Genomic DNA, 56,459 nt, shown 5'->3' with positions numbered 1-56,459 from the left:
AAATGGTAGCTGTCATTGCTCGGCATGTGCCCTGAGAGCATCTATCCACTCCATGATCGGCTTCCTCCAGGAGCTCTGAACTGGGGTTCACACAGGTGCATCCTGATACCCAACTTGAGAACAGTTTCCCAGGCAAGCAATGGGCCAGCAGCACTGGAAGTCCCTTGGATTTTTTCTAATGACTTCTCAGAGTGGCTCCTGACCCCCAAGGGATAGCTCAGCACTGCTGCCAGGAGACCCCCAAGCGGTTAATATGGAACCACGCTCATTTGGGACCCAGCAATCTGGAAACATGGCAATAGCTTAGTCAAATCATAGGGAGTAGAGATAAGCGGAGGCAGAGAGGCTGCCTGCTCCTTTCTACGGCCCCACAGGGCTTCTGTGGGTCCTAGACATGCAGGTGGAGTCCTAGAAGGTACTGGGGCCCTTTGGGATCTTTATGAACCAAGGCTCTGAATTCTGGCTCTGCCCCTTTACTGACTTTAGGCTAGGCTACGCCAAGGTAACATATAAGCCCGTAATTTCTTAACACAATAAAAGTTTATTTCCCACTTAACCTCCATACAAAACATGAAGTGGTGTGAGGGCACGGGGAGCTCCTAAAGTCCACCTAGAAGTGATACGTGTCAGTTTGGCCCGCACGTCACTGGTCAAAGTCAGTCACATGGCCATAGCTAACACAGAGGACATGCAGTCCTGCCTGTGACAGAAGCAGAGGGCCGGAAATATTTGGTGCACAGCACTAACGACTATTGCACTGGCCAAGTGACCTCTGAGCCCATTTCCTCTTCTGCAAAATGGGGACAATAACAGTATTTACCTCGGAGATTGTTCTGAGGATTAAATGAGAAATCTTATGTAACATCCTTGGCTCAGTGTAGCACATGCGGCGAGTAAAATGAAGCTGAGCTGCCCTCCAGCTAACCCCCAGTGAGGCTGAGACCAGGACTGTTTGTGTACAGAAGGGATCCAGCATGCCAGGCTCCTTCCTGCGTTCTGCAAACACTTCCCCTGGCCCCCCTCCCTGGGCCGCCCCACTGAGTGGCCAGCAGAGGCTGAGTAACTCTCCCACCTCCCTGGATCAACAAGGAGCCCCCAGGCCAGCCAAACCTCATCACCTTGTCTGCACCGGCCTCATCCACACTCATCTTGGAGACTCCCTGTCCTGCAAGAAACTTCTTTATGCCCACTTTGAAGACAGAGGCCCACTGAAGAAGGGGCAGAGAATCCATGGGCAACTTGAAGGAAATTACTATCCATTTTGTGCTGAGCATAGTACTGGGTGCTCAATCCAGGTTACCTTATCTCAACCTCGTCATAGTCCTGCGATGAGGTGAGGGTGATTATCCTCATTTTGAGGTGAGGGAATGGATGTTTGCAGTAGCTCCGTAACTCACCAAGGGTTACATAGCTAGTGAGTGGCAGAGCCGGAATCTGAACCCAGATCTCTGACTCGGAGCGCCACACTTGGGCTTCCAAGCTATCTGTTATTTGGTACAGTCTTAGCTTTTATCCAAACCATAAACTCACATGTGGCCTCTGGGTCCTTCCATGCTGTTGAGGGAGCTGCCCTGCTCTGGGACCACGGGACCATGTGTTTAGTCCCACGGTCCCCGCTCACCAGCTTATCGTACAACAGTGGACAAGTCTCTTTACCTGTCTGGGCCTTGGTTTCTTCACCTGAAAACAAAGCTGTAAAACTAGATGATCTTCGGGTTCTTTTCAACCCTAGCATTCTGTGACATTGAGAATTTGCCCACATCTGCTCCTCCTGCCTTTGGCCCTCACGGGCAGCATGGCAAAGTCGAAAGCAGATGAAGAGCCCACGGCTGAGGTTATATGGAGTATTAATTAAACTGTCATTAACATTGGAAACCAAAAATAGTTGGGGTTTTTTAGGACTGACAGGGTGTTTATAATCCACAGCAGTTCTCTCTCCCCCTTCTATTTATAACAAATTCTGGTTTCCTCTAAGGCTAAGTCTGTCTCCTTCTGTAACAGAGGAAGTTAGGCTGAGCCCGAGCCTGAGATAAGACCTCTGAATCTGCACCCAGTAGACCCTCTCTAGGGCTCTGAGCGCCTGTTGGTGGCAGAGCTGAGCTCCCTCTTCAGGTGGGCACTGGAGGGCATGGCTGGACTGGCAGGATGAGCTCATACCCATTATCCCATGGAACCAAGCACAGCCGCTGGGGTGGGGCCGGCACTTAGGACTGGAGGTCCAGAACTCTATACTTTCCACCCCCAGAACTTTAGGACAATGCTCAGCTAGTTTCTGCAAATGTCAATGCCTAGTGCTAATCCTAAAGAAGATAAAAGGGAACAGGACTCAAGTTCGGGCCACCTCTGGAGACATTTCTAGAGCCTAAGGGTATCTCTTAGGTATATTGATTTGTTACTGTAGGGTTGCTGTTGAGAGCTAGGCGGTGCCTGAGAGATCTGGGCCAGATGGCTTCCTCAAGTTGCTGCAGGAGTATTTTAACTACATGAGTGGGAGCTTCCTGCCTCGGAGAGGGTCCTCCTCAGCTCCCCCACATTCCCATCTGCCCAGACACCCACAGCTCCTGTCAAGAGAAATGATGGAGGCCCCTAGACGCCTGGTGAGGTAAGGCCTCAGCTCAGGACGAGAACTAGGGCTCAAACCCTGGTCCAAATAGGGGACTCTGGGCCAAACCCGGGATAGTGTGTATGTGTGTTTGCCTGTTTCTGTCAGGCAGAGAGGGAAGGGGTGGGGTTTGGGGGAGATATGCGTATAAGCAGCTCCCTGAGAAACTTCAGGGTTAGGGAAGGAAAGATGAGCAGCTGGGAGGAGGGAGAAGCAGTGGGAAAGGGTGGGGGTGGGAACAAACCAGAGAGAGGAAGCAGAGGCTGAGCTGAAGCTGCAGGGAGACTGAGGAGGGCAGGGATTGTCCCTGGCCTCCCGTCACCCATCTAACCTCAATCTCCCCAAGTTACAGTTTAAGCCTCTTCCTGCCACTTGGATTCCCCTCTGACCTCTGTGCCCAGTTTGCCTCCTCACCTCTGGGCAGCAGTGCCCAGGAGGCCGGGTCTGGACATCTTGCTGCCCTGGAGGTCCAGGAAGGAGCTGCCAAGGTGGCCTGAGTTGCCAGCCCCGTGCGCCTCCCTGCTTCTTCAGGCTGGACATCCTTTAGCCTGGAGGAATGGGCGCGGGGGAGGGGTAGTTGGTGCAGCCCCTCTGGCGCCATTTCCCAGCAGTGAAGCTGTGAGTCAGAAGGGTCACCTACTCTCGGAAGTCAGAGGGGACCTCCTAGAGGCAGGAAACCAGAGATGAGCCCCAGAGAAGTCCAGGGGCTGGTGGGCGGGACAGCAGCTTTGCAAAAGGCAGCACTATCATCCAGGAGGGCTACACCTGGAGCAAAAGCCTGGGTCAGCCCAGCTTCCTTCCCTCTGGGCAGTTGCCTGGAGGTGATCTGGGAAATCTGGAACAAGACACAGGAGTTCAAATCCTGGGTCTGTTGCTTACATGCGGGGTGAGACTCATCCCCCGCCCCCCTGCAAAACTGAAAAATAATAATAAAGCCCAGCTCACAAGGTTAGGAGAATGAAATGAGAATATGCATATAAAGTACCTGGTTCTCATAGATGGTCCATAAATGTTAGCTACCTCTCCACCTCTTATTTTAGTTGGAAGATGGGGAGAGACTGTCCAGGATCTGACTCAACACTCTGCGTGCCTGCTGCTCTGGGAGGGGTGACCTACTGGCCCCAGAAAGAGCTTCCTCTAGGTTCAAGTGCTAATAAAAGGTGCAGGATGCCACCAGAGTCTCCTCCCTCTCCTCCTCCACCCTTGGGGCACTGCTGGTGGTGCCCTGTTTTCCATCAGATTGGAGAGAGGGGTGTTGATTTGCCCTTGAAATTTGCCCTTGAAGTTATCATTGTTTTGGTTTGACTTTGGATGGAGCCGTTATTTGTGCGGGTGAGTAGGGGAGGGAAGGGAGGAGGATGGCACCAACGGATACATCCTCAGACCCTAACCCACACCCTTGCCAAAATCTCTGACATAGTTTCATCATCACTGGAGGGTGATGCAAGAGGCTTGGAGTCTGACTCCCGTCCCCCCCCCCCGCCCCCCCCCAGAGAGCATGATCCACATCTGGAGCTGCAGCTGGGTCCTCTCCTTGGGCTCTTTCCAGGGGAGGGAGCTGGTTGAAGTGTGGGAAGGGAGGGCAGCTGGTGAGGGCCCTGTGAATGGCCCCAATGTTGGGAGTTGGGGGTGGGCAGGGAGAAGGTGTCTGGGCTCAGAGGGAGGGTAGGTGGAGTGGAAAGGGAATTGTGGCTTCTCAGAGCACTGTTCTTCTCCAACTCTGCCCTGTGCTTAAAGGCTCCAGGGCCCCCTCTTGTCCTTTATATCCATGTAAAGGCAGCTGCACTGCTCTGTCCCCTTCCCCACCCATCTGGCCCCTCCAGCCTCTACCCAGGTGCCTGGAGTTGAGTGCCCCCTTTGTTCCCTTGTCTCCCCGAGCAGCTCAGGCCTCCAACACTGACCTTCTGCCCCCATGGCCACGGCCACGACAGAGTGTGAGCCAGGTCCAGAAGGGTCATCTGTGGGTCATAAAGGTCAGTGGAACCGCCTTGGGGTAGCAGAGGGAGGAGCCCATCTGGGCGAGGAGCCTAGCCAGGAACCAACCAAAAGATGCATTTTAAAATGCTGCAGGGTGGAGGTGGAGGGAATTTTTGTTAGTCACCAGCAAGAATCTCCTTCGATAAAGGTTGACAAATTCACTGTTACAAATCAGAAGGGAAGCTTTCAGGGCGCTTTAAAAATACAAACCGCTAATCGCCGTGCGATGCTTTGAAGTGAGGCACTCCGCCCCGGGGAGACCTGAGCTCTTACCCCTTGCTTAGCCACCAAATCTGTGTGACCTTGGGTAGTTCCCCTCTCTGCGTCCCAGTGTCCTCTTTATGAAACGGAGGTCCCATCGAGGCTGAGGTTCTGCGACTCCGGGGGACAGAGGCTCCGGCGTGGTCAGCTTCTGGGCCCTCCTCCTCCCCGATCCTCCAATCCCGCCGGCCCCCCAGCGAGAGGGTGGACGCGAGCCAAGAGGTCCCTTTAAAGGCTCAAGTCCCGCCCCTGCTGCTGCCTCGGACCTTCGATTGGTGAATCCGGAGCGGGGCGGGGCCTGGCGCGGGCCCGGCGGGGCTGGGGGGCGGGGCCTGGGCCGGGCCGGCCCCCGCCCCCTTTGTTCGCGCTGCGGCGGGAGGTGGCTGTGAGGGTGGGAGGTGTGTGCGCGCGTGTGCCGCGCCGTGGGGAGCGGCGGGTCGCGCCGCGGGCTGTCAGCTAGCTGCGCGCCGCCGCCCGATGGCGCGAGGAGGCGCGCGGGCCCGGCCCCGTGGGGCCTCCCCCGGCCGCGGGTGAGCCCCTCGGCTTGCCGCCCGCGAGCATGTCACCTCCAGCCGCCGCGGCAGACTTCGCCAGCAGTGCCCGCGCCCCCGCCTGCCGCAGCCGCAGCCGCTGCCGCTGCCTGGGGCATCGGCCCCCAGACCCCCGCCCCTGATCCACGCCCAGACCCTAGAGCCAGAGGACCATGGCCGGCCAGGGGGACTGCTGCGTCAAGGTGGCCGTCAGGTAGGGACCGGCGGCGGGGCTGGGGGCGTGCGCGGAGGGGCTCTGGCTTTGTCTTGCGTGGGCGTGGGGCCGGGGGGCGCACTCCGGAGCCCGCACCCCGGGAGGAGGGGCCGGCATGGGCCAGGCAGGAGGGCGCCGTGCGCTGGACCGGCTGCCGCAGGAGATCGGCGGCCGGCGGGCTGCTGGAAGGTGGCTTTGTTTGGGTGGTAATTTCGGGCCCCTCTTGGGAGCCCTTAATGATCAGAAAATCGAATAAACAAGGAAATCCGGTATTTCACACCCAGCCCTGGCCCAGGCCGGAGCGTCTGTGTGTTTCCTCTTCGCCTACCCTTGGGGCTGCTGTCTCATACTGGGATATTGGGGGGGGGGGGGAATTTTCCCTTCATCCACCCCAGTAGGCTAGTTCTGTGCTCTTGGTCCAGCTAGGAGGGCGGGAACCGGTTCCGCAGACAAAGATGGATTGATTGAGTGCAGGGACAAATGGAAGGGCTGGGACGGTGCCTTGGCCTTCTGTGGGGAGTCAAGGGCTTTTGGAGAGAATCGTGCTGGCCCTGTCCCAAGAGGAGATGGAGCTAGGGCAGGGAGGAAGCGGTGTATCTGAGGTTCTACCTCTGAGAGGGCAGGAGGGTGTGACTCTGATACCCCATCTTCAGGCGCTCAGATAAGATGGAGGTAGGGTGGTGCATGGACTTATCTGGGACTTGCGGTGACATCCTGACAGAATTGAGGTGGGGAGAGGACATGGCTGGGGGGGCTTCTATTGGGAGGGGTACACAGAAGTGCGAAGCAGGAAATCATGCAAAGTTGAGCCATATGTGTCCTTTGTGTTGGGCAGAGACGCTTTACACCACCCCACCTCTCCTTGTTTTTGTTTAGGGTTTTCTCTTTGAGAGGGGTCTGTTGATGGGAGAGGGCCAGTCTGAGACTGGTCACCGAGGCAGGGATGGTGGAGAAATACAACCATCTCTGCCCCAACCCTGTATGATGGGGGTGGGGGTATTGGGTCCAGGGCTGGGGTGGGTCTCTGAGACAGGTCTCTAGATTCCCTGGGTTGTAGGTGACCCAGATTCCAAGAGTCCATGGAAGTCACTCTAGACAGGGCCAGAGATGACTAGGGCAAAGCTTCCCCCTCCTGCCCCAGGGCAGATGCCCGCCCCCAGGCATCTGGCCGGTCCTCTGCAGCCCAGAGAGGAGGAGGGGACGGCCGATCGCAGCTCTGGGGTCAGGGAAGGGAGATTGAGGTGCCTCCCACCCATGCATCAGGCGGCCTCAGCATCACTTGAACACAGCCTTGCTGGCCCAGAGCAGCCTGAGAGACAAAGAGGAGCCCTGCAGGTGCCTGGTGGGCTGGCCGGGGCGGGGCCAGGCTGCTGCTTGGGCTGACATTGCAGCAGGATCCTGTGGAGGTCGAGGGAGGGAGGTACAAGTGGGGGGGGGGGCGGGGAGTGAGAAATGTAAATATGACATCTGCAGCAGACTGGGAGAGTCCAAGTACATCATAAAAGGGAAATGAAGCCCTGGCCCCACTCACTGTGAACCAGGGCTGGGAAGGAAGGTACTTAGGGTGCTTGCTCCTCCCATGGGGGCTTTCCTTTAGACTCCATCTTATACGAGAGAGCCAAACAAAGCCCCCTCTCCTACCACCACCGTCAGCCTCCCCAGACTAGACTGGGGCTTGGTAAAGTGTGGGAAAGCCCCATGGGATTGGCACTTTATGCAGAGGAGTGAGGAAAAGCTGGTGTGGCCTTCTCAGCACCACCAAAAGAAGGTTTCTGAGACCCTTTCCAGAGAAGGGATTGTGCCTGCCCACTGTACCCAGTTCTTTGGGGGTGATGGGTATCATCCCTGCTTCCCACTCAGATTACTCTAGTAATGTCCAGATGCGCCCACTCCTTGCCTCGAGTTGCTGATCTCAGATGGAGGGGTGGGGAGATTTGAACATCAGAAGAGCCAGGCTTTAGGGGGCTTCTGGAAGGTGAGGGCCCAGCCCACTTGTCCCCTCCCATTCCAGCATGAGTGCCCAGCTTGGCACACGCCAGACCTCAATGGGCAGCCGGCCGTGGAAGGCAGACAATGCCTGGACAGAACCCAGTTTCTAATCAAAGAGCTGAGGATAGGACCAGACTAGGGCTGGGGCTGGGACAGGGAGGAGATGGTGCCACTGAGGAGCTGTAGGGGAGATCCATGCTTTTGGATCCCCATCGACCCCCCATCCCAACCTCCAGAAGTCACTTGTCCCACCTCAAGGACTGGGTGGCAGGCTGGAGTAGAGTATTGGAGTAGGACATTGTGGGGAAAGGCCAAGGCTTTGGAATTGCCAAGGGCCCAAACCGGTGTCAGGTTCAGCTGTCTGACTTCCTGGAAGTCCTTTCTTGTATCTAACTGAAGTGCTTTCTGAGTTCCCATGAGAATAACATGGCGAGCCCTGGGTCCAACTCTCGGGACAGGGAGGCCACAAATGAGACAGACTTGGTTTGGTGTGTGTGTATGCACGCGTACACATGCATGCCTGTGTAAGGGGGGACGTCCTGGCAGGGACTGCTAGACTAGGTGAGAAGTGCCAGGCCCAGGGCTCTTGGCCCTATAATCACCTTGGGAAGAGGATCAAAGCTGGCTGTCTGCAAATCTCCACAAGGCAGGCAGGGCTGGGGGAGAGCCAGAGGAGGAAGCTTCAGAACTGGGGCTGTGGGATAAAGGGAGAAGGTCTAGGTGTGAACAGACCCTAAAAACCCTACCCCAGGCCTCCCTGGAGCCTGGCCCATCTGCCCCTGAACATCAGCTAGTCGCCTTTGCGTGGAGATTCCTAGGCCAGCCCCTCTCCGGCCTGCCCTGTGATCCCTTTATCCATTAATCCCCTGTAGATAGGGACTCAGCTCCCTGGGCCCAAGGATGGCCTAGAACCAGCCTCTCTCTACCTGGGAATGGGTGGGGGGTGAGGGGAAGGATGCTTGAGAGAGGTGAGGCTGAGCTGTGCCCTGCCCCAGGCTGCAACACAGGCCCTGCCCGACTAATGGGGGGCGGAGGGGAAGGGGTAGCTGTTAAGAAATGCAAGTTGGCAAAGTTGAAATTGCGGAAGGAAGTCAAGACATGTGGTATGTTTCTTTAAGACCCTTTCAAGCCCCCAGTTCTGAGCCCCCACCACGAGAGGAGCCCTCCATGGGTCCTAACCCCCCCCAACCGCCCCACCCCCTTATCTTCGCCTGGTTTCCTTAAGCTTCTTTCCTTTCCTCGGCTGGGGCGGGGAGGTCCCTTTACAGGTCCCACATCCATCCGTGGACACTCCAGGGTGGAGCAGGGGCTGGAAGGGCTGGAGGGACACCAGCCAGGGACCCAAGGGACAGTGTTAGATCATACCCCTGTCCTCGCTCATTTGGGTTCTCTAGCTGTAGTTATTTCCAGAGCTTCCGGCTACTCTGAAATCTTGGTCAATGTCTGTCTAAATTTTGAATCAAAAGAACTGGTGGCTTGGGACGAAGAGACCAGAGAAGACAGAAAAAACTGCGTAAGGGTGGGATATGGGGGTGCCTTCAGAGTCCCATCCTCTGTTCTGGCAGCCCAAGGCCAGCCAGGGCCGATCAATGCCAACGGTGCCCCATGCTGCCCGTTTATAGATCTGGGAAACCGAGGCCCAGACAGGACCTCCTGTGCCTGGAGACCTGAGAATCTTAGCGGTGGCCTCCTGCTGCAGAAATAGGGCTTATGTCATCACAAGGAAGTGGAGTGTAGTAACCACAGGCCCCGGAAACCATCCCCCCTCCACCCCCCAGCCAGCCTGCCCGACTAGCCTGAAGCTGATTGGATCTCCGCTCTTGAAACCCTCCGAATGGAGATGGGGTGGGGCGGGGGCTGAGGAAGTGGCGGAGGTGACATGAGCCTGGCACCCTTACTCTTACAGCTCTGGGGGCAAAGGGCAGGGCTGGGGCCAATGCAGTTCACCCATTGGCTGGGTCATGGGGCTTCCTTTCTGTTTGCCCTGCTGGGCCTCAGATTCACCCGCGGGAGAATGGGAACAGCTGGTTTGTTCTCATTTGTTCATTTGTGAAAAGCAGTGGTTTGGATGAAGTAGAAGTCATACAGCCCATAAAGGGTTGGCTCCTGAGGAGTTGATGTGAATAAAATGTTTTAAAAATAAGCCCTAACTTAAAGTGTACCTAAGAGGTGTCTCTGGTTTGAGCTACAGTGAGTGAGTGTTAGGTACAGGGAAGAGTTTCCTCCCTTCCTTCCTTCCTTCCTTCCTTCCTTCCTTCCTTCCTTCCTTCCTTCCTTCCTCCCTCCCTCCCTCCCTCCCTCCCTCCCTTCCTTCCTCCCTCCCTCCCTTCCTTCCTTCCCTCCTTCCTTCCTTCTACTTATTTATAGCAGAAAGCATGCCAGGATGGAAAGAAGACTGAACTTGGGGGTGGCTAAGCACTGTGACTTCTTGAACACTTGCCCTGTGCCAGGCAGCATGTTTACACTGTCCCACTCTACCCCACCGGAGCCCCACCAGCTAACTGATGTTATTCCCATTGTGTGGATGAGCAAACACTCACAGCCAGTAAATGGTGGAGTTTGGATCTGAACCCAGGGCACTCACTCTCCCTCCAAGCACATGCTCCTCAGACTGCTCTCAACCGCCTCCCAGTGCAGCTCTAATTAGCTCTTTGCTGTGAGTCTCTATGCCTCAGTTTCTCCATATGCCATACCCCACCTGTTGCCATAATGGCAATGTGGGAAAAGTACTTAGGAAGGTGTCCAGTGCTATGCAGAGGGGGGACGTGTCTGAATTTCCCATTCTGGGGTTGCTTAGCATGGAGCTGCCTGTCCCCTCCATGGTCCTAGCTCCTCAGCCGTGCTATTCGCTCTTGTGTTTGGGGAGCTTTTCCCTTCCCGCTGGGTAGAAGTCCGCCTGTTCTCTCTTTCCTTAGATCCATGCTACTGTCCCTGGAATTTATTTTCCTGCCTGAGTTCCATCTTGCCACTCTCTAGGAAAGGAAATTCTGGGGGCAGCCCAGTTTCCTCTTGCTACCTCTACATGCCCCCACACCAGTCACACGGCAGAGCCCCGGGTGTCCTGGGGTCTCCTCGCCTCACGTTTTGCCCTCTAGACATAGCAGCCTGTTGAAGAAAGCCGGAGGGGCAACTGAGAGGCCTCTGGGCTGGAGAGGAGAGGATGCTTCCCTGCCCTGGGAGGTGAGCCAGGCTGGGGCTGGTCAGCCTTGGCCCCAGAGAGAGCTACCCCTCCATCCCTATGGGCTGGGGGTGATGGAGCTCTGTGGGAAGGGCTGTGAAGCCCCATGGCAGGTGGCGGACCCGTGGTGGCAGTGTCCTGACCCCCGGAATACTCCCTCCTTCACCTCCGGCTGCTCTGGGGTGTGGAAGGGAGGCAGGGCCATGGCCCCCTGTCCCCAAATACCTGAGTCCCTATCCCTCTGCCTTGCGGGGTGGAAGCCCACCATCAGAGCAGTGGTGGAGGCCACTGTCCTTTCTTTAGGCTGGCTGGTCCTGCCTGACCCTGGAGTTAAGGTGCATTGAGGAGAGCCTGGCAGTGGGGACTGGGGCCTGAGGACCGAGGACCAAGGACCAGGGCCAGTGTGCTGGGGGAGAGGCTCCCTGCTCGGCAGCGGCTGGCCTCTGCATTCCTCAGCAGGGGAGCGTCCCCAGGGCCCAGTTCCCACTGAGCTGTCCTCCACATGATGCACATGCCGCCACAGCTCTGGGCACTCCCTGCTCAGCCCCCACTCCGCAGAGTCTCCCGTCTCCTGGGAGGTCATGGGAAACCACCGCCAGATGCCCTGAGAAGGGAGTGGGACCGGAGAGCCAAGCTGCAGCGCCGCTGAGCAGCGCTTCCCTGAGCCGGGCTCGCCCCTCTTCCCAGGCCCCTGCGGCACAGGAGTTAGACCCACAGGAGTCGGACCGGTGGCTCAGGAAGCTCCTGGCTACTGCTCACGGCCAGGCCTGCCCATCTTTCCAGCTACGACAGGGCCTGGCCCCCTCCCTCAGCTTCTCCTAGCATCTCCGCTCCCCAGCCTCTGACCCCTCACCCCACTCTGCGGGGCCAGCTTCCTCTTATGCCCAGTTTCAGCCTCTCAGGGGGGTGTCCTGGGGCACAGCTGAGATCCTGATGCCCTAGGGGCCACGAACAAGACTCTACCCCAGGTTCCCTCCCCTGTCAGACTGCCTGTCCCTGGTTGTGACTCAGAAGCTAGTGGCCACGACTTGGATAAACTGAAAGAGAAAGGTCAAGGACATCTGAGGAAGGAGTGGGGGCTGAACCCCAGGTGCCCTGAATCGACACCCCAAGGCGTTGTCTTGGAGTGTCTGCACCCTCTCCCTGTGCACTTGGGAACATGTTTGGGGGCAGAAGTCAAGCACAGAGGGTTGACAGACCCATTTCACCAGATCTGCTAGGGCCTCATAAACCCACGCTTTTTGACCCCACAGTACAAAGCCTCCTTGTTTGGGGGTCCTGAGCCAGCCTGGGTCTTTTTCCTGAGGGCAGTCAGTCTCAGGAGGACTGTGCTGATGGAGGAGGGTCTGAGAGGCCTGAAGAAGGTCCCGTGACAGGGCGACAAGACCCTCTGGCTATCACAGGGCTCCGGTGGCTCCCCACTCCATATCCCTGCAGCTAAGAGCCAGCACCCCAAACTGGGTCTCCCCACCAGAGAGGAGCAGCTTCTCTGGGAAGATGCCTTCTCTGGGCTAAGTCAGCTAAAAGGCCCCGAGTGTCTGGGAGCCAGACTCCCCTGAGAGAGCAGGGATTTTGCTTCCAGCCGCCTTCCCCAGAGCTGGCAGGCTGCCACGGGGAGGAGGAGGAGAGGATGCTCATTAGAGTGGGGGTGTAGACACCCTCTTTCTGCTGCCGAGGGGAGCTGCCTTCCTCTGGCAGGGAAGCAGCCTCCTGGGTTCTTGGCTCCATGCTTCTCCATGCTCTAGGCCTTGGCTCTCTTAACTCTACAAAACGGGGGAAATGCTTTCCCAGCAGAGTGCTCCTGGTACTGCCCGCAGCTGTTGGTAGGATCAGTCCAGGGATTCTCTGAGGGGATCATTTTTCTCCAGTCCAACCTCTCTCCTGCCCTGGTGCAGGGCTGCTCAGTGGGTGCAGCAGGATTGGGCAGGGGCAGGCTTGGCTTGCATTTCATTTCCACCATTACGAATTGTGTGACTCTGGGCTGGTGAAATTTCACTTTTCCAAGCCTCGGTAAAATGGGGCAAAGGCCCTTGCTCCCCAGGGCTGTCATAACCCATTACATGTGTTCGTGTATGTAAATGAGCTCGGCACCTAGGTTCTCAAAACGTGTTAGGTATTGTCCTGATCAGACAAGGCACCGCTGTGCAGAATGCAGAGAAGCAAGAGTGGTATCAGTGACTATGATTTCCGAGGAAAAAGATTCCAAAGAATCCCAGGCTCCCCTTTCCCCTGGCTTAGCAATCTTTGCGGGCAGGAAGTTCATTTTGCTAGCTTATCTAAATCCCTCCTGCTGTAGCTGAGTTCCCTTTGATCTGTCACCGATGAGGAAGAGCTGGTCCCTGGCAGGTCACAGCATGGCTAAGTGACTCAGTGTGCCAGGCAGACTAGAGGGGAGCGCCACCCGCCCCCCCCAAACTCACTTCCACACAACAGCTCAGCTCCAGTTGACCCCTGCTGCCCCGTGGTTGGAGCCAGGCAAACCACTTGGGGCTGGGCAGAAGGGAGGTCATGGAATCTGGCCAACCTCAGGCTTGGGGGCAGCGCACCTAGAGACCAGGGGATGAACTTCCTCATTTCTCTGTTTCTCCTTGGGGCTGTTCCACTAGCCTCTGGGGGCTCCTTTTCAGGATTCCAGAAAGGCATTAAGGGTCCTATAGAAGAAAAGAGCAGCTAGGCTTATACCCCCTGGGGCTTCTTACAAAGGGGCTGGTTATGGTGGTTATTTTGGCCCTCAGAGGGGTGATTCCAGCCCAAGTCCCTGGTTCTTCTCAAAGCCTTTGAGGGAGAGCCTGGTGAGAGGGTGTCTCCCAGCCTGGAAGTCCCCAAAGTGCGAATTACTCACAAGTGGGCAGCTATGCGTGCTAGTTCTCTCCAGCTCTCCTTCTGGATTGAATCTTTGGGACTGATGGCTAGTAAAGGTGGTCTTCCTAGGAGACCTTGTTATTTATTACCTATGTGACCTTGAGCCCAGTTAATTTCCTCTGAACTCTCATTTGTAAATTAGGAGCAAAAACACCCCCTTAGAACGAAATGATTTGTGTAGTGATCTAGCGTGCAAAGCTTCGTAGGTACAGAGTCTAGCAAAAAGGCAGTCTTGTTCCATAAGTGTGGGAAGTTACTAACTGGGGAAGTTGAGTAAGCAGAGATGTAAAGGGGTTCCAGTTGCTAGCAAAGAAAGGCATCAGGAATCACAGACCATACATCATAATTGTAAGAATTTTTTAGGACTCTGGAACAGTTCTTGGTTAGTTATTTTAATATCACAGCGTGTGACCTCTCAGTGACAAAACTCTTCAAATAGGAAGAGCCTGGGGCTGCCCCCTTAAGAGCTCCAGGAGCTCCTAACTGACTGGGGGGCAACTCAAGTTAAGAGCCCAGGGAGGGGCCCTAGCCGGCTGATTGGGTGGGACTAATTTCACCTGAGAGGCCGAGCCAACCCTTAGGAGCCCAAGGTCACTGGGCGGAGCCCCCGGGGGCAGTGATTGGCTGGCTTTGTGTGATGTCACCGAGGAAGGGGCGCGGGTGAGGGGGTCTAGCCCATCCTCCCCCCACCCAGCACGGCGCGGGTAGGGTGTGGGGCGCTGGGCACGTTACCCGTCGCAGAGGGAGTTGTTCTCCTTGGCAGCCCTTCAGCATCCCCCGGGGCCTGCCTCCTCCCCGTCTCCTCTGTCCTCCCCTTCCGCCCTGTCCTCCTGGTTTCGCAAAGGGCTGTGGAAGCGCTGAGCTCAGCTCTTCCCGCAGCGCCCGGCTCGGGTTCCCGGCCTTTGTCCGGCGGTCGCCGCCGCCGCCGGGGGCACGGACGGGTGGGGGGCCGGGCCCGAGCCGCCTGCGCGTCCCTCGGCCCGGGTGCCCGCTTCCCCGGCGGTGGGGGAGGGATATGAAAATAACTACCCACATCACACCAGCTCCCGCTCAATTGTGAGCAGAGGAAGCTCAGCGGCCGCGCGCCCGTGCCAGATCCTGCCTCTGAAAAGCCCTGGGCCCTTTCTCGCTCTCGCGCCCGCTCCCACCGCCGCTCGGGGCTGCGGGGTGCCAAGTGGCAAATAGACCGGGCTCTGTTCGGGGAGATTCCGGGAGCCTTTCTGCGCGGGGCTGTCCGGCCCGCCCCCTTCCCTCCCGGCCCGGACCTTGGGAAGGGATGGAGGGCGGCTTTGCAGGCGTGGGGCTTGGGGTGAGAGTCAGGAGGTCCCTGGACAGAAATGATACTGGATGTGTGGTCCACAAAACTACCGATGAAACGCAGCTGGCCCGCGGGACCATAGTTTGCCGATCTGAGTTTTTCAAATATTGCATTAAATTATAATTTATCTTCATTACTGAGTTTTTTTCATACCCCGTTAAGTTTTGCACTTGTGGCAAATACCTCACCTCATCCTAGTCCTGGATCTGGTCCACGGCTCCTGGGACTTGCAAGACCCTAGAAACTGGTTTCCATCCCTGATTCCCCCCTCCCATGCCCCCCAGGAAGGACCAGGTCTGTGAGTGGCTCCCATCCCTGCCACCCTGCTTTAACGGGAAGCGGCCGCCTTCCCCTTATCCCCTTATCTGGGGCGGGGTGGGGCTGGCTGAGGCCACTGCTGCTTTGAGGGCAGCCCACAGAAGTGACCTCACCCAGGCTGGGGCCGGGGAAGAGGCTGCTGGAGGGGAAGGTGAAGGCGTTCTTAGAAAGTTAAAACTGGGAGATCATCTAGAGAACCCAGGAGAAAGCAAGCAGTGGCTCCTGAACCAGAAGAGGGTGGGGGCAGGGGCTGGTCCGGGACCCCGGACTTGATCTCCCAGCCCTCTGGTCTCCTCCCTGTGGGGTGTGGGTTTGAATGCTCTGCTGGGCAGGGTGTGGTGAGGAGGGAGCCCCAGGAGAGCTGGGACACGATGTCTGCCCCTGCTGGATGGCCAGCCCTGAACAGATGGAGCAGGGTTCCTTCCAGAGTGCCTCCCTGGCCCTGATGGAGGTGCTGTGGGAGAAAGCTTATCTATCCATGTGGGGATGGAGAGTTTCCCAGGCAGGAGGTCGCTGGAGAAGCAGAAGAGCCTGTAGGTTTCATAGTCAGGCAGAGCAGTTGATGCCCATCTTCCCTGTATTTATTGTGTGTGTCTGACTTTAACTACTTCAAGCCTCAACTTTCCTCTCTGGAAAATGGGCATGGAAATCCTGAGCTCATTGCATCACTTACGTGAGGTAGTCTGTAGCGGGTGCCTGGCCCAGCTAGCACATGGAAAGCACACATAAAATCTTAATTCTCTTTTTCTTCTACCTCCGGTTACTCAATCAAGTCCCATTCCTGGGACCAACACTCTCCCTCGCCCAGGTCAGTTGCTTTGGGAATTAGTGACTCTTCCTGAGCCCATGTCCTCTGTCTCCCAGCGGGTACCCTTTTCTCTGGGTAACATTGCTCACCCATCTGTACCCTGCAAAGCTCCCTGGTGCTTCAGATGGGCCAGCCTGGGGCTGGCTGGCTCTCTCTGACCACAGAGACCCCCGCATCAAGATGTGCTGGGCCTCACGTTCCAGGATGAGGGCCGCAGGATGAATGCCTGACTGATTCCATAATTCCTGGACCCTAAAACTCTGGAGCCCCTCTTCTCCATCCCCTTGCCCAGACTGCTCTTCTGCCAGCTCTCCTATTCCTGGCAGGTGGGCTCCGCCGTGTTCTTGGGGCTGGTTGTTGAAGGAAAAGCATCCCCTCTCCCGGATGGGCTCTGCCAGGCTGGGCTTCTGCTCCCCCTCCCCTGCTCCCACTGTCTCCAGGGACCCTGATTCGATTTCCTCCAATCACCAGCACTGCCATCTGCCTGGGGTAATTAAATGGTATTTGAACTGGATCCAGAAATCCTATCACAAGCAGCCCACGTGGTGGGGAGGGTGTCTTCCGCAGTTGGTGCTAGCCAGCAATGCTGGAAGCTCCTCAGAGGCTGCCCAGGCCAGACCCTTGGTTACCTGGGAGCTTGCCCTGGATGGCCCTGGGCAGTAAGTGTTTGGTCCTGGGTCCCAGAGGCCCAGGGGCAGAGCCAGCTCTGAGGGTCAGAGCTCCAGCTTCCTACCTGGTGCCTGTGTGCCGTGCCACGCCCCCTCCTCTGGAGTTGCGGCTGGGGCTCCCTGTGTCATGAGCCGTTCTTTTCCCCCGGCCCCCTGAGCCCTGCCCGTAGGGACACGGTAGCACAGAAATAGTGGAGAGGCAGTGCACACTGTTCGAGCCCCACTCTGCCCCTCGCTATCTACGGCTGGCTGGGCACCATCTCATTTCTTCCCCTACAAACCGGGGTAGTAGTATTCACCGCAGGTGTTCTCTTGAGGATCAAGAGTTAGTATATGTCAGTGCGTAGACCCCCCGGGTACGTAGTGAGTGCAAATTTGTGTCAGTTGTCACTATCAATGGTCGAGGTAGGGGAGCTGCTGGCCCAGACCTCTTACTGGTGGGTCAAGTTTCTGGTCTGCAGGTTCTAGAGAGGACAAGCAGGAATCAGCTGCTCCCTTCCCAGTCAGAAACCAGTTCAGGGGGGACACCGAGAGGCTGGGTTCTAATTTCAACTTGACATGGAACAGCTGGATAGTGTGGATGAAGGTGGTAATCCTCCATTCCTGTCAGCCTCAGTGAGGGGAGAGCCACTGACCTGTGAGGACCTGTTGACACCGAAGGGAAAACACTTCTGGAGAAAACCCAGGCTACCATCTATGGTGTGGACTTGGCCTGGTGCAGCTAACTCCCCCCACATGCTCCCCTGGCACTTACCCCCCTCCCCAGTCCCCTCTGACCCTCTCGCAGCAAAGTGCAGGCAACAGGCTGAGGGGAGCACCCTGGCTTGAAGCTCTGAGTGGGCCTTGGGGGCTGGGGCAGCCCCAGACAGGGACAGGATGGCGACTTGGTGGCCCTGCCTCTGTGGCGAGGTCCCCCTCCGCCCTGGATGCATGCTGGCCTGGCCCTCTCACTCTTTTCTTCTCTTGGTAAATGTTGGCTTTGGGAAAGGGAGCCTGACAAGCAGCTCATTGTGATCGCCTGGCTGATAGGGCTGGCTTGTGTGGGCCCAGGAGCGTTAGTGCCTAACCCACCCCCACCCCCTTTTGCTTTAGGCATTTGGGAAGTGCTTTTCTGCCTGTCTGTACAGCGCATGCTCACTGACTCACACTTGGTTGCCATGGGGACCTTGTCACGGCAATGGCTGCTTAGAGGAGGGAGAAGAGGTGGCTGGATGGAGATAGCCCTATCTATGGCTGGCTCCCACTCAGCCCTGGGGCCACTTTTCTTCCTCTCGTAAGGGAGCCCAGCAGGAGCTGGGATTGGGCCCCTCCTGTGGCCGGCCTGGTGTCCCTTGTAGAGGGTCCTGCCCTTCTCAGCCGACTTTTGCCTTGGCCTGGTCTGGCGGGGTCATGCTTGGTCTGGCGCCTGAGAATGTCCCTCCGGCTCTGGCCTCCGAGAGGAGGCTCTGCAGCTGGAGGACTCTTGCAGCCCCTGCAGGCCTTGGCAGAAGATGGGGTCTGCTCTTTAATTCATTCCGGGGTTGGGGGGCAGCCAGGCCTGTCCCTCCCCACCCTGGTGCTGAGCCTTACCTCCCAGAAGGGGGCAAGCTGTCTTCTCTTCCTGATCTGTGGGACACTGATTTCTAGGGCTCCCCTTTCAATCAGGAGTGTGCGCTCTGACGTCAGACCGGAGGTTGGTTCTGTCACGCCCCCTACCCACCCCCCCCCCAGTACAATCTTGGGCAAGTCACTTAAACTCTGTCAGCCTCCATTTTCTCATCTGTAAAATTAGGCAAATAATATGTACCTCACAGATTTATAGTGAAGAATACATGAATTCATTTATGTAAAATACTTTTAACCCGGATCCCATACGTAGAGTACTTGACAAATGTTAGCAACTGCTCAATAAATGTTTGGGTGGAGTGGATATTATTCTTACGATTAGTATTACTGTATTGTTATAAAAGTTGCCTTGGTCCTCTGGGGAGGCTCCTGAGCTTCCTTCCTTCTCTTCCAGCTTCTGGGGGCTGGAGGGGGCCTGGGGAAGTGGAAGCATGGCAGGCAGCGTGAGGGAGGAGGGCACCGCAGTCCCCCGCCGGCCGGGTCTGACCCAGGGCTCTCCCCGCTTCCTGAGCAGGATTCGGCCCCAGCTGTCAAAGGAGAAGATTGAGGGCTGTCACATCTGCACCTCTGTCACCCCCGGGGAGCCCCAGGTCCTTCTGGGGAAGGACAAGGCCTTCACCTATGACTTTGTCTTCGACCTGGACACCTGGCAGGAACAGATCTATTCGACCTGTGTGAGCAAGCTCATCGAGGGCTGCTTCGAGGGCTACAATGCCACAGTGCTGGCCTATGGGCAGGTAAGCCGCCTGCACTCCCACCCGTGTCCCCTCCAGCTCTGGTCTCCCCAGCTGGTGGGAGAGAGCGCCCTCTCCCCCTTCAGACCGGTGGAGATGGAGCTGCGGTTTTGTCTCTTGTCCCAGCATGCTGCCACGCTGGAGGGAGGCTGTCACTCCGAGGAGACTCCCTCAGGGTGTGGCTTGGGGACCAGGAGGGGCCGGTGACCTGGGTACGTGGTAAGGGAAGTCCGCCTGGCCAGGGGTCCCCGGGCTTGCCGGTGGCCCCCCGAGGGTGCTAACACCCTCATTCCACCCTTGCTGATGCAGACAGGGGCTGGGAAGACATACACGATGGGCACCGGCTTCGACACGGCGACATCAGAGGAGGAGCAGGGCATCATCCCGAGGGCCATTGCACACCTCTTTGGGGGCATTGCAGAGCGCAAGCGGCGGGCACAGGAGCGGGGCGTGGCCGGGCCTGAGTTCAAAGTCAGCGCGCAGTTCCTGGAGGTACCGTGCCCTCGTAGTGGGGGCGGGAGGGAGATTTGGGGGACAGCAAGACCATGGAGGTTGGGCTTACCCCCAGGACAGTGGAATGAGCCTAGGCAAGCCATGGCAGCATTATAGCTGCTGAGGATCCTGCTGCTGGAAATATCCAAGCAAGAGCTAGAAGACCTCTTGGTGGGACACTCTGAAGAGGCTTCCTGTGTCAGAAGGGGCTTGAGCCACTGAGAACCTTTAAGATCTCTTCAAACCCTGACTGATGGTCAGCTCTGACACTTATTAGCTGTGTGACCTTGGGCATGTCGTGTCACCACTGCACGATGGCTATAATATCTATTTCCTCGTGGGTGCTGTGAGGATGGCATGGAAGCATGTGCCTGGCACGTAGTGAGAACTCTAGTTCCTGCCCATCCTTCCAGCCTTGGCCAGGTTGCTCCCCAGCCTCAGAGCAGTCTGCCTTGTCCCTTTCTGGCCCAGGTCCTTACTGACCCTCCTAGTCTTCTCTGACCTCAGGGCAGGGAGGTCCTCCAGAAGGAGCTTTTCTTTGCAACTGGTCCTTCCTCTCTCTGGGAGAATGTCTGTGTGCTAAGCCAGGCTTTTGGCATCTGGGGACTTTGCGGGTAGAGGAAGGAATCTTTGGCCTATCGAGGGGCCTCCAGAAGGGTCTCTAAGAAAGCAGGTGTTCCTGGATACTTCTCATGAGTGCCTGACTTGACCAGCCTCCTCCTTTAGGACACTTGAACCGGGTGGCTTCAGTTCTCAGCATCTGAAACCCCAACCCATTGACCTCCCCCACCCCCCCGGCTCTGGGTCATTTGCTGGATATGGGGCTGCCCTGGGCTCTGACTGTACCCAGGTTGTCCTCTGAGGGAGGGATGTGGCTCGAGCCCTCTCTAGGGTTTCCATGGCCCACCCTGCCCACTGCACCACTATGACTACCTCCTGGGTACTCAGAGTGGCTGCTTTCCCCTTAGGGACCCTGTATTTTAGACTTGAGAGTTTTTCTTTGTCCTCCTGGACTTTTGCTTCTGATAAAGTGACTACCTCTGTGTGTGTGTGTGTGTGTGTGTGTGTGTGTGTGTGTGTGTGTCCTACTGCTGTGTATCTCTATAAGCTTTCCCATCTCTTTGTTTTCTTCTTTTCTCTATCCTGTTGCCATGGGGATCCCCAAAGAGTAGGGCAGTTCCTAGAAAACTCATGCCCAAGGGTGAATCACAAGGGGTTAAATGATGCCGGGTGCGCCTGTCCCAGCAGACAGACAGACACCATGGCACCCACATCTGCACCAGTCCCTTCCGTTTCCCCTTCCCCTTCCTGTGGAGTATTTCTGTCCCTTTGAGGCATCAAAGCCTCGGATGTCGGAGGGCCGCAGCCCGCCCCTCCCCCACAGGATTCTGCTGGCTGCTGACCAAGCTGCCCGGTCCCTTTCCCCACCCCACCCCCCAGGCCCCCAGCCCCGGCTCCCTGCCTGGGGGATATCCCAGCCCTTCAGCAGGTGAAGCTCTCCCTGCCAGCGATTACAAACACAGGAATCTCCAAGGCTGAGACCATGTGAAATAAGGTGACTGCTCCTGGCCAGGCCACCTCCCCCCACCCCAAGTGGTCTCCCCAGGCTCTCCCCAGGATGCTGGGCCCCAGTGGCATGCTCTCCGTCCCCACATTCCTCCCCTACTGGGAGGTTGTCCTCACCTCAACCCCCAGGGACAATGGGGGTCAAGGCATGGTCTCTACTGAGCTCTGTCCATCCCCTCCCTCATCCGAAACCACGTCCCCACCCCCTTTCCCAGCCTAGCAACAAACATAATAGGATCTGCCTGATTTATGGTTCTATCTTCCTCATCTACATCTAGGACCTGAGTCCCCTTGTCCCCTTTAGGTCCTTAGTCCCCTGACAAGACTGAAAACTGCTGAATGCTGGTTCTTTGGGGAGTGGGAGCATAACCTCAATATAGTTCTGCCCAGGACCCAGCTGCCTCCAACTCCTGTCTAGGAGAAAGACCCTGGAATCCAGAACCCAGAGGGGACCAGGGTCGGCAGGTTCGCCTCCCAGAGCCTCAGTTTCCACCTCTGTAAAACAGAGCTGGCTTATAAACATGGGAAAGCCCCTCGGGGCCCCACGCCATGCGCCCCATGCACCCAGCAGCTGTTCCCCCCACCCCACAGCTCTACAATGAGGAGATCCTCGACCTGTTCGATAGCACCCGTGACCCTGATGCCCGCCACCGCAGGTCCAACATCAAGATCCACGAGGATGGGAATGGTGGCATCTACACCACGGGCGTCACTTCCCGCCTCATCAACTCCCAGGAGGAGGTAAGCATCCACCAGAGGTCCGGGGCAGGCAGGGGCCCGCTCCACGGCTCATCTCCTGCCCTCACTTTTGCCTCGCTCCGCAGCTGATCCAGTGCCTGAAGCAGGGGGCCCTGTCCCGCACCACGGCCAGCACCCAGATGAACGTGCAGAGCTCCCGCTCACACGCCATCTTCACTATCCACGTGTGCCAGATGCGAGTGTGCACCCAGCCCGAGCCCGTAAGGAACCCACAGAGGCCCAGGAGCTGGTGTAGTGGGGGGCGCTTCTCAGGGGGGCAAGAAGAGGAAGGAGCCATGGATCTGAAGCTAGCAAATCGGGGCTTGGGGTTTGCCTTGGCCACTTGTTGATTTTTCTTTTTCTTTTTTCTTAAGCCTCAGTCCCCCACTGTACAATGGGGGTAACCAGCCCCCTATGGTTGTGAGGCCTGCATGAGAATCAGGCATGTGCAAGTACACGGTCAGATGCTCTCACGTGCAAGAGGAGAGGGCGCTGCAGCCTGCCCTGCCCCTGGGCCCCGAACCCCCCCACCCCAGACAGCATTCCTGAGGGTCGAGGGCTGAGAGCAGAGGAGCCGCGAGGTGGGGCGAGGGCCAGGTACATCAGCTGCTAACTTCTGCTGCAGGTCAGTGAGGCGGTGACTGGGCTTCCTGAGGGCACCGCGCCCACCAGTGAGTATGAGACACTCACTGCTAAGTTTCACTTTGTGGACCTGGCCGGCTCAGAGCGGCTGAAGCGGACGGGGGCCACTGGCGAGCGGGCCAAGGAGGGCATCTCCATCAACTGCGGCCTGGTAGGCATTCGGCGGGTCACCAGCCCCAGTGGCCAGCACAGCTCAGTCTCAGACCCTTTCCAGACCCTCCAGACCCACAGCTGCCCCGTCTTCTTTGCACCTCTCGCTGGCTGCTGGCCAGGGCACCCATATGTCACTGTTGTTAGGCCTTTGGTCCTTTGCCCTCACCCTTGCCCCCAGCTTCTTGACTTCACCAAACAATCACATTGGCACGTAAACTTTCTCAGGGAGCTTGAGGGCTGCTGGGTCCTCGAGGCAGGCACGGATGGCCTGGGGGCTGTCCTGTCCCCACTGCCCTCTCCCGGACTGCCTCTCGAGTGCCAGGGTCTGTCTCCCACAGTTGGCCTTGGGCAACGTGATCAGCGCCTTGGGGGACCAGAGCAAGAAGGTGGTGCACGTGCCCTACAGGGACTCGAAGCTCACTCGGCTTCTCCAGGACTCGCTGGGGGGCAACAGGTACCCTACAGCCAACAAGGGGTAGGGGAGGAGGGAACCTCCTGGAGAATCCTGATGTGAGGGTTTGATTCATGAGGGCCTTGTGGGCGAGGAGGCCTTCCTACTGCAGCCTGTGGGCTTTGGAGACGGGAGCCTTGAGATGCTGCATGACCTTTGGCCAGTATGGTCAGACTGTTTCCTTGTCTGAAAACAGGGAGAGATAGTCTTGAAGTGATAGAGCCCAAATGGGGTAATGGATGGAAACCACTAAGGAAATACAGAGCTGTGCCCGGCAGTGACATATCACACTGTCAGCCGCCTTCACTGTGGGTTGGAAGGAACCCCGTGGCCAGGTGGTCCAGGTGCTGCCCTGGTGAATGCCCAGGTCCTTAGGCCATTAAGACAGTAGGGGAATGGGTTGGGAGCAGGGGCCTCTGCCCCGGAGCGATGCTTCTGGGGGCTTGGCTGTGCCCCTCGAACCTCACTCTCCTACTGCACCCCCCCAGCCAGACCATCATGATTGCCTGTGTGAGCCCCTCAGACCGGGACTTCATGGAGACGCTCAACACGCTCAAATATGCCAATCGGGCCCGCAACATCAAGAACAAGGTGGTGGTGAACCAGGACAAGACGAGCCAGCAGATCAGCGCCCTGCGGGCCGAGATTGCTCGCCTGCAGATGGAGCTGATGGAGTACAAGGCGGTGAGCACACTCCCAGGCACGGTGGGCCCGAGGTCTTCGGCGTGCCTCCCACCACTCCCTCACCTCCCCACCCATTCCCCGCCGCTTCCTGAGTATTGGCTCTGTGCCGGCCATGATGAGGGGGCTCACCTGGGTGAATCGAGCACAGTCGGAGCTCCCGGGGTTTTAGCACCTAAGAGCAAGGAGGGCACTCAGCTGTTCCGCAGCATAGCTCTGATGCCCAGGACAGACGCTCTGCCTTGTGCTTTCATGTCCACTGACGATGCTGCGTTGGACCAGATGAGACTCCTAGACTGTGGTACAGAATAAGAATAATTGATGGGGACTGCATGAATAGTCCAGTGCGCCTGGGGGCAGGGCAGAGGAGAGAGCTGGCCCTCTTCACTCAGGTGCTCAGTCAGGGAAGGCCTCACAAAGGAGGGGGCCTTTTATATAGATTTTGAAAAATGGATGAGATATCATCAAAAGCAAGTGGAACAGGCATTCTTGGATGCAATCAAGCCATGCACATAGGAACAGAGATGGGAAAAATGGGTGCTTCTTGGGGAAGTGTCTAATTCCATATGACTAAGGCAAAAGTCAATGGCTGCTGGTAGCCCATGGTGTGAATCTGGTACACAAACGGGTTTTGGTTTGGCTTGCCCTTTGTTTTAAAAGAATGCAACTTAGTTGCCTACCTTTCTGAAAATCAGGGAATTTCAGTTTTTCCCGAAAAATGTGAAGACCTAACGACATATAGCACTACGTTGTCTAGAGTGGCATAGTTGCTGACCCTTTGAGACTGAGTCTGTGACTCTGTTAACTCCAGTCCCCACCGCTCCCTGTTGTCTTGTACTCAGACTCATTTATGCCAACTGCCTGGGGCCCTTAGGGTTTTAGCCCTTGGGTCAGCACTTATGGTGATACGAAGGTAGGCGGTGGAAGGGTAAGTCAAGGTGAGATTGGGGAAGGCTGGAATGGCTGGTTATAGAATTTGGACTTGCTGGTTGTCAAGGAGAGCCCTGGAAGACAGGAGCTGTGTCTTAGGAAACACGGGGTGGGGACGGGGAGATTGGCGGTGCTGCTAGGTGGATCATCAACCCTTCCCCGCCCTGCAAGCTCTAGCCCCTGCCTGCTCCCTGCCTGCCCCTCCTCCCAGGGCAAGAGGGTGATCGGGGAGGATGGTGCCGAGGGCTACAGCGACCTGTTCCGGGAGAATGCCATGCTGCAGAAGGAGAATGGGGCACTGCGTCTGCGGGTGAAGGCCATGCAGGAGGCCATCGATGCCATCAACAACCGTGTCACTCATCTCATGAGCCAGGAAGCCAATCTGCTCCTGGCCAAGGCTGGTGAGTCGGGGTGCACCAGGCCAGCTCGGGCACCCAACAGGCCGGGACCCCCGCTCCCCATACCTGCCCTAGGATATTAGGCAAGCTGGGCCAGCCAATCAATTCACAGAGCAATGCATTTATGAATTTTTTCCAATTGATTTTTTTAAAGATTTATTTATTTGAGAGAGAGAGAGAGAGGCAGGGGGTGGGCAGCAGCAGAGGGAGAGGAAGAGAGAGAATCTCAAGCAGACTCCCCACTGAGCACAGAGCCCACGTGGGGCTCAGTCTCACGACCCTGAGATCATGACCTGAGCCGAAATCAAGAGTCGGATGCCTAACTGACTGAGCCCCTCAGGGCCCCCCCAATTGATTTTAAACCTTTTTTTATGACCATAAAATATACACGAATACATTCTCCTTGCTTAACATGGGTGTATAAAGGTTAAAATCCTCCCTCACTAAACTCTCCACTCCACGTCCTCTCTACTTAGAAGTAGCTGCGTGCACATTTCCCCACACCTTTCTCAGTACCTTTGCTACAAGTGTGAATGTATATTCATATGTACATATGCACATAGATGTGTGTGTGTGTGAATAATATATACTGCCCTTTCTTTTTCTGTGTGTGAGACCATATGTATTGTCCTGTGACTTCCCATTTTCACTTAGCATTATGCTTTGGAGATCTTTCCATGTTAAAACACAGAAATCTAGTTGATTCTTGTAAACTGCACAGCATTCCCTATGTGAGGATGGTGAACACTATCTGATAGCAGCCGTCCCTCAGTGGAGCTTGGCTGTTTCCAGCAATGCTTGCGTATACCCGTCCCAGGGACAGGTGTTTCTTCGACGTAGATTCCTTCTGGGGAAAGGCCCGTGTGTGGTACCCTATCGGAGGCCCCAGTACAAGAGCACCAGTTCCGGGCCGCAGGTCCTTACGTTCCTTACCTTCTGTATTGCCCTCTGCCTCCTTCCCTCTCCAGGTGATGGCAATGAGGCCATTGGTGCTCTGATCCAGAACTACATCCGGGAGATTGAGGAGCTGCGGTGAGTGCGCCCCAGCGTATCTGGGAGCGGTGGAGGAGGGCCTGGGCCGGGCCAGAGCCCGGGGCTCACCTGGCCCCAACCGCTGGCTCTCCCCATGCAGGACGAAGCTCCTGGAGAGTGAGGCCATGAATGAGTCCCTGCGCCGCAGCCTCTCCCGGGCCTCGGCTCGGAGCCCTTACGCCCTGGGTGCATCTCCGGGCGCTCCGGCCTTCGGGGGCAGCCCGGCCAGCTCCATGGAGGATGCCTCTGAGGTGATCCGCCGGGCCAAGCAGGACCTGGAGCGGCTCAAGAAGAAGGAGGTCAGGCAGCGGAGAAAGAGGTGAGCGGAGTGCGCCCACGGCTCTGCGGGCTGTCCGGGAACACAGCCGCCCGCCTGCCTGTAGCGGGGCGGGGCGGGGCGGGGCGGGGCGGGGCGGGGGGGGGAGGGGTGCTGCCCCGGGGCTGCTTGGGAATGCACTGAGCACATTTGCTTAGCTTTTTGGGCAGAAGCCACCCACCTTTCTCTAATGCTGCACCTTCCCCCGAGGGGAGGGAGGGTGGAAATGACCCAGGGTTAATTCTAGATTGGGGGTAGAGAGGAGCAGCCAGATTCTCTGCAGAACAGGAACCCAGCCCCATCCTCCTGCCCTCTCCTACACCCCTTGCCACATGCTCAAAGCTAACCTGGCCTACCCTTCACTCCTGGGCAGCCCAGAGAAGGAGGCCTTCAAAAAGAGGGCAAAACTCCAACAGGAAAACAGTGAGGAGACCGACGAGAATGAGGCTGAGGAGGTGAGGGACTGCCCCCGTCCCCTCCCCTCTACATGTTTACCCCTCCCCACCGTCCCTGCTGAGTGGAGGGAACCCCATGACCACCTTGGCAGGGTGGGGGAGGGGCTTAGGCCTGCCTCCAGTTGAGTTGGTCCCTGAGCTTCCTCATATGGCTGACTGGTTGCCGTGGTGGTCTCCATCCCTCACTTCCCCCACCTCATCCCAAATGGGTGAGGCTGGGCAGGGAGGCTCTCCCAGAGGGGCTCTGCCCAGGCTGTTGGGGGAGTCAGGTGGTACTCTTTCGGGACTGGGGGTGGGCACAAAGGGCCCTGACTGTGGTCTGCCCCGTTCCCCACCCTCTTGACACACCTGAAGCCTTGTCCAGACTCCCTTGGCTTCTGGGCTCTCCTCCCTGAGGCCTGAGTGAGGAGGCCCAGCCTGAGTGAGGAGGGCCCACTGGCCACCCCTAATGGTGCTTGGTGCTCAGGAGGAGGAAGAGCGAGACGAGAGTGGCTGTGAGGAGGAGGAGGGGCGTGAGGATGAAGACGAGGACTCGGGCAGTGAGGAGAGCCTGGTGGACTCGGACTCAGACCCTGATGAGAAGGGTGCGTGTGCCCAGGCTGGGGCAGGGGGAGGCGACTCGCCAAATGGCAGGTGCCCGGGGTGGGCTGACAGTCAGCACTGGGCCCAGAGAAACTGCTCAGACCTTCCAGTTACAAGACCCTGAGCCAGATGCCTCTTGATGGGGTCAGGCCTTACTTGAATTCTCAAAGAATGTGGACGTCCGGTGCCTGGAACTCGCAGACATGACACCACCACCACCACCAACGAAAACAACAGTAGTGATGAGGATGACAGTGCTCATTATAGGCAGGCACCGCTGCGCTCAACCCTGCACGTGGCATGGGGTTTTCAGTTCTCACTACAACCCTGTGCATAGGTGTTCGGAGCTCCCCCAAGCCCAGACAAGTCTAGTGACTTTCCCCAGCGTGGTAGGTGCAGAGCCGGGCCTTGAATGGTGCCAAAACCCACTCCTCTAAATGGGGGCACCTGCCCTGCCACCATTTCTGACCCACAGCCCTCCTTCCCCTAGGCTGGGTCCCATGCCAGGTAGACCTTGGCCTCTAGGGCACAGCAAGGGTGGTGGGATGCCTAGACATCCCGCCCCCCCCAGATCCTGGGCCAGCCTCCAGTTTCTGAGGCCAGTCTTCCAATGTGTCGCCCCACCTGGCGGCCCTTACCCACCATGGGACTTATCATTGCCTCCAGCCTCTGGTCACTGACTGGCCGTGGCCGACCAACAGAAAGCCCCAGCACCCCCTCCCGCCCTAAGCCCCTGGCACTGGATGGAGCCTGTCTCTGCCCCACAGAGGTGAACTTCCAGGCCGACCTGGCCGACCTGACGTGTGAGATCGAGATCAAGCAGAAGCTGATCGATGAGCTGGAGAACAGCCAGAGGCGACTGCAGACTCTGAAGCACCAGTACGAGGAGAAGCTGATTCTGCTTCAGAACAAGATCCGAGACACACAGCTGGAGCGTGACCGCGTGCTGCAGAACCTCAGTGAGACCACCACCGCCCCCCTCCCCCCCCAGGCCCTCGCTTTCCCCTGAGGCCCCTCCGCTGTCACAAGCCCCCCCGCAACTGGCACCTTGGGGATCTACCCGGTCTTCTGACCCTTGGACTGTGGCCCTCTGACCCACTGTCACCTCTATGTCTAACCTGACTTCTATGCTACATTTTACATTTATTCTTATTATTTTGTTAGCATCTTGAGTATTAGAATCCTTTATTTCCCTAGGCACATGGACATGATGTGCCATGGGCATGATGCGTCCTCAGCTTTTTTTCTACATTCAGTTCCTTGCGTATTTTCCTTTAAACCCATTTACAAACCGACCTGTTGCATTCTATCTTCTTCTTCTTTTTTTTTTTTAAAGATTTTATTTATTTATTTGACAGAGAGAGACACAGCGAGAGAGGGAACACAAGCAGGGGGAGTGGGAGAGGGAGAAGCAGGCTTCCCGCTGAGCAGGGAGCCCAATGTGGGGCTCGATCCCAGGACCCTGGGATCATGACCTGAGCCGAAGGCAGACGCTTAATGACTGAGCCACCCAGGCGCCCTGCATTCTATCTTCTTTATAGTTGCTCTTTAGCACATTCATTCAATCACGGTTTCATTCATTCGCTCTTACAGAGCTGACCTTATTCTAGGCGCTAGAGATATTGGGGTGAGCAAAATCCCTGCCTCGTGATGTGTACATTCTGGTGGGGAGAGACAGGCATAAATAAGATAAATAAGCGGAGTCTGTGACGTGCCCGATGGTGATCAGTACCATGAAAAAGACAGAGCAGGGAAGGAGGACAGGGCGCGGCGGGGAGTGGAGTGGAGTTTTATAAAGGGTGGTCATGGAAGATGTCACGGAGAAGGTGACATGTGAGCAGACCCCAAGGAGGTGAGAGAGGGCTGGCGGAGAGTGAGCAGGGGCTGAGCCCTGCAGGCAGAGAAGATGCCGAGCCCTGGGGACGGGAGTGTGCCTGGCATGTGGTGGAATGACAAGGGGCAGGCAGCTCGAACACAGCGGCAAGAGATGGGATAATGGTAGAACTACGGGACCAGGTCACGCTCGTCATTTTAAGGACATCACTTTCTTCTCTGAGGAAGACGGGAAGGTGTGGAGTTTGGAGAGAGGGATGGGCTGTAGGTTTTAAAAGCATGTTGGGGGTGGGTCACTGGCTGCTCAGAAGGGGAATGAAAGTGGTGGCTGGAGGCCAGTTAGAAAAGTGTTAACGAAGATCCTAGTGAATCATTTCGGCAGGAAAAGATCCTGGCGAAAGAGGATTTAGGCAGGAGGTGGTGAGGAGTGGTCCTGTTCTGGATGCATTTCGAAGGTAGAGACAAAAGGTTCTGTTGATTGGGTGGAGGATGTAAGAGGAGCCAAGGATGTCTCCAGGCTTCAAGTTTCTGGAAGGGTGGTGATGACGTCTATGGAGACGGGGAGGCCTGCTAGGGTGAGGGAGACAGAGCTTGGGAGTCTGGTTTTGTGCCTGTTAAGTCAGAGATGTCTGTGACACATCTCCATGGAGACGCCTGTAGGCATTTCAGGAAGCAAAGGTCAAGGTTAGAGAATCTGCTTATTCCTTCTGCTCTGGCCCACATCACTATCTTCTCAACTAGCTCTTTCCTTCCCCCTGGCCTGGCCCTTTCCTCCAGTCATGGGTCCCGACCGAGCCAGCAGGAGTGGACCACAGGACCCTCGCAGGAAGCTGGTGACTGGGGGCTCGGAGATTTTGAGATGAAAACACTCCCTCAAGGTCCAGTAGAATGTCGGAGCAGGAGGGGGAGTTGGCATCTTCCAGCCGGATCCCCTCATTGTGTAAATAGGAAACAGGCACACAGACGGGCGTGACTTGCTCACGGTCCCGCAGGGAGACTCGAACCCAGGCTCCTGCTCCCCGCCACACGCCCTCTGAGCCCGAAGCTGATAGAACGCTTGGGGACGTGGCACTGACAGGCGCCTCTTGCCGCTCTCAGGCACCATGGAGTGCTACACGGAGGAGAAGGCCAACAAGATCAAGGCGGATTACGAGAAGCGGTTGCGGGAGATGAACCGGGACCTGCAAAAGCTGCAGGCCGCGCAGAAGGAGCATGCGCGGCTGCTCAAGAACCAGTCCCGCTACGAGAGGGAGCTGAAGAAGCTGCAGGCCGAGGTGGCTGAGATGAAGAAGGCCAAGGTAGGGGTCAGGGGGGTGGCCATGGATGTCTTCTTAGAATCCACTTACCGTGTTAAAAATCATCGTCGCTGTGAGCGTGGACAGTCTTCTTGAGACACAGCAGCATTGCCTAAGTCAGCCGCTCCTGGTTCTGGACACTGTCCTCTGAGCCGGGGTCAGTTGTTATTATTCCTATTTTTTACATGGGAAAGTGAGGCAGGCAACGTTGGGCGGATGGCCCTCCGTCTAGGGGGACACGGCTCTTCCCCAGGAAGCCTCTGACCCCTGACCCCAGCAGATACCACTGGCTCAGGTCAGGCTCGGGCTGCTCTGTTCAGTGCCAGTCCTTGGGGAGAACACTCATTCTGGACCCTGAAGACTCGGTAGCAGCGAGCCCTCCTCTTGTCTGTAGATTCGCCCCTGCAGAGCCTGCCCTCTGAGAGAGAAGCCAACCCCCTCCCCCCAGCCCCCAGCCCCCTTATAGCCTTGCCTCCCTCCCTCCCAGGCCGTTTCCTCTCAAGACTGTCCTCAGGGCAGCGCAGGCTGGTGATATTCCTCGTCATGTCTGAGGCCTCAGTGGCAGAGGAAGGGTCAGCCTCCGCGTGACTCTCATTTCCCTGTCACTGGGGAAGTGTCTAAAGCCCTGTGTACATTGCACTGTCATGTTTCGGGCACCAGGACATGGCGGGAGGGGGCGGATGCCGCAGTATCCCAGGTACACAGCTCCCTATCAAGTTGGGTCCTCTCCGGCCGCACCGAGGCTTCCGTCTGTGCCTTCGCCACAGCTCCGACAACTCCGGGTTCCCGGCTTTCCATACCTGATCACTAGCCCTGCTCTGGACCGGCATGCTGTCATCCCTGGGGCTATAGTAAGAGCTAGATTTAGGGGGCAAAATGACCTGGGTCAAAAGTCTGACCGTTCATGTCTCTCTGAGGTTCATTTCCTTGTTTCTACAACGAGAATGGTAATGCCTCTCTCGCGTGACTGTCGTGAGAACAGTGCTTGGTGTATAGCATGTTCTCGATAAATGGTGGTGACTCTTACTGTTGTCACTGTGAGCCTGGCCCTGGGATGTGGCTTGGACCCTCGCCTCAGCCCTGTCCGTGGGAGAGAGGAAAGTGTTCCACCCACATGGGATAACCTGCCTCCAGCAACCCCTGGCTGGTCCTCGAATGGCCAGACCCAGGATGGTGGCTTGGGGAAGGGGCCACCAGGGGCTATGACATTTGAAAGTGGGGGGCAGGGTTAAACCTTGCAGAGTGGTTACACCGGCACAGCTGGGCTGGCAGGAAGGCCACTCCTTCCGGCAGGTTGCCCAGGTGGTGGGGCAGCTTCAACTCCCACGGAGGAATAGGAGCAGACCCCTCGCTCCAGACCCCTGAGCCCCAAGCCAGTGCTGCCTGGCAGGCTACCGCTCCTGCCCAGCATCCTCAGAGCCAGGCCCTCCCCGAGGGTGTAGGTCCCCACTGCCCAGCCCTGCCTCACCCCTCAGCCCCACCACCACCCCTGCCCGTCCCAGGTGGCCCTGATGAAGCAGATGCGTGAGGAGCAGCAGCGGCGGCGGCTGGTGGAGACTAAGAGGAACCGGGAGATCGCTCAGCTCAAGAAGGAACAGCGGCGACAGGAGGTGAGGGGCAGCCCCTGGGGGCCGCCACCTTCCTGTGTGCCTGGCTGCCCCTCGGCTCCCACAGCCCTAAGCAGTAACAGTCACACTTGCAGCAGGACACAGCCTAGCATGGGAGGGAACAAGCACAAGAGGCTTCTGGTCCACCCCCTCTAGTGCAGGGGGGTGGGGGGAGACTCGAGACCCAGAGAGGGCAGGCCCTTGCCCAGGGTCGCCAGCAAGCCAGAGCTGGGACTGTGCAGCTCCCGGCCCTGAGCCCGCTGGTCCCGGGTTCCCTGCCGTGGTGTGGACGAGAGGCTGAGGGGATTCCCTGCACCGAGAGAACGGTCTGCACTGTGACCTCTGGGAAGGGGAGCCAAACTCGGGGTCCCATATTATCAATAAGTTTGGGCTGCACGAGAATCCACCCAAAAGCCAGGCTTTTGCCTACAGAGCTGGGCAGACCAGGCCGTGGAGCCTAAGTGCGGACCCCGACCCCGCTCTCTCACCCACAGTTTCAGATCCGAGCGCTGGAGTCCCAGAAGCGGCAGCAGGAAATGGTCCTGAGGAGGAAAACCCAGGAGGTGAGCGAGACGCTGCTCCCCTTCTCCTGAGTTCTTCCCGAGTCGGGAGGGACCAAGTCCCACCGGTGGCTCTGGCTCTGGCTTGTCACTCAGCACACAGTGGAGCAGAGCCTGTGTGAGGCCCGTTACGAGGGCCTTTCTCAACAAGAGGGCTGAGGTATGAAGGCAGGGCTGCGGGCTCTGGTCCCAGAGGCCTGAGACCTTAATGAAAAAGGTTGAAGTCTCGGGTGTTCATTTCACATCAGAGAGCCCTTGGCTCTTTCTCAGTCCCAAGCTCAGGCGAGGATGGAGCAGCCCCTGTAGCCACCCCATCTGGCACCCCCCAATTTGGGCCTTTTCACCAGTTCCAGGGCCCCCCCGCTCACTGGGTTCCTCTTTTCTCGACCCCAGGTTTCCGCACTGAGGCGCCTGGCCAAGCCCATGTCTGAGCGGGTGGCAGGGCGCGCAGGACCGAAGCCGCCCATGCTGGACTCGGGGGCCGAGGTGTCAGCGAGCACCACGTCCTCCGAGGCTGAGTCAGGGGCCCGCTCTGTCTCCAGCATCGTGCGCCAGTGGAACCGCAAGATCAACCACTTCTTGGGGGACCACGCTGCACCTGCTGTCAATGGCACCCGCCCTGCCAGGTGAGGCGGACGGGCAGGGCCAGGGAGAGGCGAGCCCGGGGGAAGTGGGGTCCTGTGACGGGTCCCCATGGCTGTCAGCTCCGGGGTGGGGGGCGTGCAGGGGCGTCCATGGAGCTGCAGAGGTTGAGAGTGCTCCTAACCAGGTGGGCAGGGAGATGGGGAAATAGGGAGTGGGAATTAAAATAAATACAACAAAATGATTTTAAAAATGCATTTTCCCCCAAAAGAACATATTATTAACAGGGCTAAATGACCGAATACATACAGAAAACCTGAAAAAAAAAAAAAAAAAAACTTTAAAAAGGGGAGTGCTCCCAACCAATTCCTTGTGTATCTGTCTCCCAGAAAGAAGTTCCAGAAGAAGGGGGCCAGCCAGAGCTTCAGTAAGGCTGCGAGGCTCAAGTGGCAGTCCCTGGAACGAAGGATCATTGACATTGTCATGCAGAGGATGACCATTGTCAACCTAGAGGCTGACATGGAGCGGCTCATCAAGGTGGGCCTGACCACAGGGAGCCCGGGGCTCCTGCCCCTGCTTCCTTGCCATCTCCCCTCCGCCAGTCCTCTGCCATGTCTGACGTCTCTGGCTCATCAGACCTCCTCATCCCCCTTCCACCCGCTCCTTGTGCCTGCTCTGGGATCCAGAGGTGCAGGGGGGCCTGAGGGAACGGTGGGCAGGGCTGGGCAGCAACCCGAGGCTTGTCCATCACCCTCCCTGCAGAAAAGGGAGGAGCTGTTCCTCCTGCAGGAGGCGCTGCGGAGGAAGCGGGAGCGGCTGCAGGCTGAGAGCCCGGAGGAGGAGAAGGGCCTGCAGGAGCTGGCCGAGGAGATCGAGGTGCTGGCAGCCAACATTGACTATATCAACGACAGCATCACCGACTGCCAGGCCACCATCGTGCAGCTGGAGGAGACCAAGGTGCCCACGGGGCCTGGCCCGGCCGGGGTGGAGGCAGGAGGGATGCAGGGGTGGGGGGGGGGCAGCCTCGGTGACAAGGGGTCCCTGCCTCTCCATCCTAGGAGGAACTGGACTCCACGGACACATCCGTGGTCATCAGCTCCTGCTCCCTGGCCGAAGCCCGCCTCCTGCTGGACAACTTCCTCAAGGCATCCATCGACAAGGTGGGCCAGCAACTCACCTCCTGGGGTGGGGGTGGGGGGCCTGCAGTCACAGGCGCCTCTGTCCTCTCCCCTCGTAGGGAAGCCCACGGGCCTGGCTCCTAAGCACGTCACTTACAGGCTAGAGCGACCTGCCTCACCTCCCAGCCTCTGATTCTGAAGCTCTAAAGCTGGGGCGGTGACAACAGGCTCCTCGCTTGCTCTCTCGCAAGGTGATGCATGCCAGTGGTTGGCACGGTGCTTGTCACATAGCAGGGCCTCCCTTAGAAGTGACCCTACGTGTCTGGTCCAGGCCCGTCCCCAGCAGGGCTCGAGGGTGTTGGGAGAAGTGTGTATGTTGGGGCTGGGGCCGCGGGAAACAGACAGACCACGTTCCACTCAGGAAGGTTTACACTGGAACCTCGGATGTCCCTTGGCATGTCCTGGGCTCCTGTCCTCTCTCCCTGACAGCGGGCCAGAGGATGTGCCACCTTCCCGCTGGGGCCTGTTGTCTTTGGGGACAGACACCACATAGTATGCATGCAGCGTAACCGGCAAGGGGGCCGGGGAGACTCACCCCGTCGGGGGGAAGCTCCTGGCTCTACTCCATGTTACAGGGGACTGTGTTATCTGTCTGCCAGCGCTACCACAGACTGGGGTCCAAGCAGCGCAGATTGATTTTCTCAGTTCCGAGCTACAAGTCCGACATTAAGGGTGTCGGCAGGACTGGTTGCTTCTGAGGCCTTTCTCCTCGGTTTGTAAAGGACTGCCTTCTCGCTTCACGCTGTGTTCCCTCTGTATGTGCCTGTGTCCTAACTTCTTCTAAGGCCACCAGTGATATTGGATTAGGGCCAACCCTAAAAACCCCATTTTAGCATAATTACCTCTTTCAAGATCCTATCTCCAAATATAGTCACATTCTGAGGTACTGGAGGTTAGAGTGTCAACATAGGAATTTGGGAGGGTGGGGACACAGTTCATCCCATAACAAGGAAGTGTAGCCTAAGGCGACCTCCACTAACGTGTGGACGTGAGGAAAGTTAAGGAGGGTGGGGACCACGTCTCTGGTCTGGGGCAGGGATGAGGGTGATGTCGGGGAGTTAGCCTGGCTCTGGGGCAGGTTCGAGGGTGATGTGTGGGAGTTAGCCCGGCTCTGGGGCAGGTTCGAGGGTGATGTTGGGGAGTTAGCCTGGCTCTGGGGCAGGTTCGAGGGTGATGTGTGGGAGTTAGCCCGGCTCTGGGGCATGTATGAGGGTGATGCCGGGGAGTTAGCCCGGCTCTGGGGCAGGTTCAAGGGTGATGTTGGGGAGTTAGCCCGGCTCTGGGCCATGTATGAGGGTGATGCCGGGGAGTTAGCCCGGCTCTGGGGCAGGTTCAAGGGTGATGCCAGGGAGTTAGCCCGGCTCTGGGGCAGGTTCAAGGGTGATGTTGGGGAGTTAGCCCGGCTCTGGGGCATGTATGAGGGTGATGCCGGGGAGTTAGCCCGGCTCTGGGGCGGGTTCGAGGGTGATGTTGGGGAGTTAGCCCGGCTCTGGGGCAGGTTCAAGGGTGATGTTGGGGAGTTAGCCCAGTTCTGGGGCAGGTACGAGGGTGATGTCAGGGAGTTAGCCCGGCTCTGGGGCAGGTTCGAGGGTGATGTTGGGGAGTTAGCCCGGCTCTGGGGCAGGTTCAAGGGTGATGTTGGGGAGTTAGCCCAGTTCTGGGGCAGGTACGAGGGTGATGTCAGGGAGTTAGCCCGGCTCTGGGGCAGGTTCGAGGGTGATGTTGGGGAGTTAGCCCAGTTCTGGGGCAGGTACGAGGGTGATGTCGGGGAGTTAGCCCGGCTCTGGGGCAGGGACGAGGGTGATGTCGGGGAGTTAGCCCGGCTCTGGGGCAGGTTCGAGGGTGATGTCGGGGAGTTAGCCCAGTTCTGGGGTAGGTTCGAGGGTGATGTCGGGGAGTTAGCCCGGCTCTGGGGCAGGTTCGAGGGTGATGTCAGGGAGTTAGCCCGGCTCTGGGGCAGGTTCGAGGGTGATGTCGGGGAGTTAGCCCGGCTCTGGGGCAGGTTCGAGGGTGATGTGTGGGAGTTAGCCCAGTTCTGGGGCAGGTTCGAGGGTGATGTCGGGGAGTTAGCCCGGCTCTGGGGCAGGTGCGAGGGTGATGTGTGGGAGTTAGCCCGGCTCTGGGGCAGGTACGAGGGTGATGTCGGGGAGTTAGCCCGGCTCTGGGGCAGGTTCGAGGGTGATGTGTGGGAGTTAGCCCGGCTCTGGGGCAGGTTCGAGGGTGATGTCGGGGAGTTAGCCCGGCTCTGGGGCAGGTTCGAGGGTGATGTCGGGGAGTTAGCCCGGCTCTGGGGCAGGGACGAGGGTGATGTCGGGGAGTTAGCCCGGCTCTGGGGCAGGTTCGAGGGTGATGTCGGGGAGTTAGCCCGGCTCTGGGGCAGGTACGAGGGTGATGTGTGGGAGTTAGCCCAGTTCTGGGGCAGGTTCGAGGGTGATGTGTGGGAGTTAGCCCGGCTCTGGGGCAGGTTCGAGGGTGATGTGTGGGATTTAGCCCGGCTCTGGGGCAGGTTCGAGGGCGATGTCGGGGAGTTAGCCCGGCTCTGGGGTAGGATCGAGGGTGATGTCGGGGAGTTAGCCCAGTTCTGGGGCAGGTTCGAGGGTGATGTTGGGGAGTTAGCCCGGCTCTGGGGCAGGTTCGAGGGTGATGTTGGGGAGTTAGCCCGGCTCTGGGGCAGGTTCGAGGGTGATGTGTGGGAGTTAGCCCGGCTCTGGGGCAGGTTCGAGAGTGATGTTGGGGAGTTAGCCCGGCTCTGGGGCAGGGACGAGGGTGATGTGTGGGAGTTAGCCCGGCTCTGGGGCAGGGACGAGGGTGATGTGTGGGAGTTAGCCCGGCTCTGGGGCAGGTTCGAGGGTGATGTTGGGGAGTTAGACCAGCTCTGGGGCAGGGACGAGGGTGATGTTGGGGAGTTAGCCCAGTTCTGGGGCAGCTACAAGGGTGATGTGTGGGAGTTAGCCCGGCTCTGGGGCAGGTTCGAGGGTGATGTTGGGGAGTTAGACAAGCTCTGGGGTAGGTTCGAGCGTGATGTTGGGGAGTTAGCCCAGCTCTGGGGCAGGTTCGAGGGTGATGTTGGGGAGTTAGACCAGCTCTGGGGCAGGTTCGAGGGTGATGTTGGGGAGTTAGCCCGGCTCTGGGGCAGGTACGAGGGTGATGTCGGGGAGTTAGCCCAGTTCTGGGGCAGGTTCGAGGATGATGTTGGGGAGTTAGCCCAGCTCTGGGGCAGGTACGAGGGTGATGTTGGGGTGTTAGCCCAGCTCTGGGGCAGGTACGAGGGTGATGTCGGGGAGTTAGCCCAGTTCTGGGGCAGGTTCGAGGGTGATGTTGGAGAGTTAGCCCAGCTCTGGGGCAGGTACGAGGGTGATGTGTGGGAGTTAGCCCGGCTCTGGGGCAGGTACGAGGGTGATGTCGGGGAGTTAGCCCAGTTCTGGGGCAGGTTCGAGGGTGATGTTGGGGAGTTAGCCCGGCTCTGGGGCAGGTACGAGGGTGATGTGTGGGAGTTAGCCCGGTTCTGGGGCAGGTTCGAGGGTGATGTCGGGGAGTTAGCCCGGCCCTGGGGCAGGTACGAGGGTGATGTTGGGGAGTTAGCCCAGTTCTGGGGCAGGTTCGAGGGTGATGTTGGAGAGTTAGCCCAGCTCTGGGGCAGGTACGAGGGTGATGTGTGGGAGTTAGCCCGGCTCTGGGGCAGGTACGAGGGTGATGTCGGGGAGTTAGCCCAGTTCTGGGGCAGGTTCGAGGGTGATGTTGGGGAGTTAGCCCGGCTCTGGGGCAGGTACGAGGGTGATGTCGGGGAGTTAGCCCAGTTCTGGGGCAGGTTCGAGGGTGATGTCGGGGACTTAGCCCAGCTCTGGGGCAGGTACGAGGGTGATGTGTGGGAGTTAGCCCGGCTCTGGGGCAGGTACGAGGGTGATGTCGGGGAGTTAGCCCAGTTCTGGGGCAGGTTCGAGGGTGATGTTGGAGAGTTAGCCCAGCTCTGGGGCAGGTACGAGGGTGATGTGTGGGAGTTAGCCCGGCTCTGGGGCAGGTACGAGGGTGATGTCAGGGAGTTAGCCCAGTTCTGGGGCAGGTTCGAGGGTGATGTCGGGGAGTTAGCCCAGCTCTGGGGCAGGTTCGAGGGTGATGTTGGGGAGTTAGACCAGCTCTGGGGCAGGTTCGAGGGTGATGTTGGGGACTTAGCCCGGCTCTGGGGCAGGTACGAGGGTGATGTCGGGGACTTAGCCCGGCTCTGGGGCAGGTTCGAGGGTGGTGTTGGGGAGGGGCACCCCCCAGGGTGTCACGGGAACAGGTTGTGTGGGGGTGGAGATGTGGGTGCTCACAATCCCAGGCTGGGGAGGGCGACCTCAGGCCTGGCTCTCCGCCCCCAGGGGCTACAAGTGGCACAGAAGGAGGCCCAGATCCGGCTGCTGGAGGGACGGCTGAGGCAGACAGACATAGCAGGTTCTTCTCAGAACCACCTGCTCCTGGATGCCCTACGAGAGAAGGCGGAGGCGCACCCAGAGCTGCAGGCCCTCATCTACAACGTGCAGCAGGGTATGGTGGCTGCGGGCAGAGGCCTCGAGGCTCCTGGGTTCTCCCAGTGCTCCCTAGCTCCAACCCCTGGGGGGACCCTCCCCTCCCCAGAACTCCCTCAGGAGCCCCAGTCTGATGCCAGTGGATGAGATGTGGGAGGAGGCCACCCCCTCTCCCCTCACTCTGTTGGGGCCTCTCAACCCTCCTCCCTCCTCCCTCCCCAGAGAATGGCTACGCCAGCACGGATGAGGAGATCTCAGAGTTCTCTGAGGGGAGGTGAGTTTCCAAGGCGAGAGGGAGAGGTCAGCTCACAGAGCATGAACCTGGGGCTGGGGGTGGCGGGTTGCCGTAGGGTCCCAGGGCTAAGCCTAGATTTGGGGGCTCTTTGAAACCCACGAGTCTAAGGCTCAGAGAGCCAGAGCATAGGCTCTCAGGATCCTGAACTCCCTCTGCTTCTTCCTTAGCTTCTCCCAGTCATTCACCATGAAAGGTTCCACCAGCCATGATGATTTCAAGTTCAAGGTGAGTACCATGGGAAGGCAGATGGTAGGCTGCAGCAGGGCCAGTCTCCCCACAGCCTGGTCTCCACCTTCCTGTGCCTCTGCCCTCACCTCCCTGCCCTGACCCAGTATTGCCTCCATCTGGGATGGAGGTGCCCTGGCTGGAACTGGGAGGTGCCCAGATACGTAACCGGTTATAACCCATTCTTTTTGAGGTGTGTGGAAGGTGGGAGGAATGGCTGGAGTCACTGCCTAGTGATGTCACCAGAGCCAGAGGCCCTGCTTTCAAAAATCTCCGCATTCCCCACCTAAGACTCTGCCTCATGCTCTGGGTCAAAGACTAAGTCTAGACCTTTAGTTAATTCTGCATGCAGATTACTGATCCAACAGTATGGGAGTCAACACTGGGGTAGTTCACCCGCCAACGAGGGATCAGTTATTAGTCTGAACTAAGAAACAGGATTTATTAAACAGAGAAGGGTGGGGGGGAAGAGTGAATTGTGCATAGTTTTTGGATAAACTGATTAGGTGGTGACCAGCAAAGAGGTCAGTCTGAGCATTCTTTGTGTGCAGAATCTGAAGAAGGGCAGTAAAACCCTTTTAGTTGCTTTGGCTTCTCTAGAAGCCTCGAGAGAGGGTCTCTGGGTGCTATTCTCCTGGATCTTCCATCAGTGGTTCTACCACAGGCCAAGAGGCATTATTTCCTTCATTAGAATTCCCCTGGCCCCCCTTTACGTTTGGGCAAGTTGGTTCACCATAGTCCTTCCATTCCCAGGGTGAGCCCAAGCTGTCTGCCCAAATGAAGGCTGTGTCAGCCGAGTGCCTGGGTCCCCCGCTGGATATCTCCACCAAGAACATCACCAAGTCCCTGGCCTCCCTTGTTGAGATCAAAGAGAACGGAGTGGGCTTCTCCATCCGAGACCCCTACTACCGGGACAAGGTCTCGCGCACTATCAGCCTGCCCACCAGAGGCAGCACTTTGTAAGGAGGGGAGCCGGGGGTGTGGGTCAGGGTGGGCAGGGAGTCAGGTCTGGGCCTCACAGGACCCTTCTGTTCTAGCCCCCGGCAGTCTAGAGGCACGGAGACATCCCCTCTGACCCGAAGGAAGTCGTATGACCGAGGGCAGCCCATCAGGTGAGAGCATGTTTCCGAACCTACACCAGAGTCACGGCCATCCTGGGGTGCATGAGTCGCTGTGATGTTCTACTCCGGAGGTCATCGTGCCTACTTTAATCCGGGCCAGTATCACTAAGTCATTCCGCTCCCTCCAGTGATCCCTTCCCCATCTTGTCAGGCATGGGCTCAGGAAACATAATCTCCATAAGCACCTTGAACTGGATGGCTAAGCCCGCTGCCAAAAACTGTTGGCTGATGTGGGCTCAATGTTGGTGGCTTTGTAGTGGCTTAAACTAGTCATCGTGCTGATGTGCTTCAGCTCCTTTTCATGACCAGGGGTCCTTGGGAGGCCTCAGCCCTTTCTAAGTTCTTGTCATGTGAGAAGAGTGTAGATGTTTAAAGAAAAACCAGGAGATGATTGCAGAACAGTGGACCAGTCTCTAATTGGTCAGCCACACATAGGACCAGGACCCACAGAGCTTCTTCAGATCACCAGATGCCTCCTAGGGTCATCTGGTCCATGCACTTAATTTTCAGAGAGGTTCGATGGCTTTCTCCAGGTCCCACAACTAAGTAGTAACAGAGCAGGGGCTCAAGATGACCTCTTGCCGCCTGACCTGGTGGGAGGCAGGAGGACTTGCTCAGGCTACCAGGCCTCCCTCCTATCCGAAGCCTGGACAGATGCCCATGCCCGTGGCTTGCGGTGGGGGCCTTTGGTGGGGAGGAGTTGCATAGATAGCCGTATACTTGGGACCTCGTAGACCATCACTTCACCCGTGAACTGAGAGAACACACTTCAGCTGCAGTCTGAGAGACTTAGGCTGAACTCATGAAGACTCTTCAAAGGAAGGGAGGCTTTAGGCCAAACCTGACAACAACTTTCCGAAGAGAGGGCTGTTGCGCTATTGGAATGGGGTGGTGCAACGAAGTCTTTGACTCTTCCATGTTGATACAGTGAATCCTCAGTATTCACAGTACTTATGTTCTTATCAAGCTACTGTGAACACTGAATTAGCAGATACGGAACCACTACTCCTGGGGAAGTATGGGCTTAGGTTCCTGAGAGCTCCTGGTCACAACAGTTCATCTGCCAATCAATACAGAACTTTGCTCTATGTGTGTTTCTGTTTAAAGGCACCTTAGTTAATATATATTGTTGATTCATTAACATTGAACTCGTAGCCAACAGCATCACAACTCATTCCTGGATGAAGCTTTTCTAACACATGTATTTTCTCCATAAGACCCAGCACAGCCTTCATGGGCTTAGACACGTGCCAGACAGCCCTTCGGCACTATGCTTTGGGGGCGTTTTTTAAACAGTGAATCACCAGTGAAAAGCACAAAAATGCAAAAAACATGACCCTAAATAGACCACAGGAAGGCCAGTTGTTGACAGCATGAGAGCAGGCGGGCAGAGCGTCGCCTCATTTGACCTCCACTGGGAACGTGTGCATATGGGGACTTGGATTTTTCGCTGCTCTGCTCAATGTCTGGGAATGACCCCCAAAGCACTGTGAGAGTTAATTTGGGATTACTAATACACTGTAATGAGCAGGTGAATTCCCAAGTATGGCATCCATGACTAACGACGACGGGCTGTCTCCGAACAGCATCCGGGAGCTGAATCCGGAGCTGGGCTCTCAGATTGCTGCAGAGCAGGCCCTGCCCTGTGGGCCTTCCAACCCCGGACAGAAGGTGGTGCTGGAAGCACTGTGCGGGTGTGAGCCTGTGGGGGTTTGCTCACTCACAGATGCTGCTCTGTCCCTGCTCACCAGGTCCACGGATGTGGGATTCACGCCGCCCTCGTCCCCTCCTACTCGGCCCCGCAACGACCGGAACGTCTTTTCTCGTCTCACCAGTAATCAGAGCCAAGGCTCAGCACTGGACAAGTAAGAGCCAGGACGGGCCGGGGAGGGTGTGGATGAGGTGGGCTGATCCTTGCCACGGCAGGGCTGGGGCAGCCGGGCGGCCCCTAACCACGCTGTCCCAGCCTCTCTGAGAGATGAGGCTCTGAAGCGCCCCTGTGGGCATCTCTGCCCTTTCTGTTCTAACCGTGGACCCTTCCTTCCCCCCAGCATGCTGGGACCTCAGGAGAGGGCAAGAAGGAAGCCACAGGGATGGGGGGCAGGCAGGTGGGGATGTGCGTGCAGGTCAGGCCCCCCACAGGGACTCACTAACTGAGCCTTGAATCCTCCTCTGCTGCTTCTTTGACTCTTGGATTTTTCTCTGAAACCCCTTCCTTCAACTTCAGCCACTCCCTCCCTGCCACAGATGCTCAGATGAGGCCCCAGGGGCCCTTCTGTCCCGGCAGAAAGGGACCCCCTATTGCCTTTGTGCGGCAGGGTCGGCCCAGCTGTAAGTACAGCTCCTGTCGGGCCACTGTGACCACGGAGAGTACAGCGGGGGTTAAGGGCAGTCCCGTGAATTCAGAAGGCACTTCGTTGTGCATCCTGCTTTCGTATATGTGATTCGTGTGGACTGCACATCAGCCATGAGAACTGTCTTCCCTATTTTACAGAAGAGGAAATGAGGCTTAAAGAGGCCCAAGGACATTCATTCACCTAGAAATTGGAGGACTTGGGCCCAGAACCCGGGGCTTCTGACCTGCTCCATCATACGTTCCTAACAGTGGGACTCTGCCTTGGGAGAGGGGGTATCCTAGCCTCCATATGCTCCCCTCCATGCTCCCTACACTCTGGACCCCGCTCTGGCCCTCTCCCACTCTCTGCAGCCTCCGAGAGGGCTCCTCTCTTGGCTCCCTAAAAGTTTCTCTACCCTGGCAGGGAGGAGGGGTGCAGTGCTGTTGTTCCGGGGAGCCTAGGCTAGAAAGTGCCAGTTCCTGCAGCTGGCACCTGACATCAGCCCTTCCCCACAGAGACATCTCCGGCTCGGTCAAAATACTGCTCCCTCCCCAGACCCACCTTGGCTCAGTCCCCATTTCGGGAGGAGGGTACCAAACCTGGACCATGCCAACCAGGGCACCGCCCGCCCACCATATGTTTGCAATCAATAGGTCCCTTTTCTGGAAGCATTGAGGTGGGACTCTGGCCCTTCCGGCCTAGTGGTCCTCTCCAGTGGGCCAGGTCTTGGGGCCCATGTGTGGTGCAGGCCCAGCTCCTAGGTATAGCCCAGTGGGCTTGCTGGGGACAGTCCCTGAGGAATGGCTGGAAGGAGTCAGCTCCTGGGGAGAAGTAGGAGCAGGCATGGCTTCCTTTGGCCTCAGGCATGTAGGAGCATTGCTGGGGCAGGGCAGGGTGCCCCCAGCTCGTACGATGGGGCAGCCAGGGGCTTGGAACCAGCCAACGGCCCACGAACTGAGACGTCTCTCCGGAGTGTGGGGCTGGCACTCCCACATCTCCCGTGGTCCCCTCCTCACTCCTACCCTGGTAGCCGAGGGACCCCCGCCCCTCCCCACCTCCTCTCCTGCTGTCCCTTAGCGCCCTGACCCTCTGCGTCTCCCTGCTGCCCTCGAAGAGAATAACCTGCCCTCTGACCTCCCACGCTGCTGCTGCCTCTGCCGTCCCTTCGTGTGTTTTCCTCTCTCCCCTAATCCAGCTAATTTTCTGCCCTCCCCAGGTCTGATGACAGCGACTCCTCTTTGTCGGAGGTCCTGAGGTACACACAGAATGTCTCCCGTGTTGGCTCCCCAGCTCTCACTCTCTACTCCCCCCTCTCTGCCTCTTGCTGCACAGCCCCTCCCGCCTGCACACCCGAGTCCTCAGCATGCGGCCCTCCTCCCTGGCCTGCCTCCCCCCCCCCCCCCCCCGCCGTGGTTCCTCCCTCTCAGGGTCGCCGTGTGGCCTCACACTGGCCAGGCCCGGCTGGAGCTGGGCGCTTGGGGAGGGGCGCACAGTTGCTTGCCACAGACGCTGTTCTCTTGTCACCTGGGCAGGGAGGGGGAGAGCATGGGAGCCTGGGGGGGGCTGGGGCTGGGACTGAGCTCCGCGGAGGGCTTGGGGTGAGGGGCAGGGGTGCGGACAAGCCTGGGGGCCTGCGGGGCCCAGCTGGCTGGGTGCTGGTGGCTGCATCCTTGTGACTTGCTCAGCTTGTGCCGGTCAGGTGTGCTTTTTCAGCTCCTCTGGGAGGAGCATCGAGGGGGCGGGCCTGCTGCCCACATCCCCCGGGCACGTGGCCCCGGAGCGCCAGGAGACCTCCTCCCTTCCCAGCTTTTGGGATGAGCAGAGGACGGTTTCCCCAGCCACCCCAGCACAGCACCCCACCGCGAGGAGTGGGTCGGCGCTGGGCTCAGAGCTGTCTCCAGCTCGCGCACGGTGCCCACTGCTCAGCGCGCCTCCTGGCCTGGCTGTTGACGTTTTTGCAAACCTGCCTCCGGGCAGCAAGGCTTCGCCAGCACCAGAAGCCAGCCAGCTTCCCAGCCTCCGTCAGGGAGGAGGGTTAGCCTGGTGATGAACTTCCCACAGCAGTCCGGGCTCTTTCCACCGCCACACAGCAGAGTCGGAAGCGGGGAGCTGGGGCAGCTCGGGGGTGGGTCACTTGCGTGTGACATCTAACTGACTGCTGGCCTGGCAGGGGGCCTGGCTGCGTCTGTGGGGGCTGTGAGAAGCACTATGGGTGGGACACTGGTCATTTCAGCAGAGCGGAGGCCACAGAATCAGTGTCAGGAACAGCATTCTCTTTGGGAAAGAACTAGAACATATTTTCAGACCTGCACATAATTTGGCCAGGGCCTCATTCCAAAAGAACCTCACTGAGAAAAGATCATTCCCCAGAACCTCCAGGAGGCCGATGTAACACAATCCTCCTACTCGCTGAGGACAAGCCTCATTCTCCCTCCCAGAGTGTTCATGGGAAGCCAGGAGGTGCTTTCCCATGTGCATATGGCCTCATTCCCTAGGGGACCCTGGACGTCCCTAACTCAGAGCTGAGCTGGGGGCCCCTAAAGGGACTTCGGCCTTTGTAAGTGACAGCCACGGGTCTGACCGTGCAGGTCCCGAAGGGGTTCATGTGTTGGGGGAGTGTATGTGTATGTCTCTGCTGGGGAGGGGCCAGCCCCAGAAGAAGTCGCCGACGGATGGATACACTGGCACGGAGGGGCTGGGAGGCTGACAGCCTGAGCATGCTCCCTCCCTGCACCCCTCGCCTCGCCCCTTCCATCACAGCAGCAGGGAGGAGCCAGAGCAGCTGCAGGAGCCAGTCCAGCCCTCAGGCCTCTGCCCTGCCTGGCTGGGGCCTGCGGGCACTTAGGGCTCAGGATCTGGGTCAGGCAGGCATCAAATGGGAGCTTCCACCACTCCCCCCCTCAACCCCCCCAGGCAGGGCCCGTGTCTCCTTCTTCCTGCCCGCAGCTTGCTCCCCCAGGCGTGCTCAGGGTGGTGACTGACAGGCCCTCCCCCACCTGCACAGCCTATTCCCAGCTCTCGGCATCGATGGCATTGGGCTGGAGTCTCCGGAGTCTCCTTCGTTAGGCCTTAGTCCCCTGTCGGTTCTGTTCCCCTCTTACCTGCGTACCTCACTCAACCTGGCCTCAGTCTCGCTGGCTGACAGGTGCCCCCTTTCTCCCTCTCTCCTGGGAAGGGGCATCATCATCCCCGTTGGAGGAGCCAAGGGTGCGAGGACAGCCCCGCTGCAGTGCGTCTCCATGGCCGAGGGCCACACCAAGCCCATCCTCTGCCTGGATGCCACAGATGAGCTACTGTTTACAGGATCCAAGGGTGGGTAGAACCCAGACTGGCCAGGTAAGGTTAGGGTCTCACCCATCCCTGCTTCCTGTGCCAGAGTGGGCTGTGAACATGAAAACACAGCCCCCTGTGAGCTGAGGATGTGGGGTCGGCTTGTCTACTTGTCTCATGTCTCTTGCCTTGGCTCAAGGCTCCCCATCTTGGGTGCCCCTGACCAAGTCTTCCCTCGTAGCTGACCCTGGTGGCCCCATCCAGCACTTCCTTCCAAACCTCCCTCAGAAACTTCAGGAAGCTTTTCAGGTGCCCCACCTTGTCTGCTCATCCCAGTCCCCCAACACTACTACCCCCCACCGACATACACCCCAGCACTTCCAACTAAGAAATCCCTATGATCTTGGCAGCAGGACCCCACAAAGTCATGATTCCTTAATCTCAGCAACAAAATCAGAAACATTTTACCAGCGGAAAAGTCAGCTCTACAGTAGACGTGTTACTAGAAAGACAATTATTATCTTTATTTGCATGGCGAGAGGGGGCCGAGTTGTTAATCTGGGTGTGATTGATTGATTCCAAGTTTTCCCCATAAGATGTGCTTCCCATTTGTTCATTAATTTTGTCAGCTATTAGCAGTTGTAGGAGGAGCACCAGAAGCTGAAGAATTTCATTTTAGCCCAGGGCACCTTGGCAACACACACAGAACTCTGGTGTTTGTCCAGAGTTTGCTTGGGAAACCCTGGTCTAAAGTTCTGACCGACTTCTCTCCTGAGTTTCTCTGTGTGCATACACACCACATGAGCATGCCCGGGCGCATCTTTCTCTCCCTCAGACCTAGGGCTTCTCCTCCTAGATGTCTCTGGACCATCTCCCCCAACCGCCACAGTCCCTGTGTAGGGGGAGTGTGCGTGACCTGGCCCCTGCTAACTGGCATCTGCCCTCCCCATGGTTCTCTCCCTGTCCCTCACAGACCGCAGCTGTAAGATGTGGAACTTGGTCACAGGCCAGGAGATCGCGGCCCTAAAGGGCCACCCCAACAACGTGGTGTCCATCAAGTACTGCAGTCACTCCGGGCTTGTGTTCTCCGTGTCTACCTCCTACATCAAGGTGTGGGACATCCGGGACTCGGCCAAGTGCATTCGGACCCTCACGTAGGTACTCCCCGAGCTGGCTCTCAGCGGTGGGCTGGGTCCCAATGCCCAACCCAGGTGACCTGCTCCGTACAGTCCAGTCCGGCTACACAGGCACAGAGGCCCTTATGGGACTCGACCTGACTCTAAGGGACAAGGTGGGGTCGCTGTGTCCGGGGCAGCAGCTTGGGTGAGCCTTTGGCCTGCTTGCCCCCCTTCCCCCCACCCCTGCTTCATCTTAGCCTCCCAGGCCCTGGCCCTGGGCTGTGCTGGGTATCCCCCTATGAGTCCAAAAGGGAAGCTGGGAACCAGCGTGGGGCCAGCAGGCAGCGGCAGACTCTGAAGCCACACTGGCCACCTGTCTGCGTAAATGGGCCACCCGAGCCGGTTCTCATCCCTGACCCTGACGGTCTCAGGCGGACGGACATGTGGGGGACGGAAGTGAGACCAGGGCCCCTGCAGAATGAAACTGTTTCCTAGCAGGAGCCATGCTTCATCCTGATGTTTCCATGATAAACCATCATCGGTTCTTTAACTTGATCCTCAAAAAAGAGTAAACACAGGGGGTTTTGAGGGCGGTGAAACTCCTCTGACACTGTAATGGTGGATATGGGCACTACGCGTTTGTCCAGACCCATGGAGCATACAGCATGAGCGAGCCCCCATGTCACCTGCGGCCCGCAGTGATGATGACGTGTCAGCTGTAACAAACGCCCCCCTCTGGTGGGGATGGCGATGCTGGGGGAGGCTGTGGGGCCCCCTCAGTTTTGCTGTGATCCCATAACTGCTCTAAAAAAGTAGTCTTTTATTTTTAAAAAACAAAAGAAGCAGAGTAAACAGAATGGGTATTATCACCTCTTTCTACAGAGGAGGAAACTGGGACTCAGAGAGATTAAGTGGTTTCCACAAGCCCAGCTCAGGGACAGGGACTTTTCTGCTGGCCGTGGTGCTATCTGCCTTCTTCTGCTATCTAGCAGAAACTTCCAGGAGGAGTTTCGCTCCCCTCTGTCAGTCAGGGAAGGCTTCCTGGAAAAACCGGGGTATCAGGCCTGGTCTGAGGGAGGTTTGATTGCTTTCCTGGCCTGTGTGGATGGACTGCTTTGATCTCTGACCTTGCCGTCCTTGCTTGCGGCAGGTCCTCGGGCCAGGTGACCTCCGGGGACGCCTGTGCCGCCACATCCACCCGCGCTATCGCCAGTGCTCAGGGGGAGCACCAGATCAACCAGATCGCCCTCAGCCCTTCAGGCACCATGCTCTACGCTGCCTCGGGCAACGCCGTCCGCATCTGGGAGCTCAGCAGGTCAGGGGACGCGCGTGGCGCCGCGGAGGGCTTGGTGTGGCTAGAGGGGGGTCCGCGGGTCTCCGCTGTGGATGCCGCCCATCAGGGCTGGCAGACCCCCGTGCTCCTCTGTTTCCGCCTGCTATTGGGCTTGGGTCTCGGCTCTGGGATACCGCACCCTTGTCTTCCAAGGCCCCTGGGACACCGGGCAGCTGATATCTTGGTCCTTGGTCTTGCGTTGAGGGAGGCAGAGTGCCCTGGCCGGACCAACTCATTCCAGGGCAGACCTCCCCCACCAGGCCCCACAAGCCAGGGTCCCCCCTGATCCGTGTCCCCCCACCGGCCGGGCCTCTCCCCACCGCAGGTTCCAGCCGGTTGGCAAGCTGACTGGCCACATCGGCCCTGTGATGTGCCTGACCGTCACCCAGACCGCCAGCCAGCATGACCTGGTGGTGACCGGCTCCAAGGACCACTACGTTAAGGTACCTGAGAAGGGCTCCTCCCTCTGAGGCCTGGGGCGGCGGAGGGGGGGACATTCTCTGCGTTCCTCCTGCCCTCCTCCACCCCTTCCCTCTGGGGCCTTGGGAGCCCTCAGGAAAAATAATGAGACTTCTGGGGATTTATGCTGAAGAAGTCACCCCAAAGAGGCAAGGAGGTGTGTGTGTGCAGAAAGTAGATTGCAGCGATATTTTGTAAATGGTGCAGAATTGAAAATAACCTAAATGTCTAAGGGCGAGTAGCAGTCACGTCAGTTAGGGAAAACCCACTGAGCAGGTTGCAGTGCATCTACTGAACTGAGAAAATGTGAACAAAACACAAAGGATAGCAAACAACACTAATTCCGTTTGCTCCCCGATTATGTCATTGCAAACCACATGGACACAGTCAGAAACTGGGAAGTAGAGAAACAGAGGGTGGTTGGTATGATAATGTTTGTGTTTCAAGTACAGCTAATATTATATTAACTTAAAAATAAAAGAAATTGAAAAGGAGGTTCACACCCCAAACCTACCTTTCTCCATATGAGCTGCATGTTGAGCTGTGGGTTCACCCCCTGCATTAACTTATTAAGCCAGTCTGCTCCAGTCCCCGTAGGAAGGGTCAAGACCCAAGCCTTCAGAGTCCTCTATCCCCAAGAAGAAGCAGTGCCCCTCTAGGAGCCCTCTCCTGCTGGGGAAGCTCCTCTCCCCCAGGGCCAGGGCTACCAGCCTGGGTCAGGCCACTGGGTCTGCCGGCACCCGGGGACCACCGTGCTGTGTAGGTGGGTGGCCCTGGAGCTTCCCCCTTCTCTCTCAGGCGCTCCCCACCAGTTTTTCCTCCTGCAGATGTTCGAGTTGGGTGAGTGTGTGACGGGCACCATTGGCCCCACCCACAACTTTGAACCCCCACACTATGATGGCATCGAGTGTCTTGCCATCCAGGGAGATGTCCTATTCAGTGGCTCCCGGGACAATGGCATCAAGAAGTGGGACCTGGAGCAGCAGGAGCTCATCCAGGTGTGGTGGGAGGGAGGGGAGGGGTGGGCTAGGGTAAGGCCATTCCCCAGTCCAGGCAGGGCCTTGGGGACCTAGGGTCTTGGGGCAGAGCTCCCCCAGCCTGCCTATTCTCCACCCTCTTCCGCTTTGTGTCCACTCCCCTGCAGCCTCCCCTGTACTCTCCCGTATGCAGCTGCTTTCTGGAAAGGGGCGCTCTTAGCCCCCAGGTTTGACTTGAAAGCTCAGCCACTCACTGTGTTCCCTTTCCTGGAGCGTTTACCCTTGCGAGGCCTGAAGGGTTCTCCACCAGTGCAGGATCTTAGGTTTGCCTCGGAGTGGGAGACCAAAGGACCTATCTCTGGGCTTCTGCAGTCCCCAGCGTGGGCCCACACAGCCCGCCTCCTGGACAGTGCTCTGCCAGTCTGCCTGCCCAGGGACCCCAGAGGCAGAGGGGAGCCTGGTAGCTGCCCTTCTTGTGCGTAGTGTCCCCTGCCAGCACCCCCCTGCCTAGCACTGCCCTCAGGCCTCACTGGCTCTGCTCCTCCCGCAGCAAATCCCCAATGCACACAAGGACTGGGTGTGTGCCCTGGCGTTTGTCCCAGGCCGCCCCATGCTGCTGAGCGCCTGCCGTGCGGGCGTCATCAAGGTCTGGAACGTGGATAACTTCACACCCATTGGCGAGATCAGGGGCCACGACAGCCCCATCAATGCCATCTGCACCAACGCCAAGCACATCTTCACTGCTTCCAGGTGGGTGCTAGGCGGAGAGGTCTGTGTGTGTCCCCTGCCCCTCTCCCTGGTGTGGGCAGAGCAGGCTGGGGGGCCTTGGGGCCCCTGCAGTTGTCCCAACAGGCTCGGCTCATGGAGTAGACCCCTCGGCGCCTGCTAGCCTGTGCTAGCCCTCCAGGAGTGCCCGCCAGGGGCAGGGGAGCAAGAAGGTGCTGGGCCCCAGGTCAGGACTCACCCACCTGTCTGCAGGCCTTTCCTGCCCTTCCCACAGCAGCCCCCCCCCCCAGCTGTCTTTACCCCCGTCCACGTATCTCAGACCACAGAGCAGCCCTGCCCCCCCTCCGGACCCGCCTCTCTCCTGCCCCAGCTCAGGTCCCCATCCAGGGGATGCCCAGGCCTCTGCCCCACAGGGGAGCTCCTCAGAGGGGTCTCTTCTTTTTCCTTCACGTCCGACTATGTCCCTTCTCTCCTCCCTTTCCCTCCCCATCTCCTCCTGCCTCTCCTCTCTGCCTCTCTGCCTCTCTCCCCCAACAGTGACTGCCGGGTAAAGGTGTGGAATTACGTCCCCGGACTCACCCCCTGCCTTCCTCGCCGAGTCCTGGCCATAAAGGGCCGAGCCACCACCCTGCCCTGACCCTCCTCTCCCGCCTCCTCTGTCATTCTCCCCTCTTTCCTCTTCCCTCTCTTTCTCCACTTCGGTCTGAGCTGCTTCTCAACGGTATGAGATTATTTTACTCCTCCTCCCTACTCTCCCTTCATGCCCTGCCTGGCCCGGACTGAATGCCCCGCCTGCCGCTCTTCCTCCCACCCTCCTCTTCCGAGCATGACAAGCGGGACAGACCCCCAGGAGAGGGGTGCCAGGTGGCAGAAGGCAGAGGGGGGAGCATCCAGGCCTGGACAAAACAAAACAGCACCAATGAAAACCCATGACGAGAATTCTGTTGGGGACTTTGAGACCACAGGCCCTCTCCCTCTGCCCAGCAGCCAGCCACCCCTCCGCCCCTGCAGTCTGCCCTCATCCTCAGCAATGCTTGTCCCTGGGCCCCAGCCACATTCGGGGAGTTTGGAGAATCCGGCCCATCCTTTACTTTGGGGGTAGGCGGCTGGGCCCACTTTAAGAGCTGACCAGTCCCTCTCTGTCCTCCACCCCAGTGACCTGACAGTGAAGTTCTGGAGCGTGCGGCGGTTACCTGGTGGCCCAGCCTAGGAGCACACGGCAGGCCTCAGCCTGGCTGTCTTTCAGAGGACGGCCCCCAGACCCTCGGCCCCCCGGCAGCCTGGACGGCACAGAAGGGAAGCTGTGGTCTGACAGGGCCAACTGCCCTGGGGACAGAGGGTGTGGGCCTCGGATGTGGCCCCTCTCCTGCTCTCCTGCCTCTCCCTTGACCTTCCTATGGGATACTGTACCCCCTGTCTCTTGGGGTGGCGGGGGGGGAGAGAGGTTGGGGAGGAATTTAAGCTGTGAAGCCAAAGGGCATTTTCCCCTCTCATTTCTCTCCCTGCAGCCCCTCCGGCTCCCCTTGCCCTCCCTCTGGCCACATTTTCTCCTGCTGAGCTGGCCATGCCCTTCCTTAAGCCTCTGGCCCAGTCGTAGGGAGCTGTAGGGGAGGCGAAGCATCCCAGCCCCTGCCCTGCCCCTCCGATGAACAGGCCTCCCTCTCTATCCCCTAATCCAGCCTCTGGAGCCGCTACACCTGCCTCTGAGCCCAAAATGATAGTCCTCAGGTAACCATGGAAACCAGGTGTTGGCAGCTGGGCCCTGCAGCTGACCCTTAGCCCCTTGGCCACCAACAGCCATTCCCAGTTGACCCCAGCCATCCCTTGGGGTCCCTTTCTAATGGGGCCAAGGTAGAGCTGCTAGAAAAATTCCTTTGGGGAGATGGTCAGAAATACTTCAACTATTTAATTTATTATTATTTTTTTATTTTTACTTTTGCTGTTGCCTCCTGGAAACTGACTTGAAGTTTCTCCCCAAATGTTCTTTCCCTCAGCACTCGGGGGCCAGGAATCCCAAAGGGAATCTGCCCGACCAGCCCTCCAGGGCCACCTCCTCTGTTCGCTTTGCAGCTCGGGCCCGTCCCCAGCATTGCCCCCAGGGACCATTCTAGTGCACCCTGACCTCTAGGCCGCCTGAGGCTGCAGTGCCTTCCTCCACCCCGGGGCCTGGCACTCATGCCGGGCAGCCTTACACCAGCCATGCCCGCGGGCACCACACGTGTCTTTGCACTCGCGGGGTCCCGTGCCCGCTGCCCCCAGAAGGCAGGGGAGCTCCACCCCACAGCCCAGGGCCAGGGGCCCCCCTTCCCAGAGTCCTGTGTGGGCCATGTAGGAAGCAGCTCAGAGGATTGTGTCTACCAGGATGGCTTGGATGGTGACGCTGGCCCAGCCCCCTCCCTGCTCACCTGTATTTTCACCCCAACAGGGCCAGGAGTCCTTCTGGCCTCTTTCTCTCTGGTTTTTCAGGAGACACATTTTCAAGCCTTAAAGCTGGCATGGGGCAAGAGGCCCTCCCCTTTTAGATTAGCGGTGAAGAAGGAATTCATTGAGTTTCTTTTTGCCATGGGGCTGTGGTTAAATCCGTGTTCCAGCGCCCCCTGTTGGGGCAATTCTGAATTTACAGGACCGGGCCTTGGGAGGAGTCCCTGGACATCCCTCCGCCCCAACCTATCCACAGTGTTTTTCCAATGCTTAACTGGTCCTGTGCTTCCTGTCCTCAGTCTGGTAGCCAGGAGCCCCAACTCTGTTCTGAGATATGCAGTGACTTTTAGACCTTCCAGAGGTAGCTCTGGGTTTGTCCTCTGTGCCTCTGCCTGTTTGGCCAGGGGATTGGAGCCCCCCCTGTGTGGCCCCAGTGTGGCACACAGGGCAGAGGAGGATGTCCTAGCGGCGAAAGGGAAAAACACCTGCTGGGTCCTGAGGGCCCAGCCCTGCTTCCCCCCTGTTCCGAGCAGCCCCTGCCGGCCCTGGGTAAGCTGATGTGTGCAGGAAGCACGCATCCTGGAATACTGGCCTCCTGGAGCCTGGGACAGTCAGTCTGCGATGGCCGGAAATCCCTCCTCCTTCAGCCAGCCCAGGGGGGCCCGGCCGCTCCCTCGGCCACGTGGAAGCAAGCGCCTCTTCCCCTCCCCATCCTTCTCCCCACCTGATCAGAAAGCTTCAACCTTGCAACCTGTAAGACTCTGTCTGCATGACTGTTTACAAACCGTAGAAACACAAAAGACTGCGCTGCCCCCATGGGCCGGGGCCGCCCCAGCCCGGGGAACGGTACTGTAGCTGCGAGGCCCATTCCTGCGCGAGATGTGACCTTACGGCCTGCGAGAGGTGCTCAGCATCATTGCCCACATCCTGTTCTTTCTGATGGGTCAGCTACCTCATGGCAGGCCGGCTCTGCTGTCCTGGCGAGTATCATTGACTCTAAACTTGAAGTCCCTCGGGAGCCCTGAGCCCTTCCAAAAGCTGTGCTCCAAGAGCGTTGGAATCTCTGCCTACTCCTTCAGGGATGTCCAAGGTACATAGTTAGGGGGCAGGCCCCCAGCATCCTAAAGGTTGGAAGCACAAAATGGTTGTGATTTGAGCACAAATAGCAAGGCTTGTGGCAGGTGTCCTGGGCAGACCTGGGTCCAGGGGGCTCATCCCAGCTTGGTTCTGTCCACAGTTAGACCGAGTATGTCCGGGTCTGGGAGGGCGTTTCCTCGCTCAGACCAGGGCTCTGCCCGTGACTTGCCCTGATTCTGGGGGGTTCGTCATACTACTTACTTTTCTTTGCCCATCTGCAGACTTGAGCCAGGGCCAACACCGGCCCGGCCACATCAGAAGGCGTGGGCCCAGGAGTTAGCTCCCTCTCTCAACCCCACACCCCCAAGTCTTTAAATGCCTGAGCCCAGGCTGGGTCCCAGCCCTACTGGGCCTAAGGAGCCCAGAGCCACATTCCCTGTCCCCAGGGCTGAGCCCCCCTCGAATGCTTTTGAAGCCTAGTGCCTGTGGACCTGCTCGGCACAGTCCCCGGCCAGGCTCTGTTCTCAGTATTAATCAGTTCAGTGTTTGCTCTCCTGTGAGTAGCTGATCGCTGCACGACAGCCAGAATTCCCCAAGGTAGCACCTGGAGTTGCCTTTGGAGATTGCCAAGGAAGAGGAAAGGCACACCCAGGCTTTTGAGGTGGCCAGGGTGCCTCTGTGAGTCTGGGAAGGGACACTTGCGGATCTGGGAGTGGTCTCCCTACCCCCCCACCATCACTACAGCTCCAGCCCTCTCTTGTTTGGCCCTGCTGCCCACCTGGGGTGGTGTCGCCTGGGCAGAGGGCAGTTTAAAGCACAAAACCACCGTAGGGAAGACGGTGGCTGAGACTTTCCCACGACACCCAGTGTGGCAGAGACGTGGGCAGGCCGCAGCTGTGAAGTTAGAAACACTCTCTTCCCTCACGTAGACCATCCCAACTCTCGGGGGCATCCTCTGATGCGGTCTGGGCCGGGTGCGGGCACAGCCCCCAGCCTGTTCAGCCCCAGCCTGAGCCCAGCGTGTTCACCATCACGTTTGTGGGGGCAGGGCCTGCCCTGCAAGAGCAGTGAGTTTCTTCCCACCCAGCGGCCCGAACGTGTGGCATCTGTCCGTTTGCCATCCCAAACAGGAAACTGCTTACCGCTCTCTTAGCTTAGCCCAGCATCCTGGCCCAGCCTCAGGAGCCGGGGCTTGGCCAGTGGCCCCACCGGCCTTCCTGAGCCTGGCCTTACTCTCCTGGTTCCCAGGATCCCTCACAGCCCTCTTACATGCACGGACAGAATCTACAAGGAAAATTCTGTGTTCTATGGCATCTTCATTCTAGCCCCCACCCCCTGCCCAGCCCCAGCACTCCAATGAGCCCCCAACCCTTAGCATACCCTGGTCCAGGTTTTTGAACCCTTGTCCCGAGGGCTTTGCAGGGAAGTGGGAACTACTCCAAGAAGAGCCAAGGGTCAGAGAAGACCCCTGAAGTGAATCAGGGCCCCGCCCTGCCCACCAGCTCTTTTCTAGGGATCACCCCTGCCCAGGCTGCAGGGTCTCGTTTGGCTTATGCCCTCCTCGCTATGTGGCTGTAGCACAAGATGTATATATGTTTTGTACTTCTGCCGATGATTGTACATAGTGTATGAAAGTTATTTAAGCCTCATGCTGTACATTTCTGTTCCTAGACTGGACGTGTGTGTTCTAAGAAGTTGTCATAAATAAAACCCGAATGACCGTTATCTGTCGTGGTGTGGCTCCTGAGAGCTGCCAGCTTTTGGCTGGTGGCCTTTCTCTGGGGTGGGAGGTTGGTGCTGGGGCAGGTGGGGCGGGCCCCTGGGGCTGGGGCCCAGCCTGATGAGAATCTCCTGGGCTGCGAGTTTGGGGCTTGCTCAGTGAGAGAGCAGTGTTGAGAGTGTTGCATTCCCTGCAGACTCTCTGTTGTCCCCTGGGATGGGTACTTTAGCTGGAAGAGGGCACCAGCGCTTACTGAGCACCCACTGTATTCCAGGCACTATTTCAGGCATTTTTCCTTGGATCTTCACTCCCTCTGTGTGA

General features: G+C 58.0%; 1 protein-coding gene across 4 annotated transcripts; it reads left to right on the top strand.

The window, feature by feature from the left end:
- The first annotated feature begins 5,352 nt into the window (after positions 1 to 5,352).
- On the top strand, positions 5,353 to 56,143 carry KIF21B (kinesin family member 21B). 4 transcript variants are annotated; one of them, XR_004915618.2, is made up of 36 exons: positions 5,353 to 5,584; positions 18,845 to 19,067; positions 19,374 to 19,556; positions 21,714 to 21,863; positions 21,947 to 22,081; positions 22,486 to 22,653; positions 22,994 to 23,109; positions 23,595 to 23,790; positions 24,929 to 25,118; positions 26,084 to 26,147; positions 26,248 to 26,466; positions 26,837 to 26,918; positions 27,385 to 27,502; positions 28,268 to 28,459; positions 30,432 to 30,631; positions 32,131 to 32,238; positions 32,730 to 32,798; positions 33,189 to 33,421; positions 33,767 to 33,914; positions 34,140 to 34,334; positions 34,436 to 34,537; positions 38,914 to 39,079; positions 39,283 to 39,334; positions 39,523 to 39,580; positions 40,334 to 40,539; positions 40,618 to 40,692; positions 42,453 to 42,566; positions 44,254 to 44,292; positions 46,213 to 46,349; positions 47,281 to 47,461; positions 48,576 to 48,740; positions 49,084 to 49,201; positions 50,045 to 50,215; positions 50,745 to 50,944; positions 51,458 to 51,641; positions 52,076 to 56,143. XR_004915618.2 is itself a non-coding variant. In XM_036086689.2 (35 exons), exons 1-35 carry the CDS (start codon positions 5,544 to 5,546, stop codon positions 52,128 to 52,130), a joined length of 4,869 nt encoding a protein of 1,622 aa, XP_035942582.1. In that variant the 5' UTR covers positions 5,353 to 5,543; the 3' UTR covers positions 52,131 to 56,143. The 4 variants fall into 4 exon arrangements, 2 of the variants coding, with proteins under 2 accessions (XP_035942582.1, XP_035942583.1); XR_004915619.2 differs by lacking the exon at positions 44,254 to 44,292; XM_036086689.2 differs by lacking the exon at positions 51,458 to 51,641.
- The last annotated feature ends 316 nt before the right edge of the window (positions 56,144 to 56,459 follow it).

This window comes from Halichoerus grypus, chromosome 7 (assembly GCF_964656455.1).
Source record: "Halichoerus grypus chromosome 7, mHalGry1.hap1.1, whole genome shotgun sequence".
NCBI classification, from domain to species: Eukaryota; Metazoa; Chordata; class Mammalia; order Carnivora; family Phocidae; genus Halichoerus; species Halichoerus grypus.
Note: the sequence above shows the minus strand (reverse complement) of the source record. Positions and strands in the feature narration are given on the sequence as shown.

Excerpts from the sequence above, each read along its gene's own strand:
- KIF21B (XM_036086689.2), top strand. The coding sequence starts at position 5,544 with ATGGCCGGCCAGGGGGACTGCTGCGTCAAGGTGGCCGTCAG. Across the intron at positions 22,654-22,993 it reads TCTCCATCAACTGCGGCCTG|TTGGCCTTGGGCAACGTGAT; the intron begins GTAGGCATTCGG and ends TGTCTCCCACAG. Across the intron at positions 40,540-40,617 it reads CCCACCAGAGGCAGCACTTT|CCCCCGGCAGTCTAGAGGCA; the intron begins GTAAGGAGGGGA and ends CTTCTGTTCTAG.